The sequence below is a fragment of the Salvia hispanica genome, chromosome 5, assembly GCF_029641045.1.
Source record: "Salvia hispanica isolate PSC_SH4W2 chromosome 5, Shi_PSC_v1, whole genome shotgun sequence".
Taxonomy (NCBI): domain Eukaryota; kingdom Viridiplantae; phylum Streptophyta; class Magnoliopsida; order Lamiales; family Lamiaceae; genus Salvia; species Salvia hispanica.
Window position 1 is genome coordinate 8325876 of NC_142696.1, and position 71518 is coordinate 8397393.

General features: G+C 39.3%; 4 protein-coding genes, 4 long non-coding RNA genes and 1 pseudogene across 10 annotated transcripts; 5 read left to right on the plus strand and 4 right to left on the minus strand.

Annotated features, from left to right (window-relative positions):
• Positions 1–2943: 2943 nt before the first annotated feature.
• LOC148924312 (uncharacterized) lies at positions 2944–3841 on the minus strand. Its single transcript, XR_016130261.1, has 2 exons — positions 3233–3841; positions 2944–3087 (listed from the first exon to the last, which is right to left on the minus strand). It is a non-coding gene; the product is annotated as an uncharacterized LOC148924312 (long non-coding RNA).
• Positions 3842–5906: 2065 nt separating this feature from the next.
• On the plus strand, positions 5907–7317 carry LOC148924313 (uncharacterized). The gene is made up of 2 exons (XM_089059050.1): positions 5907–7115; positions 7207–7317. Exons 1-2 carry the CDS (start codon positions 5994–5996, stop codon positions 7315–7317), a joined length of 1233 nt encoding a protein of 410 aa, XP_088915176.1. The 5' UTR covers positions 5907–5993.
• Positions 7318–10543: 3226 nt separating this feature from the next.
• On the minus strand, positions 10544–11932 carry LOC148924314 (uncharacterized). The gene is made up of 3 exons (XR_016130231.1): positions 11751–11932; positions 11491–11657; positions 10544–10687 (listed from the first exon to the last, which is right to left on the minus strand). It is a non-coding gene; the product is annotated as an uncharacterized LOC148924314 (long non-coding RNA).
• A 3678-nt stretch (positions 11933–15610) lies between these two features.
• LOC148924315 (uncharacterized) lies at positions 15611–17021 on the plus strand. Its single transcript, XM_089059051.1, has 2 exons — positions 15611–16819; positions 16911–17021. Exons 1-2 carry the CDS (start codon positions 15698–15700, stop codon positions 17019–17021), a joined length of 1233 nt encoding a protein of 410 aa, XP_088915177.1. The 5' UTR covers positions 15611–15697.
• Positions 17022–20247: 3226 nt separating this feature from the next.
• On the minus strand, positions 20248–21638 carry LOC148924316 (uncharacterized). Its single transcript, XR_016130226.1, has 3 exons — positions 21455–21638; positions 21195–21361; positions 20248–20391 (listed from the first exon to the last, which is right to left on the minus strand). It is a non-coding gene; the product is annotated as an uncharacterized LOC148924316 (long non-coding RNA).
• Positions 21639–29950: 8312 nt separating this feature from the next.
• On the minus strand, positions 29951–31422 carry LOC148924317 (uncharacterized). Its single transcript, XR_016130172.1, has 3 exons — positions 31148–31422; positions 30898–31054; positions 29951–30094 (listed from the first exon to the last, which is right to left on the minus strand). It is a non-coding gene; the product is annotated as an uncharacterized LOC148924317 (long non-coding RNA).
• Positions 31423–37444: 6022 nt separating this feature from the next.
• Positions 37445–40256, plus strand: LOC125190662 (transcription factor UNE12-like). Its single transcript, XM_048088012.2, has 6 exons — positions 37445–37894; positions 38094–38216; positions 38307–38372; positions 38975–39040; positions 39469–39546; positions 39634–40256. The coding sequence occupies exons 1-6, from the start codon at positions 37610–37612 to the stop codon at positions 39862–39864; spliced, it is 849 nt and encodes a 282-aa protein (XP_047943969.1). The 5' UTR covers positions 37445–37609; the 3' UTR covers positions 39865–40256.
• Positions 40257–43659: 3403 nt separating this feature from the next.
• LOC125187755 (U3 small nucleolar RNA-associated protein 18 homolog pseudogene) lies at positions 43660–46590 on the plus strand (annotated as a pseudogene). The gene is made up of 2 exons (XR_016130399.1): positions 43660–43829; positions 44050–46590. The product of XR_016130399.1 is annotated as a U3 small nucleolar RNA-associated protein 18 homolog pseudogene (transcript).
• A 7810-nt stretch (positions 46591–54400) lies between these two features.
• LOC125187731 (E3 ubiquitin protein ligase DRIP2-like) lies at positions 54401–59410 on the plus strand. Of its 2 annotated transcripts, none has more exons than XM_048084358.2 (8): positions 54401–54559; positions 54650–54951; positions 55648–55747; positions 56047–56365; positions 56460–56905; positions 56987–57040; positions 58702–58774; positions 58939–59410. In XM_048084358.2, the coding sequence occupies exons 2-8, from the start codon at positions 54837–54839 to the stop codon at positions 59107–59109; spliced, it is 1278 nt and encodes a 425-aa protein (XP_047940315.2). In that variant the 5' UTR covers positions 54401–54559; positions 54650–54836; the 3' UTR covers positions 59110–59410. The 2 variants fall into 2 exon arrangements, with proteins under 2 accessions (XP_047940315.2, XP_047940314.2); XM_048084357.2 differs by having other exon boundaries at positions 54694–54951.
• The last annotated feature ends 12108 nt before the right edge of the window (positions 59411–71518 follow it).

The following is a 71518-nucleotide window of genomic DNA, read 5'->3' on the forward strand; positions in this document are numbered from 1 at the left end:
AATGTTTGATAGGGATGGGTGGGTGATTTTGGAAAATGTTGGGGTTTATATATTTGTCAATTTAGTGCAAGTGTATGTGTTAATCTCATATTGTATCAAAGATTTACTTGGATTCTTTGCAATGAAAGGAAGACTCACGTCAGTTAATATTACTCTTCTCTAGGGTAATTATACTCTTCATTAAGTTGGTTGTCAGAGGTGTAAATTCCCCTCCATGAAAATCCTACGGCTAAAACGTGTCTTGCAAGTTGACGGAGAATATTAGTTATGGATTTCTCCATTCTTGCATTAATTGCCCACCTGGCTATGATCTTCCTAAAGATTGTGATTGAAAGTGGAGACAAAATCTTCACCAGGTATTTCTCTCTCTGTTTTCATTATTTTGGTGGGATAGTGATTTAGTTACTTGGGCTAAGGAAGTAAGAATTAATTCCGAGCCCAATTCTTTTTAATAGTTTGGACTACACTGAATCAATGAATTTAAAATGGCCCATCCGAGAATATACGTAGTTGGGCTGAAATTGAAAAGGTAATCCTGGCCCAGTTTCGAAAAAATCACTTTTGAGGGGAAATGTTAATATTTAATTGTTAGTCTAAGTTTTAAATTCAATTCCAATTAGTATTTTTAGATATTAACTAAACTAAATTACTATGGTTTCATCTTATAGTGTAGCTGAGCTTCAAATAATTTATTCATCGGATTAGATTTTAGTAATCTAGCATGAGCCAAATTAACTATGGACATTAATTGATATGATCATGGGAGCCATGCGTCAAACGTTTCAGCCGCAGCTTGATTCCGAGACAAGAGTAATCGGCCTATTGAAATGACGTTCAAATGCTCATAAAAGACCACTAATGTTTTCGTCTTCGAAAGAGGTTTGCGTGAGTATCTTACACGCCTCAATCGGAGTCTTGTGGAGAGAGTTATGGTCAATTTACTAAAGCCACGCAGAAGAGGGGCGAGTCCAGAGGAAACGCGCGGCCGGGCGAAATCAGACATGGCATGTTTTTGCACATTTGGACAGAAAGTTCGCCTGGTCAAGTATCGGTACTGTTTTGGCCGATTTTATCCATTTTTTAGCTTTTTCTTGGGTTTTCAACCCCACCTATATATACTCATTTTTGAGACTTTAAATGTGACATCTCTAACCTGAAACATGCATCATTTTGTATATTGACATATTTTTATTTATCTTTGCATATGTGTATTTGATTTTAAAAAATTTGGATATTTTATTATAAATAATATTGTGATTATATTTAAATATGTGTGATAGAATGGTTTAGTTAAAAATATAAATATTGAGTTTATATATATACAAAGACATAGATATATTTTAGTGTGATAGATATATATAATATATTTGTGTATATTGATCATATTAAAGCTTAATTTCTCATAGTACTATAAAAGAACATAGGAATGATGTATGATTTGTGTCTTAAACTAATTATGCCAACGTGTGTGCATGGAAACAAATCATATATATATACGTAATCTATACTGCAAACGAAATTATGTACTACTTTGAAGTATTACATTTGTACAAATAAGATACAACTTATAGACGGGAGAACTTGTAAATAGGGGTGTGCATTCGGGTTTCGGTTCGGTTTTTCGCCCAAACCGAACCGAACCCGAAAAACCGAATTTAGGCTAAAATTGAAACTGAACCGAACCGAAAAACCGAAAAATCGAAAACCGAAAAATCGAAATCCGAACTTAAAAAACCGATCCAAACCGAAAAAACCGAAATTTCAAAACAAAACCGAAAAAAATAGTATATTTTAATAGGGTCCTATTCTAATGCTTTTAGCACCCTAATCCAAAATCAAAACTAAATCTCCACCCTTGGATTTTAAAATGAGTGGATGAGATTAAAGCTCACAAAATCTCAATAAATAGTAGACAAAATATCAACAAAAGGGTAATATCGTCATTATGTTATCATATGATAATTTTCGTGAGTGTTTTTTTATATCAACATTGTGTATTACAAATATCAACAATATGACATTGGAATATCAACACATTTTTATTGAGATTGGACATGCATAACATTGAGATTTTGCCTACAATATGTTGAGATTTTTTGTTGCATTTGTTGAAAATAGCTGCTTATCAACATGTACGAAAATTGAAATATAATTTATCAAATTTCATCACCCGAACATCGTCGGAACACATGCAATTGAGATCTCGTTGGAATCCTTAATAAATTATCTTTAATTTGATATATTTTTTGCGAAAAAATAATTTAAATTGAGAGAGTTACGTAAATTTAAAGATTTGAGATGATTTTGAGGAGAGAGAAAGTAGTTAGTTATAATTACTACATATAGGATTTGACATTAATACCCTTTTAATTTAATTAATAATTATTTAAATTTAAAATATATTACACTTGGCATCATATTAACCACAAGATCTTCTAATCTAATGGTTGAAAATTGGTCTCAATTTGGGATTGGTAATTAGTAAGCAATTGATTACATCCCTATTTTAATATATCTAATTTATTTTATTTTATGTATACTAATAGAATATAAATATATATAATATAAAATTAATACAATATATATAATATTTATTATATAAAAATATATTAGAAGAATATATATTATATATATGATATAAGGGTCCTATTCTAATGCTTTTAGCACCCTAATCCAAAATCAAGACTAAATCTCCACCCTTGGATTTTAAAATGAGTGGATGAGATTAAAGCTCACAAAATCTCAATAAATAGTAGACAAAATATCAACAAAAGGGTATGTAACACCCCGACTTTTTACCCTAAGGCTTAGAACATCGATCTATATATATATAAGTTTTGCGTCTAAATTTTCTTATCATTACTTCTTGTTATGATTAATCGTTGTGAAGTATATTTTTTTTTAGTAATGAACAAAAATAGTAATAGTCAATATAAATGTTGCTCTAATAAAAGTCCGTTTGTGAAGACCGAGTTTCAAATAAAAGTCCGTACACGAGTTCAACGTTTAAGTAAATATTAATTAAAAATAAAATACGCTCCATGCCCTCCGGATCTTGCGCAATAGCCACGTCTTGAACCCCGATACCTACACGAATGGATAAGAAGCACGTTAAATCAAGACGAGACAATCGACGAAATCAAATCACATCAAACACGCAAATCAAACGGCGGCTCACGTTTTCCAAACGACGGCTCACGTCTTTTTAAGTGACGAGACATAATATTCTTACCAATTATAGTAATTTGAAAGATTGATTAGCCACCTTGCCTCTTATGGCAAAGAGTCCATAACTCTTGGGCAATACCCCTCCACCCATGAATCAAGCTTATGACCAAGCATTCCTATGCACCCATTTCCCTTATAAATACCACTCCATCTTCCCTCTTGATCCTTTTGTTCAACCATGAAAATTCTCTAATCAAAATTCTATCAAGATGAGGATGCATATAAGTGTTTGAAGAAGAGGAGTCAAATTTCCTACACACTACCATTCTTCTTCTTCTCCTTTTCTCAAGGTGAATTCTCCTAACAATTGTTTTTCCTACTACATTGTCATTTTCATATTAAAATTAGTAAAGCATGAACATTTGAAGCCTCCCATGTCAAATACCAATTCTATACCACTTCCTTCACCCTCTTTAACATTTAGAACTTTTTCATCGAACTTAAAACCACAACTAGAGCTTGATCATTGAGGAATAAAGTGCTTAATACTCAAACCATGTTATTATGCCTCTTCCCTAATGATTTTCATATCAAATATGCATATGACTTTCTAGAATGGAATTGCCCTAACTATAGAAAACTTAGACAAAGAAAACAATTAAGCAATGCCTAAACTATTAGAGATCTACTTTGCACAACTCAGCATCAATTTCATCGCCCTCAACCTGAATGAAGGTAATTTATTCTTCTTGTAAGATGCCTTTTAAGAATTTTAATCAAGCTGATAAAATGAGCACCCCTGAAATGAGAACTTAGAAGAAATAAGTATATGTGTGATTCTCGCTTTCCCGAGCGATGTAATCTTTGTGCTAATGTTATGAGATTATAGTTAGAAGTACAGAGAGATACGTAAGATGATAACAAACGTTGATTAGTACCACCATGAACCTTGCAGCCCTTTCGAAAATTTTCTATGCCTCGATGAACGAATTCGAAGTACCTCCGTTCTAACAAAGCATTTCCCGATGCTTACCTTATGACAAATTGATCTTACGCTTTCAAACCCGGCACACAAAGTCCTTTAATAATGAACGCCTATCCCGATGCGTGCGGCCTTGGCCAAGTATACCCTTTACGTTTCACCAAAAGAAGTATCGCACGAATGCTTACCCCATTATCTCTCTCTTGCTAATGGTTACAATGAAACTCCTTTTGTAGATGAACGGTAAAACCACCCCACACGATCAGAACACCCCGCAGATGGTGGCGGACAACGCCATCCTTGCTTATCGGTCTTATCGGCCACGCCCAACGGACAGGGTGATACGGATCCTCTACGAGTTCTTTGAGTTGTGGGAGGCAGCTCACGAGCATGGCATTTCAGGACTGGATGGCATACATCACCTGATTTCCCTACTACCTATGGATTGGGTGCCATGGGCCATATGGTTGTCGAGCAGCTACATTTACCGTGTGTTTAATAATCCAGAGTTGGAGGGAGACTTTCGAGGTTTCATTACTTTCATTTTCCTTCAGTATGTGCACTATCGGGACACGCCGACATTCTGTCTGGGCGACCTGCCGCCCCCTCCGCTCCAATGGTGTGGATCGATTATCCCCGATGACGCGCCTCAGGGCCAGCACGATCATGAGGCTGGACCCTCACACGGACATGAGAGGGACCTACTCCCGGGCTATGACATACCCCAGGGGGTGCACCAGTTTTCCCACCCAGAGCATGACCCGACATGGTGGGGCGAGGCCCCCATGATTGCTGCCCCTGACAACGATGAGTACCCAATCGAGTATCAGGCAGATGATGAAGCAACTCCGCTGATGAGGAGTCCGTTTGAGCACAGACAGTTCTTGGGGTTGCCTGGTGGACTACCCCCACCCGATGAGTTGGACACTGAATGGGATCGATGGGCAGCTGACATGAGACGATGGTTGGCATACTTTGAGGACGGCCTCACTATCGTTAGGGATGAGATACACCGTGAGGTTTGGGCAGTTCCGGACGCTGCGATACCTCATCCCGTGCCGGAGGTGTTACCAGGAGGGGCCGCAGATGACCCGATTGAGATCAGTAACGACGATGGCTTTGAGGGGAGCTCAGGGCTGAGCTCTCTAGACTCGGATGGCGACTGGTAGAGTAGTGTTAGTTATGTACCATCAGCAACGGACCCTTTATGAGGCCGTCCTGATGCTAGTTGTTTTATCTTCTTTCTAGTCCCCTTGTGACGTGAAAACTATTTCTTCCTACGGTTTCACGATCTTTGGCTGTTGGTCGCTTAGATTTGGGACTTTCATATGTTTTGGTAAAATGATCAGTTATGTACAAAAGGTCCTCTCTAGAGGCAATTTTGGCTTGATATATATATATATATATATATATATATATATATATATGCAGATGTTCTATGCTTACGATCGTATCTTGTTTATATGTGATGTTATTATGCCTCTTGTTGGTTGCCTTCAATTAAAGTTATGTACAAGAGACCAACACGTGTTTCGTTTTTTTATTGTCTCAATAATAAATTCTTTTTTATAGAATGCCACCTAGGAGGGTAGGACGTCCTAGAGGACGGGGAAGGGGACGCGGTGGAAGAATGCCCCAAATTGTCGACGGAAATCATGAAGATTGGCACGAAGTTACGCCACCACCTCCATCTCCATCTCCGCCTCCACCTTCACCTCCCCCGCCACCACTTATGCAAATTCCGAGGATTGAACGCAGGATTGAAGAAGTCTTTCTCCGACAGAATCCACCAACCTTTAACGGACTAGGCGACCCAGTCGAGGCTGAGACTTGGGTGCGTGCAATGGAACGGATATTCAACTTCTTGCAGTGCACAGATGGAGAACGTATGACGTGTGTGACCTTCCAATTGACTGGATCGGCTGATTTCTGGTGGGAGGCACGTAAGAAGACCATGACCCCAGGCCAGATTGCAAGCTTAACTTGGGAGCAGTTCAAGGCAGAAATGTATGATAAGTACATCCCTAAGAGTTACCGAAAGAAGAAGAAAGTGGAATTCTATCACCTTAAGCAGGGAAGGATGTCAGTAACAGAGTATGATAGGATTTTCTGCGAGATGTCCCGATATGCTCCAGAACAAGTCGACACTGATGAAAGGATTGCGGAGAAATTTTGTGCCGGTCTGAGGCACGAGATTAGGATGGCATTAGCTAGCCACGGGGGATTGACCTATCTGGAGTCCCTGAGCCGAGCTTTGGATATAGAGGCGGCAATGCCCACTGAACGGAGCACTCAGACTGTAGCTCCGGTACCTCCTCAGAACCACCCCCAAGGGTCCAAAGAAAAACGCAAATGGGAAGGTACCCGAGGTCCTCAACAACAGAAACGGCCATGGCAACCACAACCTCACCACCATGACGTTGGAAGACAAAATGCCCCAAATCCAATTGGGGGCTATCAATCAAATCCGAGACCGTGCCCCAAATGCAACAAGGTGCACACGGGAATCTGCAGAGCAGGGACAGACATTTGCTTCGTGTGTGGAAGGAATGGCCACTTTGCTAGGAACTGTCCGAACAAGACTTCTGGAGTAGGGGCAAGGTCGAACCAGCCAGTATATCGCACACAGTTGCAAGCAGTCCAGATGCAACCGTGGCAACCACCACAATTACTCCCTCCACCAAAACAGCGACATCCTCGGAGGCCGAGTCTCCCATCACAGGCACGTGCCTATGCTCTCAGACAGAAGAAGCCAGAAGGGGACCAAGGAAATCTAGCAGGTATGGCTATGCTCCTCGGTGTACCTGTCATTCTCTTATTTGATACTGGTGCATCGCACTCCTTCATATCAGCAACTTGCGTAGATACCTTAGAAATCCCAACGAATCAAGTTGAACATAGACTTAGGGTGTCTTCGCCTGTCGGAGGAATAATTGAAATTTTGTGCTTCTGCTCAAACCTAGAGGTTTCTTTTGGAGGACATCAGTTATTAGTCAACAACTTGAGTGTTATGCCCATGTCCGACGTTGATATAATCCTTGGAATGGATTGGCTAGCTGAAAACTATGCCACTATCCTGTGCAACCAACGACAAATCTCTTTTCACCCTCCCGGAAAGGACGCCACTAACTTTCATGGGGTTACCTTGGGTAAGCGGAAATCCATAATCTCCGCGCTACAAGCTGCAACGCTTGTACGAAAAGGCCACCCGGCCTATCTTGTCTACCTGAACGAAGAGAGAAAAGAAGAGAGGAAAATTGAAGATGTAAAAATAGTGCGAGAGTTCCCAGATGTGTTTCCCGACAATCTACCTGGCTTACCCCCGGATAGGCAATTGGAGTTCACCATCGATCTCGAACCAGGGTCTGCGCCAGTATCGAAAGCCCCATATCGGATGGCCCCGAAGGAATTGGAGGAATTGAAGATGCAACATCAAGAACTGATGGACTTGGGTTTCATCAGACCCAGTGTCTCACCGTGGGGAGCACCAGTACTTTTTGTGAAGAAGAAAGATGGGACGCTAAGAATGTGCATTGACTACCGGGAGTTGAACAAGCTAACTTTGAAGAACAAATATCCGTTGCCAAGAATTGATGACTTGTTCGACCAGCTCCGGGGAGCTAGTGTCTTCTCAAAGATGGATTTAAAGTCAGGCTACCACCAACTGAAGATTCGACAAGATGACATTCCAAAGACGGCTTTTCGAACGCGGTATGGTCACTACGAGTTTGTAGTGATGCCCTTCGGCTTGACAAATGCGCCTGCGGTATTCATGGATCTCATGAACCGAGTCTTCCACCCCTATCTTGACAAGTTCGTATTGGTATTCATAGACGATGTGCTCATCTACTCAAAGGACAAGAAAGAACACGAAGAACACCTGCGGATCACTCTGGAAACACTAAGGGCCGAGAAGCTATACGCCAAATTCAGCAAGTGTGAATTTTGGCTCAACGAGGTGAATTTCCTCGGTCATGTGGTGACTGCCGAAGGAATCCAAGTAGATCCAGCAAAGGTGGAGGCCGTGCAAAATTGGAAACCGCCTGGAACACCCAACGAGATACGAAGCTTCCTGGGATTGGCAGGTTATTATAGAAGATTCATCGAGGGCTTCTCAAAGATTGCAAGACCGATGACGCAACAACTCAAAAAGAGCACCAAAGTTTCGTGGACCCCAGAATGTGCAGAAAGTTTTGAGTTACTAAAGAAGAAATTGACCACCGCGCCAGTTCTGGCCGTCCCCGATCCAACGGTAGACTATGTGGTGTACACTGACACATCAAAAAGTGGGTTGGGCTGCGTCCTCATGCAAAATGGCAGGGTGATAGCTTATGCATCACGACAGCTCACACTGCACGAGCTTAGTTATCCTACCCATGATTTGGAGTTAGCCGCAGTAGTGCATGCACTAAAGATTTGGAGGCACCATCTCTACGGAGTTCGGTGTGAGATTTTCACGGACCATAAAAGCCTCAAGTATTTCTTCGAACAAAAGGACTTGAACATGAGACAGAGGAGATGGTTGGAGCTAGTGAAAGATTATGATTGCGGCATCAACTACCATCCCGGCAAGGCCAATGTGGTGGCCGATGCCTTAAGCCGAAAGACTCAGCACTTGACAGCCATGTTCACCCACGAGGAGGAACTACTACGAGAATTTGGCAAGCTCAACATGGAAATGATAAGTGCCCCAGAAACGGTAGAAGCAAGGATAGCTACTCTAGTGGTGGAGCCAGATTTGAGGGAGCGTATCATCGCTGCACAGAGACAGGACGAAGGTCTGGAAAAGATACGAGCAAAGGTGAGGATTGGCGGACATGAGACCTATCACGAGGAGGCGGACAACGCCCTCACTTTCGGAGGGAGGCTGTGTGTGCCCCAGGATGAGAAACTGAGAGATGAGATCTTGAGCGAAGCTCATGACACACCTTACACCGTACACCCTGGAAGTACCAAGATGTATCAAGACTTAAAGCGGAAATTTTGGTGGGATGGCATGAAAAGAAGTATAGTATCATTCGTGGAAAAATGTTTGGCGTGTCAACAAGTCAAGGCTCTACATCAGCGACCGTACGGGAAACTGCAACCCTTAGAAATTCCTGAATGGAAATGGGAACACATAACCATGGATTTTGTGACGGGCTTGCCAAAGACCAAGCGAGGAAACACTGCCATCTTGGTGATCGTGGATCGCCTTACTAAAAGTGCCCACTTCCTAAAAGTGCCCACTTCCTACCAGTTCCAATCACTTATGGATCTGAAAGGCTGTCTCAACTTTATGTGCGAGAAATCGTACGCTTACATGGTATCCCAGCCTCAATCACGTCAGATCGAGATGCAAAATTCACTTCAAATTTCTGGAAGAGCCTGCAAGAAGAACTGGGTACGAAGTTAAATTTCAGTACCGCGTTCCACCCACAGTCTGATGGGCAATCGGAAAGAACGATCCAAAAGCTGGAGAATATGCTCCGAGCCGTCATACTTGACAGGGGAGGAAGTTGGGAGACAATTCTACCCTTGATAGAATTCGCCTACAACAACAGCTACCAGGCGACCATTGATATGGCACCCTACGAAGCGCTATATGGGAGGAAGTGCAGATCACCACTATACTGGGACGAGGTTGGCGAAAGGAAGATGCTGGGCCCCGAAGTAGTCAACGAAATGGTTGAAATCGTGCGGCAGATCAAAGGAAGAATCAAGGAAGCACAAGACAGACAAAAGTCCTATGCAGATGCTCGACGGACCGACCTGCAGTTCAAGGTAGGAGACAAGGTCTTCTTGAAGGTGTCTCCTTCTAAAGGGATAATACGTTTTGGGGTGAAGGGGAAGCTTAGGCCTCGTTTCATTGGCCCCTACGAAATCCTGGAGGAAATTGGACCCGTCGCATATCGTTTGGCGCTGCCACCAAGTTTCGGAAGCGTGCACAATGTCTTCCATGTTTCGCAGCTGCGGAAATATGTGTACGACCCGAAACATGTGATCCACCATGAAGAGATGATGTTAAACCCGGACTTGAGTTACGAGGAGAAGCCAGAAGCAATCCTAGACCGGAAGGTGCAACAACTAAGGACAAAATCTATCACTTCGGTGAAGGTCTTGTGGAAGCATCATGGATACGAAGAAGCTACATGGGAGCTGGAAGACGAGATGAAAGAAAAATACCCGGAACTATTTGAATAGACCCTTACAAATTTCGGGACGAAATTTTTGGTAAGGGGGAAAGAATGTAACACCCCGACTTTTTACCCTAAGGCTTAGAACATCGATCTATATATATATAAGTTTTGCGTCTAAATTTTCTTATCATTACTTCTTGTTATGATTAATCGTTGTGAAGTATATTTTTTTTTAGTAATGAACAAAAATAGTAATAGTCAATATAAATGTTGCTCTAATAAAAGTCCGTTTGTGAAGACCGAGTTTCAAATAAAAGTCCATACACGAGTTCAACGTTTAAGTAAATATTAATTAAAAATAAAATACGCTCCATGCCCTCCGGATCTTGCGCAATAGCCACGTCTTGAACCCCGATACCTACACGAATGGATAAGAAGCACGTTAAATCAAGACGAGACAATCGACGAAATCAAATCACATCAAACACGCAAATCAAACGGCGGCTCACGTTTTCCAAACGACGGCTCACGTCTTTTTAAGTGACGAGACATAATATTCTTACCAATTATAGTAATTTGAAAGATTGATTAGCCACCTTGCCTCTTATGGCAAAGAGTCCATAACTCTTGGGCAATACCCCTCCACCCATGAATCAAGCTTATGACCAAGCATTCCTATGCACCCATTTCCCTTATAAATACCACTCCATCTTCCCTCTTGATCCTTTTGTTCAACCATGAAAATTCTCTAATCAAAATTCTATCAAGATGAGGATGCATATAAGTGTTTGAAGAAGAGGAGTCAAATTTCCTACACATTACCATTCTTCTTCTTCTCCTTTTCTCAAGGTGAATTCTCCTAACAATTGTTTTTCCTACTACATTGTCATTTTCATATTAAAATTAGTAAAGCATGAACATTTGAAGCCTCCCATGTCAAATACCAATTCTATACCACTTCCTTCACCCTCTTTAACATTTAGAACTCTTTCATCGAACTTAAAACCACAACTAGAGCTTGATCATTGAGGAATAAAGTGCTTAATACTCAAACCATGTTATTATGCCTCTTCCCTAATGATTTTCATATCAAATATGCATATGACTTTCTAGAATGGAATTGCCCTAACTATAGAAAACTTAGACAAAGAAAACAATTAAGCAATGCCTAAACTATTAGAGATCTTCTTTGCACAATAATAACGATCTTGGAAAGCTTACCTCGTGAGTGAAGAAGCTGTCGGACCTCGGAGAGACTGCCCAGCAGTGGCCCACCGGCGGCGGCGCAGACCGGCGGCGGCGGTAGTCCGGCGGCAGTCCGGCGACTTTCCGGCGGTTGTCCGACTTTTCACCACGAAATTAATCCCTTTTTCACGATCTATCTGAATCTTCACATTTCAAGACTTAATTGTTAGTCCTAAGCCTTCAATTTAAGAAAATAAAGAAGAAGAGAAAGAAGGAGAAATGGGGGAAATTCCTACCTCTCTCGGTCAACGACGATGAGACCGCCGTGTACCCGGCGGCGACGGCGGCAGCGGCCCACCAGCGACGGCAGCAGCGGCCCGGCGGCGACGGCGGAGGTGGCGGTTCGCGCCGGCAGAGAGAGAGAGGCCGCGAGGCAGAGAGAGAGAGACCGAGGCAGAGAGAGAGAGACCGAGGGAGAGAGGAGGGGCGCGGCCGGTGGCCGGCGTCGCTCGCCGGCGACGCCAAAACCGCCGGCAGAGAAGTGGCGAGAGAGTGAGATGTTGGGGAGAGGGGAGAAATGTTTTTTTTGAAATAAGAAGAAAGAAGGGAGGCTAGTTTCTTTTAGTGCTTTTAGGGCAACACTTTTGGGCCTCTCCTTTGGGCCAAGTAATTAATTTAGTAAGATGGTCTCTTATTTATTATGGGCCGAGAATTTAGAGGGAATGAGAATTTTGGGCTTTGAAGCTTAAGTAATAAAATAAATCCTTATCTATTAATTTTGGTTTACTAGTTCTTAATTTGTTTGAAGCTTTTAAATAATTAATCTTATGATAAATTAATGTCTTGCCCTCCTTAATTAATTAATTAAACTTCTTGAAGATAAGAATGTATGGATTTAATGAACCATCTCCCAAGTAATAAATTTTAATAGAGATCCACTTTTTAAGTGGAATGAAGTTATCTTGATCGAACCCCGAACGTAGGACGCATACTACATGTAGGATCATTTCATGTCATGCACCTTATGTATGTTCATAAAACTAATTTAAATCATTATACTCTTTCAAGAAGGGCGTGTTCGCGGAGTTTGATTACCCAAAGTCGGGCTTTTGTAGAGTTTACTTGGAAGCTTTGAGGTGGGCTTTATATCCAACACATTAAGTGTGGATAAAATTTATCAAATATATGAAATTATTTTTGTTTGATAAAATTGCACTTACTTTTTTTTTTAAAATGTTATCGTGCCATAAATTATTTATTTTATGATGCCTATCTGCTTGGCGATGCCAAATGAATGAATGAATGAAACGAATTCGGCTCCAATAGGACCAAGATCCTATTCGAGTTAGTGTGCACAAAGGAATGGACCGTGAGTCATCGTAAGGGTTGGCCGGTCAATGTGATCGTGGAAGGTGGCCACCTTCCCGACACAGAATGAACCATCAGATATGGCGGATTGCTGGAATGAACTTAGCCTGATCAGGCGAATTTTATGAAAATGAACTTAGTAAGCTCGGGCCTTTAAGAAAAACCCCCGTGTGTTACTGTGATGGCATGATAATAACTTTTTCTTATATGTGTATCTTTCGGCAATGTGTTCACTGAGTACTCCGTACTCAGCCCTGCATGTATTTCTAAATGTGCAGGTTGAGCAAGTGATGAAATGGTGGCTGAGTGGAGTTGAGGTCGTCTCATCTCTTTTGTAGAATTTTCGTGGCATGTGTCTTCATACACATGACCATGTGGTTACAACTCCTTCCGCTGTGCTTTTGTCGTAGTATTTTGTAGTAGATGGGTCATAGGAAAAACGATCAGTAATGAGTGATCTGTGATAAACACTCTTTCAAATTCTCATGATCTTTGTTGTCTTGTGAACATCTCTCATCTTATGAAGAAATATTTGTGTCTTATCATTAATTCTTTCACCCCTTTCTACCCCCTCTTCTTAATTCCCTCCCCTAGTCATGATTTACCGAGCAATGCTATCCTTAGCAAAGCGCGGTCGTGACAGAGTGGTATCAGAGCCTAGGTTTTCTGCTCTGTAACCGTGAGTCCTTCTTTGAAAAGAAAAGTCTAGACTTGATTCGCTAGACTAAGTTAGCGAGATCGACCACAACTCAGCATCAATTTCATCGCCCTCAACCTGAATGAAGGTAATTTATTCTTCTTGTAAGATGCCTTTTAAGAATTTTAATCAAGCTGATAAAATGAGCACCCCTGAAATGAGAACTTAGAAGAAATAAGTATATGTGTGATTCTCGCTTTCCCGAGCGATGTAATCTTTGTGCTAATGTTATGAGATTATAGTTAGAAGTACAGAGAGATACGTAAGATGATAACAAACGTTGATTAGTACCACCATGAACCTTGCAGCCCTTTCGAAAATTTTCTATGCCTCGATGAACGAATTCGAAGTACCTCCGTTCTAACAAAGCATTTCCCGATGCTTACCTTATGACAAATTGATCTTACGCTTTCAAACCCGGCACACAAAGTCCTTTAATAATGAACGCCTATCCCGATGCGTGCGGCCTTGGCCAAGTATACCCTTTACGTTTCACCAAAAGAAGTATCGCACAAATGCTTACCCCATTATCTCTCTCTTGCTAATGGTTACAATGAAACTCCTTTTGTAGATGAACGGTAAAACCACCCCACATGATCAGAACACCCCGCAGATGGTGGCGGACAACGCCATCCTTGCTTATCGGTCTTATCGGCCACGCCCAACGGACAGGGTGATACGGATCCTCTACGAGTTCTTTGAGTTGTGGGAGGCAGCTCACGAGCATGGCATTTCAGGACTGGATGGCATACATCACCTGATTTCCCTACTACCTATGGATTGGGTGCCATGGGCCATATGGTTGTCGAGCAGCTACATTTACCGTGTGTTTAATAATCCAGAGTTGGAGGGAGACTTTCGAGGTTTCATTACTTTCATTTTCCTTCAGTATGTGCACTATCGGGACACGCCGACATTCTGTCTGGGCGACCTGCCGCCCCCTCCGCTCCAATGGTGTGGATCGATTATCCCCGATGACGCGCCTCAGGGCCAGCACGATCATGAGGCTGGACCCTCACACGGACATGAGAGGGACCTACTCCCGGGCTATGACATACCCCAGGGGGTGCACCAGTTTTCCCACCCAGAGCATGACCCGACATGGTGGGGCGAGGCCCCCATGATTGCTGCCCCTGACAACGATGAGTACCCAATCGAGTATCAGGCAGATGATGAAGCAACTCCGCTGATGAGGAGTCCGTTTGAGCACAGACAGTTCTTGGGGTTGCCTGGTGGACTACCCCCACCCGATGAGTTGGACACTGAATGGGATCGATGGGCAGCTGACATGAGACGATGGTTGGCATACTTTGAGGACGGCCTCACTATCGTTAGGGATGAGATACACCGTGAGGTTTGGGCAGTTCCGGACGCTGCGATACCTCATCCCGTGCCGGAGGTGTTACCAGGAGGGGCCGCAGATGACCCGATTGAGATCAGTAGCGACGATGGCTTTGAGGGGAGCTCGGGGCTGAGCTCTCTAGACTCGGATGGCGACTGGTAGAGTAGTGTTAGTTATGTACCATCAGCAACGGACCCTTTATGAGGCCGTCCTGATGCTAGTTGTTTTATCTTCTTTCTAGTCCCCTTGTGACGTGAAAACTATTTCTTCCTACGGTTTCACGATCTTTGGCTGTTGGTCGCTTAGATTTGGGACTTTCATATGTTTTGGTAAAATGATCAGTTATGTACAAAAGGTCCTCTCTAGAGGCAATTTTGGCTTGATATATATATATATATATATATATATATATATATATATGCAGATGTTCTATGCTTACGATCGTATCTTGTTTATATGTGATGTTATTATGCCTCTTGTTGGTTGCCTTCAATTAAAGTTATGTACAAGAGACCAACACGTGTTTCGTTTTTTTATTGTCTCAATAATAAATTCTTTTTTATAGAATGCCACCTAGGAGGGTAGGACGTCCTAGAGGACGGGGAAGGGGACGCGGTGGAAGAATGCCCCAAATTGTCGACGGAAATCATGAAGATTGGCACGAAGTTACGCCACCACCTCCATCTCCATCTCCGCCTCCACCTTCACCTCCCCCGCCACCACTTATGCAAATTCCGAGGATTGAACGCAGGATTGAAGAAGTCTTTCTCCGACAGAATCCACCAACCTTTAACGGACTAGGCGACCCAGTCGAGGCTGAGACTTGGGTGCGTGCAATGGAACGGATATTCAACTTCTTGCAGTGCACAGATGGAGAACGTATGACGTGTGTGACCTTCCAATTGACTGGATCGGCTGATTTCTGGTGGGAGGCACGTAAGAAGACCATGACCCCAGGCCAGATTGCAAGCTTAACTTGGGAGCAGTTCAAGGCAGAAATGTATGATAAGTACATCCCTAAGAGTTACCGAAAGAAGAAGAAAGTGGAATTCTATCACCTTAAGCAGGGAAGGATGTCAGTAACAGAGTATGATAGGATTTTCTGCGAGATGTCCCGATATGCTCCAGAACAAGTCGACACTGATGAAAGGATTGCGGAGAAATTTTGTGCCGGTCTGAGGCACGAGATTAGGATGGCATTAGCTAGCCACGGGGGATTGACCTATCTGGAGTCCCTGAGCCGAGCTTTGGATATAGAGGCGGCAATGCCCACTGAACGGAGCACTCAGACTGTAGCTCCGGTACCTCCTCAGAACCACCCCCAAGGGTCCAAAGAAAAACGCAAATGGGAAGGTACCCGAGGTCCTCAACAACAGAAACGGCCATGGCAACCACAACCTCACCACCATGACGTTGGAAGACAAAATGCCCCAAATCCAATTGGGGGCTATCAATCAAATCCGAGACCGTGCCCCAAATGCAACAAGGTGCACACGGGAATCTGCAGAGCAGGGACAGACATTTGCTTCGTGTGTGGAAGGAATGGCCACTTTGCTAGGAACTGTCCGAACAAGACTTCTGGAGTAGGGGCAAGGTCGAACCAGCCAGTATATCGCACACAGTTGCAAGCAGTCCAGATGCAACCGTGGCAACCACCACAATTACTCCCTCCACCAAAACAGCGACATCCTCGGAGGCCGAGTCTCCCATCACAGGCACGTGCCTATGCTCTCAGACAGAAGAAGCCAGAAGGGGACCAAGGAAATCTAGCAGGTATGGCTATGCTCCTCGGTGTACCTGTCATTCTCTTATTTGATACTGGTGCATCGCACTCCTTCATATCAGCAACTTGCGTAGATACCTTAGAAATCCCAACGAATCAAGTTGAACATAGACTTAGGGTGTCTTCGCCTGTCGGAGGAATAATTGAAATTTTGTGCTTCTGCTCAAACCTAGAGGTTTCTTTTGGAGGACATCAGTTATTAGTCAACAACTTGAGTGTTATGCCCATGTCCGACGTTGATATAATCCTTGGAATGGATTGGCTAGCTGAAAACTATGCCACTATCCTGTGCAACCAACGACAAATCTCTTTTCACCCTCCCGGAAAGGACGCCACTAACTTTCATGGGGTTACCTTGGGTAAGCGGAAATCCATAATCTCCGCGCTACAAGCTGCAACGCTTGTACGAAAAGGCCACCCGGCCTATCTTGTCTACCTGAACGAAGAGAGAAAAGAAGAGAGGAAAATTGAAGATGTAAAAATAGTGCGAGAGTTCCCAGATGTGTTTCCCGACAATCTACCTGGCTTACCCCCGGATAGGCAATTGGAGTTCACCATCGATCTCGAACCAGGGTCTGCGCCAGTATCGAAAGCCCCATATCGGATGGCCCCGAAGGAATTGGAGGAATTGAAGATGCAACATCAAGAACTGATGGACTTGGGTTTCATCAGACCCAGTGTCTCACCGTGGGGAGCACCAGTACTTTTTGTGAAGAAGAAAGATGGGACGCTAAGAATGTGCATTGACTACCGGGAGTTGAACAAGCTAACTTTGAAGAACAAATATCCGTTGCCAAGAATTGATGACTTGTTCGACCAGCTCCGGGGAGCTAGTGTCTTCTCAAAGATGGATTTAAAGTCAGGCTACCACCAACTGAAGATTCGACAAGATGACATTCCAAAGACGGCTTTTCGAACGCGGTATGGTCACTACGAGTTTGTAGTGATGCCCTTCGGCTTGACAAATGCGCCTGCGGTATTCATGGATCTCATGAACCGAGTCTTCCACCCCTATCTTGACAAGTTCGTATTGGTATTCATAGACGATGTGCTCATCTACTCAAAGGACAAGAAAGAACACGAAGAACACCTGCGGATCACTCTGGAAACACTAAGGGCCGAGAAGCTATACGCCAAATTCAGCAAGTGTGAATTTTGGCTCAACGAGGTGAATTTCCTCGGTCATGTGGTGACTGCCGAAGGAATCCAAGTAGATCCAGCAAAGGTGGAGGCCGTGCAAAATTGGAAACCGCCTGGAACACCCAACGAGATACGAAGCTTCCTGGGATTGGCAGGTTATTATAGAAGATTCATCGAGGGCTTCTCAAAGATTGCAAGACCGATGACGCAACAACTCAAAAAGAGCACCAAAGTTTCGTGGACCCCAGAATGTGCAGAAAGTTTTGAGTTACTAAAGAAGAAATTGACCACCGCGCCAGTTCTGGCCGTCCCCGATCCAACGGTAGACTATGTGGTGTACACTGACACATCAAAAAGTGGGTTGGGCTGCGTCCTCATGCAAAATGGCAGGGTGATAGCTTATGCATCACGACAGCTCACACTGCACGAGCTTAGTTATCCTACCCATGATTTGTAGTTAGCCGCAGTAGTGCACGCACTAAAGATTTGGAGGCACCATCTCTACGGAGTTCGGTGTGAGATTTTCACGGACCATAAAAGCCTCAAGTATTTCTTCGAACAAAAGGACTTGAACATGAGACAGAGGAGATGGTTGGAGCTAGTGAAAGATTATGATTGCGGCATCAACTACCATCCCGGCAAGGCCAATGTGGTGGCCGATGCCTTAAGCCGAAAGACTCAGCACTTGACAGCCATGTTCACCCACGAGGAGGAACTACTACGAGAATTTGGCAAGCTCAACATGGAAATGATAAGTGCCCCAGAAACGGTAGAAGCAAGGATAGCTACTCTAGTGGTGGAGCCAGATTTGAGGGAGCGTATCATCGCTGCACAGAGACAGGACGAAGGTCTGGAAAAGATACGAGCAAAGGTGAGGATTGGCGGACATGAGACCTATCACGAGGAGGCGGACAACGCCCTCACTTTCGGAGGGAGGCTGTGTGTGCCCCAGGATGAGAAACTAAGAGATGAGATCTTGAGCGAAGCTCATGACACACCTTACACCGTACACCCTGGAAGTACCAAGATGTATCAAGACTTAAAGCGGAAATTTTGGTGGGATGGCATGAAAAGAAGTATAGTATCATTCGTGGAAAAATGTTTGGCGTGTCAACAAGTCAAGGCTCTACATCAGCGACCGTACGGGAAACTGCAACCCTTAGAAATTCCTGAATGGAAATGGGAACACATAACCATGGATTTTGTGACGGGCTTGCCAAAGACCAAGCGAGGAAACACTGCCATCTTGGTGATCGTGGATCGCCTTACTAAAAGTGCCCACTTCCTAAAAGTGCCCACTTCCTACCAGTTCCAATCACTTATGGATCTGAAAGGCTGTCTCAACTTTATGTGCGAGAAATCGTACGCTTACATGGTATCCCAGCCTCAATCACGTCAGATCGAGATGCAAAATTCACTTCAAATTTCTGGAAGAGCCTGCAAGAAGAACTGGGTACGAAGTTAAATTTCAGTACCGCGTTCCACCCACAGTCTGATGGGCAATCGGAAAGAACGATCCAAAAGCTGGAGAATATGCTCCGAGCCGTCATACTTGACAGGGGAGGAAGTTGGGAGACAATTCTACCCTTGATAGAATTCGCCTACAACAACAGCTACCAGGCGACCATTGATATGGCACCCTACGAAGCGCTATATGGGAGGAAGTGCAGATCACCACTATACTGGGACGAGGTTGGCGAAAGGAAGATGCTGGGCCCCGAAGTAGTCAACGAAATGGTTGAAATCGTGCGGCAGATCAAAGGAAGAATCAAGGAAGCACAAGACAGACAAAAGTCCTATGCAGATGCTCGACGGACCGACCTGCAGTTCAAGGTAGGAGACAAGGTCTTCTTGAAGGTGTCTCCTTCTAAAGGGATAATACGTTTTGGGGTGAAGGGGAAGCTTAGGCCTCGTTTCATTGGCCCCTACAAAATCCTGGAGGAAATTGGACCCGTCGCATATCGTTTGGCGCTGCCACCAAGTTTCGGAAGCGTGCACAATGTCTTCCATGTTTCGCAGCTGCGGAAATATGTGTACGACCCGAAACATGTGATCCACCATGAAGAGATGATGTTAAACCCGGACTTGAGTTACGAGGAGAAGCCAGAAGCAATCCTAGACCGGAAGGTGCAACAACTAAGGACAAAATCTATCACTTCGGTGAAGGTCTTGTGGAAGCATCATGGATACGAAGAAGCTACATGGGAGCTGGAAGACGAGATGAAAGAAAAATACCCGGAACTATTTGAATAGACCCTTACAAATTTCGGGACGAAATTTTTGGTAAGGGGGAAAGAATGTAACACCCCGACTTTTTACCCTAAGGCTTAGAACATCGATCTATATATATATAAGTTTTGCGTCTAAATTTTCTTATCATTACTTCTTGTTATGATTAATCGTTGTGAAGTATATTTTTTTTTAGTAATGAACAAAAATAGTAATAGTCAATATAAATGTTGCTCTAATAAAAGTCCGTTTGTGAAGACCGAGTTTCAAATAAAAGTCCATACACGAGTTCAACGTTTAAGTAAATATTAATTAAAAATAAAATACGCTCCATGCCCTCCGGATCTTGCGCAATAGCCACGTCTTGAACCCCGATACCTACACGAATGGATAAGAAGCACGTTAAATCAAGACGAGACAATCGACGAAATCAAATCACATCAAACACGCAAATCAAACGGCGGCTCACGTTTTCCAAACGACGGCTCACGTCTTTTTAAGTGACGAGACATAATATTCTTACCAATTATAGTAATTTGAAAGATTGATTAGCCACCTTGCCTCTTATGGCAAAGAGTCCATAACTCTTGGGCAATACCCCTCCACCCATGAATCAAGCTTATGACCAAGCATTCCTATGCACCCATTTCCCTTATAAATACCACTCCATCTTCCCTCTTGATCCTTTTGTTCAACCATGAAAATTCTCTAATCAAAATTCTATCAAGATGAGGATGCATATAAGTGTTTGAAGAAGAGGAGTCAAATTTCCTACACATTACCATTCTTCTTCTTCTCCTTTTCTCAAGGTGAATTCTCCTAACAATTGTTTTTCCTACTACATTGTCATTTTCATATTAAAATTAGTAAAGCATGAACATTTGAAGCCTCCCATGTCAAATACCAATTCTATACCACTTCCTTCACCCTCTTTAACATTTAGAACTCTTTCATCGAACTTAAAACCACAACTAGAGCTTGATCATTGAGGAATAAAGTGCTTAATACTCAAACCATGTTATTATGCCTCTTCCCTAATGATTTTCATATCAAATATGCATATGACTTTCTAGAATGGAATTGCCCTAACTATAGAAAACTTAGACAAAGAAAACAATTAAGCAATGCCTAAACTATTAGAGATCTTCTTTGCACAATAATAACGATCTTGGAAAGCTTACCTCGTGAGTGAAGAAGCTGTCGGACCTCGGAGAGACTGCCCAGCAGTGGCCCACCGGCGGCGGCGCAGACCGGCGGCGGCGGTAGTCCGGCGGCAGTCCGGCGACTTTCCGGCGGTTGTCCGACTTTTCACCACGAAATTAATCCCTTTTTCACGATCTATCTGAATCTTCACATTTCAAGACTTAATTGTTAGTCCTAAGCCTTCAATTTAAGAAAATAAAGAAGAAGAGAAAGAAGGAGAAATGGGGGAAATTCCTACCTCTCTCGGTCAACGACGATGAGACCGCCGTGTACCCGGCGGCGACGGCGGCAGCGGCCCACCAGCGACGGCAGCAGCGGCCCGGCGGCGACGGCGGAGGTGGCGGTTCGCGCCGGCAGAGAGAGAGAGGCCGCGAGGCAGAGAGAGAGAGACCGAGGCAGAGAGAGAGAGACCGAGGGAGAGAGGAGGGGCGCGGCCGGTGGCCGGCGTCGCTCGCCGGCGACGCCAAAACCGCCGGCAGAGAAGTGGCGAGAGAGTGAGATGTTGGGGAGAGGGGAGAAATGTTTTTTTTGAAATAAGAAGAAAGAAGGGAGGCTAGTTTCTTTTAGTGCTTTTAGGGCAACACTTTTGGGCCTCTCCTTTGGGCCAAGTAATTAATTTAGTAAGATGGTCTCTTATTTATTATGGGCCGAGAATTTAGAGGGAATGAGAATTTTGGGCTTTGAAGCTTAAGTAATAAAATAAATCCTTATCTATTAATTTTGGTTTACTAGTTCTTAATTTGTTTGAAGCTTTTAAATAATTAATCTTATGATAAATTAATGTCTTGCCCTCCTTAATTAATTAATTAAACTTCTTGAAGATAAGAATGTATGGATTTAATGAACCATCTCCCAAGTAATAAATTTTAATAGAGATCCACTTTTTAAGTGGAATGAAGTTATCTTGATCGAACCCCGAACGTAGGACGCATACTACATGTAGGATCATTTCATGTCATGCACCTTATGTATGTTCATAAAACTAATTTAAATCATTATACTCTTTCAAGAAGGGCGTGTTCGCGGAGTTTGATTACCCAAAGTCGGGCTTTTGTAGAGTTTACTTGGAAGCTTTGAGGTGGGCTTTATATCCAACACATTAAGTGTGGATAAAATTTATCAAATATATGAAATTATTTTTGTTTGATAAAATTGCACTTACTTTTTTTTTTAAAATGTTATCGTGCCATAAATTATTTATTTTATGATGCCTATCTGCTTGGCGATGCCAAATGAATGAATGAATGAAACGAATTCGGCTCCAATAGGACCAAGATCCTATTCGAGTTAGTGTGCACAAAGGAATGGACCGTGAGTCATCGTAAGGGTTGGCCGGTCAATGTGATCGTGGAAGGTGGCCACCTTCCCGACACAGAATGAACCATCAGATATGGCGGATTGCTGGAATGAACTTAGCCTGATCAGGCGAATTTTATGAAAATGAACTTAGTAAGCTCGGGCCTTTAAGAAAAACCCCCGTGTGTTACTGTGATGGCATGATAATAACTTTTTCTTATATGTGTATCTTTCGGCAATGTGTTCACTGAGTACTCCGTACTCAGCCCTGCATGTATTTCTAAATGTGCAGGTTGAGCAAGTGATGAAATGGTGGCTGAGTGGAGTTGAGGTCGTCTCATCTCTTTTGTAGAATTTTCGTGGCATGTGTCTTCATACACATGACCATGTGGTTACAACTCCTTCCGCTGTGCTTTTGTCGTAGTATTTTGTAGTAGATGGGTCATAGGAAAAACGATCAGTAATGAGTGATCTGTGATAAACACTCTTTCAAATTCTCATGATCTTTGTTGTCTTGTGAACATCTCTCATCTTATGAAGAAATATTTGTGTCTTATCATTAATTCTTTCACCCCTTTCTACCCCCTCTTCTTAATTCCCTCCCCTAGTCATGATTTACCGAGCAATGCTATCCTTAGCAAAGCGCGGTCGTGACAGAGTGGTATCAGAGCCTAGGTTTTCTGCTCTGTAACCGTGAGTCCTTCTTTGAAAAGAAAAGTCTAGACTTGATTCGCTAGACTAAGTTAGCGAGATCGACCACAACTCAGCATCAATTTCATCGCCCTCAACCTGAATGAAGGTAATTTATTCTTCTTGTAAGATGCCTTTTAAGAATTTTAATCAAGCTGATAAAATGAGCACCCCTGAAATGAGAACTTAGAAGAAATAAGTATATGTGTGATTCTCGCTTTCCCGAGCGATGTAATCTTTGTGCTAATGTTATGAGATTATAGTTAGAAGTACAGAGAGATACGTAAGATGATAACAAACGTTGATTAGTACCACCATGAACCTTGCAGCCCTTTCGAAAATTTTCTATGCCTCGATGAACGAATTCGAAGTACCTCCGTTCTAACAAAGCATTTCCCGATGCTTACCTTATGACAAATTGATCTTACGCTTTCAAACCCGGCACACAAAGTCCTTTAATAATGAACGCCTATCCCGATGCGTGCGGCCTTGGCCAAGTATACCCTTTACGTTTCACCAAAAGAAGTATCGCACAAATGCTTACCCCATTATCTCTCTCTTGCTAATGGTTACAATGAAACTCCTTTTGTAGATGAACGGTAAAACCACCCCACATGATCAGAACACCCCGCAGATGGTGGCGGACAACGCCATCCTTGCTTATCGGTCTTATCGGCCACGCCCAACGGACAGGGTGATACGGATCCTCTACGAGTTCTTTGAGTTGTGGGAGGCAGCTCACGAGCATGGCATTTCAGGACTGGATGGCATACATCACCTGATTTCCCTACTACCTATGGATTGGGTGCCATGGGCCATATGGTTGTCGAGCAGCTACATTTACCGTGTGTTTAATAATCCAGAGTTGGAGGGAGACTTTCGAGGTTTCATTACTTTCATTTTCCTTCAGTATGTGCACTATCGGGACACGCCGACATTCTGTCTGGGCGACCTGCCGCCCCCTCCGCTCCAATGGTGTGGATCGATTATCCCCGATGACGCGCCTCAGGGCCAGCACGATCATGAGGCTGGACCCTCACACGGACATGAGAGGGACCTACTCCCGGGCTATGACATACCCCAGGGGGTGCACCAGTTTTCCCACCCAGAGCATGACCCGACATGGTGGGGCGAGGCCCCCATGATTGCTGCCCCTGACAACGATGAGTACCCAATCGAGTATCAGGCAGATGATGAAGCAACTCCGCTGATGAGGAGTCCGTTTGAGCACAGACAGTTCTTGGGGTTGCCTGGTGGACTACCCCCACCCGATGAGTTGGACACTGAATGGGATCGATGGGCAGCTGACATGAGACGATGGTTGGCATACTTTGAGGACGGCCTCACTATCGTTAGGGATGAGATACACCGTGAGGTTTGGGCAGTTCCGGACGCTGCGATACCTCATCCCGTGCCGGAGGTGTTACCAGGAGGGGCCGCAGATGACCCGATTGAGATCAGTAGCGACGATGGCTTTGAGGGGAGCTCGGGGCTGAGCTCTCTAGACTCGGATGGCGACTGGTAGAGTAGTGTTAGTTATGTACCATCAGCAACGGACCCTTTATGAGGCCGTCCTGATGCTAGTTGTTTTATCTTCTTTCTAGTCCCCTTGTGACGTGAAAACTATTTCTTCCTACGGTTTCACGATCTTTGGCTGTTGGTCGCTTAGATTTGGGACTTTCATATGTTTTGGTAAAATGATCAGTTATGTACAAAAGGTCCTCTCTAGAGGCAATTTTGGCTTGATATATATATATATATATATATATATATATATATATATATATATATATATGCAGATGTTCTATGCTTACGATCGTATCTTGTTTATATGTGATGTTATTATGCCTCTTGTTGGTTGCCTTCAATTAAAGTTATGTACAAGAGACCAACACGTGTTTCGTTTTTTTATTGTCTCAATAATAAATTCTTTTTTATAGAATGCCACCTAGGAGGGTAGGACGTCCTAGAGGACGGGGAAGGGGACGCGGTGGAAGAATGCCCCAAATTGTCGAACGAAATCATGAAGATTGGCGCGAAGTTACGCCACCACCTCCATCTCCATCTCCGCCTCCACCTTTACCTCCCCCGCCACCACTAATGCAAATTCCGAGGATTGAACGCAGGATTGAAGAAGTCTTTCTCCGACAGAATCCACCAACCTTTAACGGACTAGGCGACCCAGTCGAGGCTGAGACTTGGGTGCGTGCAATGGAACGGATATTCAACTTCTTGCAGTGCACAGATGGAGAACGTATGACGTGTGTGACCTTCCAATTGACTGGATCGGCTGATTTCTGGTGGGAGGCACGTAAGAAGACCATGACCCCAGGCCAGATTGCAAGCTTAACTTGGGAGCAGTTCAAGGCAGAAATGTATGATAAGTACATCCCTAAGAGTTACCGAAAGAAGAAGAAAGTGGAATTCTATCACCTTAAGCAGGGAAGGATGTCAGTAACAGAGTATGATAGGATTTTCTGCGAGATGTCCCGATATGCTCCAGAACAAGTCGACACTGATGAAAGGATTGCGGAGAAATTTTGTGCCGGTCTGAGGCACGAGATTAGGATGGCATTAGCTAGCCACGGGGGATTGACCTATCTGGAGTCCCTGAGCCGAGCTTTGGATATAGAGGCGGCAATGCCCACTGAACGGAGCACTCAGACTGTAGCTCCGGTACCTCCTCAGAACCACCCCCAAGGGTCCAAAGAAAAACGCAAATGGGAAGGTACCCGAGGTCCTCAACAACAGAAACGGCCATGGCAACCACAACCTCACCACCATGACGTTGGAAGACAAAATGCCCCAAATCCAATTGGGGGCTATCAATCAAATCCGAGACCGTGCCCCAAATGCAACAAGGTGCACACGGGAATCTGCAGAGCAGGGACAGACATTTGCTTCGTGTGTGGAAGGAATGGCCACTTTGCTAGGAACTGTCCGAACAAGACTTCTGGAGTAGGGGCAAGGTCGAACCAGCCAGTATATCGCACACAGTTGCAAGCAGTCCAGATGCAACCGTGGCAACCACCACAATTACTCCCTCCACCAAAACAGCGACATCCTCGGAGGCCGAGTCTCCCATCACAGGCACGTGCCTATGCTCTCAGACAGAAGAAGCCAGAAGGGGACCAAGGAAATCTAGCAGGTATGGCTATGCTCCTCGGTGTACCTGTCATTCTCTTATTTGATACTGGTGCATCGCACTCCTTCATATCAGCAACTTGCGTAGATACCTTAGAAATCCCAACGAATCAAGTTGAACATAGACTTAGGGTGTCTTCGCCTGTCGGAGGAATAATTGAAATTTTGTGCTTCTGCTCAAACCTAGAGGTTTCTTTTGGAGGACATCAGTTATTAGTCAACAACTTGAGTGTTATGCCCAAGTCCGACGTTGATATAATCCTTGGAATGGATTGGCTAGCTGAAAACTATGCCACTATCATGTGCAACCAACGACAAATCTCTTTTCACCCTCCCGGAAAGGACGCCACTAACTTTCATGGGGTTACCTTGGGTAAGCGGAAATCCATAATCTCCGCGCTACAAGCTGCAACGCTTGTACGAAAAGGCCACCCGGCCTATCTTGTCTACCTGAACGAAGAGAGAAAAGAAGAGAGGAAAATTGAAGATGTAGAAATAGTGCGAGAGTTCCCAGATGTGTTTCCCGACAATCTACCTGGCTTACCCCCGGATAGGCAATTGGAGTTCACCATCGATCTCGAACCCGGGTCTGCGCCAGTATCGAAAGCCCCATATCGGATGGCCCCGAAGGAATTGGAGGAATTGAAGATGCAACATCAAGAACTGATGGACTTGGGTTTCATCAGACCCAGTGTCTCACCGTGGGGAGCACCTGTACTTTTTGTGAAGAAGAAAGATGGGACGCTAAGAATGTGCATTGACTACCGGGAGTTGAACAAGCTAACTTTGAAGAACAAATATCCGTTGCCAAGAATTGATGACTTGTTCGACCAGCTCCGGGGAGCTAGTGTCTTCTCAAAGATGGATTTAAAGTCAGGCTACCACCAACTGAAGATTCGACAAGATGACATTCCAAAGATGGCTTTTCGAACGCGGTATGGTCACTACGAGTTTGTAGTGATGCCCTTCGGCTTGACAAATGCGCCTGCGGTATTCATGGATCTCATGAACCGAGTCTTCCACCCCTATCTTGACAAGTTCGTATTGGTATTCATAGACGATGTGCTCATCTACTCAAAGGACAAGAAAGAACACGAAGAACACCTGCGGATCACTCTGGAAACACTAAGGGCCGAGAAGCTATACGCCAAATTCAGCAAGTGTGAATTTTGGCTCAACGAGGTGAATTTCCTCGGTCATGTGGTGACTGCCGAAGGAATCCAAGTAGATCCAGCAAAGGTGGAGGCCGTGCAAAATTGGAAACCGCCTGGAATACCCAACGAGATACGAAGCTTCCTGGGATTGGCAGGTTATTATAGAAGATTCATCGAGGGCTTCTCAAAGATTGCAAGACCGATGACGCAACAACTCAAAAAGGGCACCAAAGTTTCGTGGACCCCAGAATGTGCAGAAAGTTTTGAGTTACTAAAGAAGAAATTGACCACCGCGCCAGTTCTGGCCGTCCCCGATCCAACGGTAGACTATGTGGTGTACACTGACGCATCAAAAAGTGGGTTGGGCTGCGTCCTCATGCAAAATGGCAGGGTGATAGCTTATGCATCACGACAGCTCAGACTGCACGAGCTTAATTATCCTACCCATGATTTGGAGTTAGCCGCAGTAGTGCACGCACTAAAGATTTGGAGGCACCATCTCTACGGAGTTCGGTGTGAGATTTTCACGGACCATAAAAGCCTCAAGTATTTCTTCGAACAAAAGGACTTGAACATGAGACAGAGGAGATGGTTGGAGCTAGTGAAAGATTATGATTGCGGCATCAACTACCATCCCGGCAAGGCCAATGTGGTGGCCGATGCCTTAAGCCGAAAGACTCAGCACTTGACAGCCATGTTCACCCACGAGGAGGAACTACTACGAGAATTTGGCAAGCTCAACATGGAAATGATAAGTGCCCCAGAAACGGTAGAAGCAAGGATTGCTACTCTAGTGGTGGAGCCAGATTTGAGGTAGCGTATCATCGCTGCACAGAGACAGGACGAAGGTCTGGAAAAGATACGAGCAAAGGTGAGGATTGACGGACATGAGACCTATCACGAGGAGGCGGACAACGCCCTCACTTTCGGAGGGAGGCTGTGTGTGCCCCAGGATGAGAAACTGAGAGATTAAATCTTGAGCGAAGCTCATGACACACCTTACACCGCACACCCTGGAAGTACCAAGATGTATCAAGACTTAAAGCGGAAATTTTGGTGGGATGGCATGAAAAGAAGTATAGTATCATTCGTGGAAAAATGTTTGGCGTGTCAACAAGTCAAGGCTCTACATCAGCGACCGTACGGGAAACTGCAACCCTTATAAATTCCTGAATGGAAATGGGAACACATAACCATGGATTTTGTGACGGGCTTGCCAAAGACCAAGCGAGGAAACACTGCAATCTGGGTGATCGTGGATCGCCTTACTAAAAGTGCCCACTTCCTACCAGTTCCAATCACTTATGGATCTGAAAGGCTGTCTCAACTTTATGTGCGAGAAATCGTACGCTTACATGGTATCCCAGCCTCAATCACGTCAGATCGAGATGCAAAATTCACTTCAAATTTCTGGAAGAGCCTGCAAGAAGAACTGGGTACGAAGTTAAATTTCAGTACCGCGTTCCACCCACAGTCTGATGGGCAATCGGAAAGAACGATCCAAACGCTGGAGGATATGCTCCGAGCCGTCATACTTGACAGGGGAGGAAGTTGGGAGACAATTCTACCCTTGATAGAATTCGCCTACAACAACAGCTACCAGGCGACCATTGATATGGCACCCTACGAAGCGCTATATGGGAGGAAGTGCAGATCACCACTATACTGGGACGAGGTTGGCGAAAGGAAGATGCTGGGCCCCGAAGTAGTCAACGAAATGGTTGAAATCGTGCGGCAGATCAAAGGAAGAATCAAGGAAGCACAAGACAGACAAAAGTCCTATGCAGATGCTCGACGGACCGACCTGCAGTTCAAGGTAGGAGACAAGGTCTTCTTGAAGGTGTCTCCTTCTAAAGGGATAATACGTTTTGGGGTGAAGGGGAAGCTTAGGCCTCGTTTCATTGGCCCCTACGAAATCCTGGAGGAAATTGGACCCGTCGCATATCGTTTGGCGCTGCCACCAAGTTTCGGAAGCGTGCACAATGTCTTCCATGTTTCGCAGCTGCGGAAATATGTGTACGACCCGAAACATGTGATCCACCATGAAGAGATGATGTTAAACCCGGACTTGAGTTACGAGGAGAAGCCAGAAGCAATCCTAGACCGGAAGGTGCAACAACTAAGGACAAAATCTATCACTTCGGTGAAGGTCTTGTGGAAGCATCATGGATACGAAGAAGCTACATGGGAGCTGGAAGACGAGATGAAAGAAAAATACCCGAAACTATTTGAATAGACCCTTATAAATTTCGGGACGTAATTTTTGGTAAGGGGGAAAGAATGTAACACCCCGACTTTTTACCCTAAGGCTTAGAACATCGATCTATATATATATATATAAGTTTTGCGTCTAAATTTTCTTATCATTACTTCTTGTTATGATTAATCGTTGTGAAGTATATTTTTTTTTAGTAATGAACAAAAATAGTAATAGTCAATATAAATGTTGCTCTAATAAAAGTCCGTTTGTGAAGACCGAGTTTCAAATAAAAGTCCGTACACGAGTTCAACGTTTAAGTAAATATTAATTAAAAATAAAATACGCTCCATGCCCTCCGGATCTTGCGCAATAGCCACGTCTTGAACCCCGATACCTACACGAATGGATAAGAAGCACGTTAAATCAAGACGAGACAATCGACGAAATCAAATCACATCAAACACGCAAATCAAACGACGGCTCACGTTTTCCAAACGACGGCTCACGTCTTTTTAAGTGACGAGACATAATATTCTTACCAATTATAGTAATTTGAAAGATTGATTAGCCACCTTGCCTCTTATGGCAAAGAGTCCATAACTCTTGGGCAATACCCCTCCACCCATGAATCAAGCTTATGACCAAGCATTCCTATGCACCCATTTCCCTTATAAATACCACTCCATCTTCCCTCTTGATCCTTTTGTTCAACCATGAAAATTCTCTAATCAAAATTCTATCAAGATGAGGATGCATATAAGTGTTTGAAGAAGAGGAGTCAAATTTCCTACACACTACCATTCTTCTTCTTCTCCTTTTCTCAAGGTGAATTCTCCTAACAATTGTTTTTCCTACTACATTGTCATTTTCATATTAAAATTAGTAAAGCATGAACATTTGAAGCCTCCCATGTCAAATACCAATTCTATACCACTTCCTTCACCCTCTTTAACATTTAGAACTTTTTCGTCGAACTTAAAACCACAACTAGAGCTTGATCATTGAGGAATAAAGTGCTTAATACTCAAACCATGTTATTATGCCTCTTCCCTAATGATTTTCATATCAAATATGCATATGACTTTCTAGAATGGAATTGCCCTAACTATAGAAAACTTAGACAAAGAAAACAATTAAGCAATGCCTAAACTATTAGAGATCTACTTTGCACAATAATAACGATCTTGGAAAGCTTACCTCGTGAGTGAAGAAGCTGTCGGACCTCGGAGAAACTGCCCGGCAGTGGCCCACCGGCTGCGGCGGCAGACCGGCGGCGGCGGTAGTCCGGCGACTTTCCGGCGGTTGTCCGACTTTTCACCACGAAATTAATCCCTTTTTCACGATCTATCCGAATCTTCACATTTCAAGACTTAATTGTTAGTCCTAAGCCTTCGATTTAAGAAAATAAAGAAGAAGAGAAAGAAGGAGAAATGGGGGAAATTCCTACCTCTCTCGGTCAACGGCGATGAGATCGCCGTGTACCCGGCGGCGACGGCGGCAGCGGCCCACCAGCGACGGCAGCAGCGGCCCGGCGGCGACGGCGGAGGTGGCGGTTCGCGCCGGCAGAGAGAGAGAGGCCGCGAGGCAGAGAGAGAGAGACCGAGGGAGAGAGGAGGGGCGCGGCCGGCGGCCGGCGTCGCTCGCCGGCGACGCCAAAACCGCCGGCAGAGAAGTGGCGAGAGAGTGAGATGTTGGGGAGAGGGGAGAAATGTTTTTTTTGAAATAAGAAGAAAGAAGGGAGGCTAGTTTCTTTTAGTGCTTTTAGGGCAACACTTTTGGGCCTCTCCTTTGGGCCAAGTAATTAATTTAGTAAGATGGTCTCTTATTTATTATGGGCCGAGAATTTAGAGGGAATGAGAATTTTGGGCTTTGAAGCTTAAGTAATAAAATAAATCCTTATCTATTAATTTTGGTTTACTAGTTCTTAATTTGTTTGAAGCTTTTAAATAATTAATCTTATGATAAATTAATGTCTTGCCCTCCTTAATTAATTAATTAAACTTCTTGAAGATAAGAATGTATGGATTTAATGAACCATCTCCCAAGTAATAAATTTTAATAGAGATCCACTTTTTAAGTGGAATGAAGTTATCTTGATCGAACCCCGAACGTAGGACGCATACTACATGTAGGATCATTTCATGTCATGCACCTTATGTATGTTCATAAAACTAATTTAAATCATTATACTCTTTCAAGAAGGGCGTGTTCGCGGAGTTTGATTACCCAAAGTCGGGCTTTTGTAGAGTTTACTTGGAAGCTTTGAGGTGGGCTTTATATCCAACACATTAAGTGTGGATAAAATTTATCAAATATATGAAATTATTTTTGTTTGATAAAATTGCACTTACTTTTTTATTTAAAATGTTATCGTGCCATAAATTATTTATTTTATGATGCCTATCTGCTTGGCGATGCCAAATGAATGAATGAATGAAACGAATTCGGCTCCAATAGGACCAAGATCCTATTCGAGTTAGTGTGCACAAAGGAATGGACCGTGAGTCATCGTAAGGGTTGGCCGGTCAATGTGATCGTGGAAGGTGGCCACCTTCCTGACACAGAATGAACCATCAGATATGGCGGATTGCTGGAATGAACTTAGCCTGATCAGGCGAATTTTATGAAAATGAACTTAGTAAGCTCGGGCCTTTAAGAAAAACCCCCGTGTGTTACTGTGATGGCATGATAATAACTTTTTCTTATATGTGTATCTTTCGGCAATGTGTTCACTGAGTACCCCGTACTCAGCCCTGCATGTATTTCTAAATGTGCAGGTTGAGCAAGTGATGAAATGGTGGCTGAGTGGAGTTGAGGTCGTCTCATCTCTTTTGTAGAATTTTCGTGGCATGTGTCTTCATACACATGACCATGTGGTTACAACTCCTTCCGCTGTGCTTTTGTCGTAGTATTTTGTAGTAGATGGGTCATAGGAAAAACGATCAGTAATGAGTGATCTGTGATAAACACTCTTTCAAATTCCCATGATCTTTGTTGTCTTATGAACATCTCTCATCTTATGAAGAAATATTTGTGTCTTATCATTAATTCTTTCACCCATTTCTACCCCCTCTTCTTAATTCCCTCCCCTAGTCATGATTTACCGAGCAATGCTATCCTTAGCAAAGCGCGGTCGTGACAGGGTAATATCGTCATTATGTTATCATATGATAATTTTCGTGACTGTTTTTTTATATCAACATTGTGTATTACAAATATCAACAATATGACATTGGAATATCAACACATTTTTATTGAGATTGGACATGCATAATATTGAGATTTTGCCTACAATATATTGAGATTTTTTGTTGCATTTGTTGAAAATAGCTGCTTATCAACATGTACGAAAATTGAAATATAATTTATCAAATTTCATCACCCGAACATCGTCGGAACATATGCAATTGAGATCTCGTTGGAATCCTTATTAAATTATCTTTAATTTGATATTTTTTTTGCGAAAAAATAATTTAAATTGAGAGAGTTACGTAAATTTAAAGATTTGAGATGATTTTGAGGAGAGAGAAAGTAGTTAGTTATAATTACTACATATATGATTTGACATTAATACCCTTTAATTTAATTAATAATTATTTAAATTTAAAATATATTACACTTGGCATCATATTAACCACAAGATCTTCTAATCTAATGGTTAAAAATTGGTCTCAATTTGAGATTGGTAATTAGTTAGCAATTGATTACCTCCCTATGATATAATATACTAAATTAATAGGATAAAAATATATAATAATATATTTAAAATATAATTCGGTTTTTCGGTTTTTCGATTTTTTTTCGCCCAAACCGAACCGAACCGAAAAACTGAAATTTTTGTATTTTTAAAACCGAACCGAACCGAACCGAAAAACCGAAAAAACCGAACCGAATTTTAAAAAATTTCAGTTTGGTTCGGTTCGGATATTCGGTTTTCGGTTATTTTGCTCACCCCTACTTGTAAACTATACGTGTACACTTACATTTGTGAACATGTATATTATCACTTTTCCTAAGTATTGGTAAATATTATTTTAGGAAAAAATATAAGATATATAAATATAAAAGGAGATTAGCTTTGGCCGCAATATATGATATATATTTCTTAGAGAGTCGGTTAGACCTCCAAAAGGGAAAAGTAGTAAATTAGCAGTGAGAGTATGCTGGAGTAGAAACATATAAAAATAAATTGATAGAAAGAGGAACTAATCCAACGCAATATTTATATGAGATTGAAAATTGTAAATCAGGAGAAGGAATCGGGGGTTTGATCAAATTATCTATGTTAAGTAGATATGTATAAATCATACTTTTAATTTTACATGTGTTATATGATTAATTACTATGTATTGAATTTGAATTAGTAATTGAAATATATTGTTTGAAATTAGTATGGATATGTTTTAGATATTATGTTAGAAGTATTTAGTGGAATATGATGTAACACCCCAACTTTTCTTATCCTTTTAGTTGTTCTCGAAAGGATGTAAATTTTCTTGCCGAATCAAATTTTTGTTTACTTTCAACACTTAAATGAGTATTAAACGTAGTATAAATGATCAAGAGGGGTTTAAAATTTCGTTTACAATTTGGAATAACACCGTGTATTAAATATTAATGAAATTATCTTAAGTTATAAGCTTTGGGCCTAAAAATATAAAAGACATGTTGGGCCTAAGAAATTGCAAAATTTAATCACAGTATTTTAGTCTGAGCCCACTTGGAACCCCATCTCATCATTCTTCTATACGACCACTTGTAAGTTTTCTCTTCCTATAGAATGTTACTTCAACCTCCTCCTTCCACCTCCTACTTGTACTTCGTGTATATGTTAATTCACCGATCAATATCCCTTTAAATCTCCCAGCAAATATGCACGATTCATACATGTCTCTTTTCCATTTCCTCTTCCAAATTTACAAACGAAATTCAAGTAAAGAAACGAGGGAATGAGCAGAGAATTTCCAAGGGAGTTTATAAGACTTTCCCATAAAGTCGGAGCGAGAAATTCAAGTTAGTAGAGCTTAATAATAAATTAATGAATTGTCGTGTTATACTTATCCATATTGGTTTTTAGTCAAAAAGCAAACTTCATATTGTGGAACATGACCCACTTTCAGTATGGAGTCAAAAGGCATTATAAGTTTTTGACATTTGTTTATGGTGTGTGGTGATCATTTTTGACATGGTAAAATAGTCCACCACTTTGACTCTTTTTAGTCTTTGACAATGACTTTCATGAAACTCTTGTTTGCCTTTGACAACAAGACGTTAATTACATTAGACAAATAATAACAAAATTAATTATTTGTATTAACATATTTAATTTTAAAGTTTCTATATCAAAGTCAATAATTTAACAATTTTATTTGAAGTAATAGTTTGACAAGATTCAAACGCTCATCTAGATGAAAAATCAAGGCCAGTACATTTTAAGTGATGGCTTAAGCTATTAATTCTCCAAATATAGTAAGAGCATCCAGCATGGATGCCTTCCGGCCACGCTATAAATCTCTGCCACATTATCATTTTTCTTTTATTATGCATCAGGCCACAACTTTCACAATGTAATGTCTTCTTTCTACGCCCTACCTCACCTCATACATTATTTTGCATTGTTCATTATATTAGTAAATACTACTCCCTCCGTCCCATAAAAGTTGAGACAAAACTTTTGGGCACGGAGATTAAGAATTTATATTAAATAAATAGGAGAGATGAAAAAAGTAGGAAAGATAAGAGAGAGTAAAGTAAATGATGGAATAAAGTAAGAGTGATTAGATGTTTTGTCTTTAGTTAAAAAAGGAAATGACTCAACTTTGTTGGGACGGACTAAAAAGGAATACGACTCAATTTTTATGGGACGGAGGGAGTATTAAAATGCGATTAAACAATAAATAATATATAGCGCGAAATTACTTCATTAAAAATGACAAATACTTAATAAATTAAAATTTTAAAAATATTTAGAAATTAGAATTTAAAAATACTACAACACTGGAAAAAGGTTGGTGCACATCCAAACTTCTTTGATTAGTTTTTTTAGATGTTGGCGTGGATTTGTTGTTCGCGCATAGAAGTAGGGCAGGCTGCAAACTCATTTCCAATTTCTTTAGAGATGGGCAGGCAGTGCATCTACGTCAATTCCATGGCTTGATCGAGAACTGTATTTTCATCCAACGTTGGATTCATATTTTTTAGATGCTGAAAGATGTGTATATATAGAATTTGAGATTTATGTAATAAAACCACCCTACCCCTACCCATCTCCAAACCTGTCATGGATCTCCTCGCACAACGAGCGTGTGCCCTTCTCAGGCCTGTCGCCATACCAATCCATAGGCACCCATCCTTCGCCATCCTCCATGCGTTGCAACTCAACCTGTTTTTCCGTGAGGATGCTCTGCTTATTATTAGAAGTCCAGGTTTACCATTTCAATCCGTCCGCAATTAGGAGTCTCGGTACACTTTTATTGTAAATGGTAGGTAGACTCTATATTTCGTTATCTTATTCCACTCACATTTTATTATAAAATTAATACTCTCTCTGTCCCACCTTAAGCAAGTCATTTTTCTTTTTGAGATGTCCCGTCATAAGTGAGCTATTTCCATTTTAAACAAATAAGCATCTCTTTCTTTTCAACCATCTACTTTTCTCTTTCACTTACTTTTCTCTCTCCACTTTAACTCTTTAAATATCAATTTCTTAAATCTTGTGACAAAAGAAGTGGCTCGCTTATAGCGAGACGAATGGAGTATATAAATATTGGTCACACATTCCATTATCTTTTTCCATCCACTTCCTTTCATACTCCCTCTGTCCGCCATTTTCTCATTTGAGTTCGGCACGAGTTTTAAGAAATACACCCTATGTCCTATTAGAAATGAAACATATTCCTTTTTGGTCTGTCCATTAAAAATGAAACGTTTCTAAAAATGGAAACAATACTCTGTCTACTTCTTATTCTCTCTTACTTTACTCTCTCTTCATTAACTCACAAAACAACACTACATAAAATTCTGTGCCGAAAAGCAAATGTTGCATATTTAACGGGACGGAAGGTGTATAAGAGATAGTGAGTGTGAAAAGATAGTAAAATGTATGATCCATTTTTATATATTACTCCAGATTTCTCAACTAAGATAAGTCAAAACTTTAGGGCACATAAATTAAGAAATTATGTTAAAAAACAGGAGAGAGAAATAAAATAGAAAATATAAAGAGAGAGTAAATTAGATGGTGGAATAAAATAAGAGTAATTGGATGTTTTATTTTTATTAAAAAAAATGACTCAATTTAATTGAAACATCTCAAAAAGAAATACTCCCTCCGTCCCAAGATAAGTGACTTGTATTCCTTTTTGGGGTGTCCCACTATAAGTGACCTATTTCCATTTTTAGCAAAAAGTCATCTCTCTTACTTACTTTATTTCTCTTCTCTTCTTTATTTTTCTCTCTCTCATACTTTACTCTCTCCACTTTAACTTATTTAAATATCATTCCTTAAATCTCATGTCCAAAAGAAGTAGATCACTCTTGGGACAGAGGGAGTACAGCTCAATCCAATTGGGATTACAATAGAAAGGAGTAAAGTTTGTTGTTGATGGGACTTTAAACACATAATCTCATTCTAAATACTACAAACTCTATTAACACTCCACCGTAACGTCATTTTTAAAGGAGTAAATGGTAAAGATGTAAATTTAGATAAAAGTAGAACCAGTTTGAGAAGTCTGAATCCTTTTTAAAACGAACAAAGAAGCTCGCCTTTACCATTGCTCTCCATCTCTCTCGCACACACAATTTGCACATACATATATACACAGAGAGATAGAGAGATAGATATATATAGCCAGCAGAAGTGGTGCGGCGAACAGTGAATTCCAGTACCTTCAATCTCAATTCCATCATGTCGAGCAATCCAGGCGAAGCCCCCTCCGACGACTTCCTCGAGCAGATTTTAGGGTTTCAAAACTACGCCGACGCTAGTTTGGTCGGAAACGAAGGTCCTTCACCTACAATGATGCTGCAGCTCGGCTCGGCTCATTTAAATGGCGTCGACGCCCTCGGCGGCGGTTTTCCGCTGGGGCTGAGCTTGGATCAGGGCAAGGGAGGCTACAGCGACGCGTCCGGCAGCGGGAAGAGGCTCCACCGCGATGATTTTGTCGATTCCCGCGCTCCTGCCATCAAAGGGGTAAATTCCTCAACAATTTAATTCAGCTTATCATTAATTTAATTATGCTGTTTAGTTAACTGAATTTGTAATTTAGTTATGAAAATCATGTTTGCTTTGAAGAATACACCTGATTGATTTTTCCTGATTGATCTGTTTGAAATTGCGGTGCCATTTCTGTATTAATGTATAAAGTAATGCTAATTTATCATTTTATTAGGGTTTTCATGGACAGCCGATGATGAACAACACTGTACAGGCGGCGCCCCATCCGCCTGGAATTCGTCCTAGGGTACGGGCTAGACGAGGCCAAGCGACTGATCCACACAGTATAGCTGAAAGGGTATGCTTAGTAGTTTTAGGAGATCACCTTTTTTCAGGATACAAGTGCCTATTTTAGAACTTCATTAACATTATTTTTTTCTCGTTCTAGTTGCGGAGAGAGAGAATAGCTGAAAGAATAAGAGCGTTGCAGGATTTGGTTCCCAGTGTCAACAAGGTCTGCATCCTAGTACTAGAATTTTTATGCTTTTTTTTTCGGTCGAAGAAAATGAATGAACCTCTTAGTTTAGATGTCTTACTCTACTTGTTTTATTACAGGAGGCTATGATGAAATTTTCTTTCCCCTCTTTGTCTGTTCATCGTTTCAACTTTAACTTGTAGTGTTGCGTAGCCATTAACATCAAGTTGTCTCTAGCTTACGCTTTTGCTTGCCATCGTTCTCTTGTATCCAACCCATTTACATAGTGATGGTTAGCATACGATGATTCTCACCCAGGCTTTTTAGATGCAGAATGTGTGGATTGAAGTATATAATTCTACAATCCTACTTTTGTTTATGTACATGCCAAATGTTCTCACTTCTCATCTTGTTTTGTTTTACCTAGTTATTTGATAATGATTTTTTCCAATAGCATCTTTTTTCCCTCTTGGTCTGTAATACATTACTTTCTATTGGATTACTTTTAGATGCATTTCTTTGGAGCCAAACCTTATATATTAGTACAATCGTAGCAATTATACCTCCAAAAAAGTTATGGATTTTACTTTTGTTAAGGAGGTTCTTATGCATACTCTAATTGAAATTCTTATCGTATGCAGACAGACAGAGCAGCTATGCTTGATGAAATTGTGGATTACGTCAAGTTCTTAAGGCTCCAAGTGAAGGTAAACACTGATCAAACCCCATTCAATATTAGTAAGTTAAGATGAAAATACAGATAACCTGTCAGTGTTTTAAGATCATGTTTTGCATTAACAAAATAGGGTTTGTGAGATTTTAAGCGTGCAAGAATAGTTAAATGCAATATTTCCTGGCATTTGTATAATAGCTGTGATAATTAAAGAATTGACGCCCGGCTCCATTATTGTTATGAAAATAGCAAATGATAAAATTGTTTTCATAATGTGGTTGTTTAAAAAACTTCATGCAATGAAGATTAAAGCATTCCTTACGAAAATGATCCTCATGATAAAATGAAAAGGTTCAATGTTCGACTGATGGTGTTGCTGACTTCCCTTTCCATGTAACCTCAAGTGTCAACTCTTAAGGTTTTTCTTGTAACTTATTTTTATTAGCAACACTCTTCTTACAGGTGTTGAGCATGAGTAGATTAGGAGGAGCTGGTGCAGTGGCACCGCTTGTGACAGACATCCCAATATCATCAGTAGAGGTAACATCGATAATGGGTTGAAAAAGCTAGATTTACTAAGGACCTAGCCTTTTCATATCTTACATTTGGTTTGTGTGACTTTTGAAGGAAGAATGCAGTGACGGTGGAAGAACTCAGCCAGCTTGGGATAAATGGTCAAATGATGGCACAGAGAGGCAGGTAGCAAAGCTTATGGAAGAAAATGTTGGGGCTGCAATGCAGTTTCTTCAATCCAAGGCGCTATGTATCATGCCAATATCCCTTGCTTCGGCTATCTACAACACACAACCTCCGGACACTTCCTTCCTAGTGAAACCCGAAGCTGAACCCCCATCCTAATCCCGAGCTAGCCAAGAATCTTAGTCAGATCACACGGACCAATCTTTCCCTCACCTTGTTTCTGCCTCGACGAAAATCGCTGAAATGTCAGCCGCCTAGTTGGAAGAGAGAGCAAAGTCAACCTCTCTTGATGTTCTAATTTTGCTATCAATGGTGGAATGACTAAAGCACCTTTTTCTAGTGGGGTTGGTAGTGCACCCATGGGCCCTTCAAAGGTATGAATGTGTAAATTGTTTTAGAGTGGTGTTATTTTCAGTGCTTAGTGGAAATGGATACTTACATTAGATAATGGTTTACTTTTTGCCCTAGTGTTTTGAAATCAATTCTTGTAGCATTTGACCTTTTCTAGTTTGGTTCTAAAAAGCAATCTGACTTGTTTTCTTGTTCTACTATGTCATTAATGTGTTTTGCTTTGTCTACTTATTAAATTAGACTTGCAGCAACTGGAAATGTGATTTTGTATGATATGTTTTAACTACCACACTATGCGTAGATAGGTTCTTTTATTTTGAACTTTTTATGATTGTCTAATTTAGCTTTCATTTGTTTCCGTTGTGTCATTTTGCATAGATAGGTCCCCGACAACCACACAAAAATTTGATATACTTTTGATATACTTTTTATTAGCACTAAGATATGATTAGGGTTTAGATTTGAACACAAATATAAAGGGGCGAAAGAGTTTTCAAATAGTCGATAATTTTGAGCATCCGCATGACTGACTTGTTTGGCCACTGTCCCATCCCATTGGGAGGGGACAGCAATGGGTCGTTGTTGCATGCTTCTCGTCCCGAAGGGCTGCTCGGGAATGAGGGCTTATTTAGATCTGGTGGGACCATGTGCCCCCGCCATGTGCCGCGAGCCTACCGTGGGTGTCAGTATGTGGCTGTTGATTTTTTTTTTTTTTAAATCTCGCTTCTCCAGATATAATTATTTGTTACTCCATCGGTCCTAAGGAAGATGGCCCTTCCTTAGGCAACATGAGATTTTATGCGGTTTTATTTTGTGTGTTAAGTGGAGAGAATAAAGTAAGAGAGATGAAATAAAGTAGAGATAAGAGTTTCTATTTTTAGTAATAGGTCAATCTTAGGTGAGATAAACTAAAAGTGAAAGTGAGTCATCTTCGGTGGGACAGAAGGAGTACTATTTCCTCTTGTTTTTCATTTTTTTATTCCCAAATTATCCCAAAAACATCAATAAATATCTCATTCATCACCAAACTCTAAATTTTCTTATCTCACTAATTTTTTTTAATTCAAACAGTGCAAATCCAAAATATCTATGAACGAAAGTAGTAGCTTGAAAATCCACACCATTAATAAAAATATCATTTCGGGAAGTTTCTTCATAGTTGAGTTGTTTCCAAATATGGTAGTTTTTTTTTCTTTCTTACTTTATTCTCTCTTACTTTTTCTCTCTACTTTATTCACTTTATACTTTATTCTCTCTACCTTTTCATCTCTCTTACTTTTTTTATCTATTTATTTAACACACCCAATATTACTTTCTAAAACTCCGTGCCGAAAAGTTTCGCCTCAACTATAGCGAAACGGAGGGAGTACCACTTTAACAAAAATACTCCATTTATCCCACACTAGGAGCCACTCTCATTGTGGGCACGAGTTTTAAGAAATACTCCCTCCGTCCCACTTTAGCAGTCCCATTGACTTTTCTGCACTCGTTTTGTAAAAATAATAATAAATAGTTAAAGTGGAGAAATAATAAAGTAAAAAAGAGAATAATGTAGATAAGACTCTTCTCTATATTATTCTCATTTTTACTTTATTATTTCTCCACTTTAACTATTTATTATCATTTTTACAAAATGAGTGCAGAAAAGTCAATGAGACTGCTAAAGTGGGACGGAGGGAGTATAAAGATAGTGGGTTGAAAAAGTTAGTGGAATATGTAACTCACTTTTTTTATTTTGGTTTTATAATAAAAAAATGCGAGTGAAGTGAGTTAGTGGAACATGTGACCTATTTACCATTTGCGGTAAAAATGAAGTGCATCTCTTATTGCAGGACGGACTAAAATGACAAAGTATAACTCTTATTGTGGAACGGAGGGAATATTTTATAAAATTATTTATACATAAAAATAGAAGAAATAATATTATGTTTTCAAATGTCAAATATTTATCCAATTTGGCATGCGTTTTCTAGTTAAAGACGTTTCTTCTTCACCATGTCCATAGAGGGGAGGAGGTGGCAGCAACGTTAACTGTTTAATAGGTACTTTCCGTGTTACGTTTCCATTATCAAAGAACAATTAGAGGGTTTTATGTATATAGGCGGTGAATCTGTGCGGAAGAACAAATTATGGGTTGTGAATTTGTGGGGAAGAACAATTATAGAGGGTTTCACCATGCGTGAGGCAGCTAACCGGGATGTGTAAAAGGTGATGTTGTGGCACTCTTCCGCTTTTACACAGATTTGCAGAGCATCAATGAAAATTTAATTTTCTACTGAGGACTTTTTGAGAATTTTACACATTAATATATTCCAAAATAATATAAAGTGGAACACCGGGAAATTCCGAAAGGGATTTACCATAAAGTAAGGACATTTTCCATTTATTCAATTTGATCCGTGATACATTTGACCTTACAAAAAATCAAGACTATTCTAATAGAGCTCATGTAATAATAACTTTTTTTTATTATTTTAGTTTGATATGGTGGTTTTATATAGGGCTGGGGAAAAATACCGAAAAAATGATATATCGCTCGTATCGTATTGAAAAATATCGAAAAATTATCGAATTTTCGATATATCATAATTTTCGATACGATACGATATCGTATCGTAAGTTTTCGATACGATAACGATATAAATTTTCTTATATCGCGATATATCGTTTTATATCGAAAATACGATATATATCGAAAATTTTCGATATATCGATATTTTCGATATATATCGATATTTTATTTTCGATATATATCGATATATATCAAAACTTTCGATATATATCGATATTTAACGATATATCGAATTTCGGTACGATATATCGAAATATCGATACGATAACGCTATGAAATTTTTTTATATCGAAAGTTCGATATATCGAAATTCGATATATCGAAACTTTCGATACGATAATGATATGAAATTCTTTCATATCGATATTTTCGATACGATACACGATACAACGTTTTCGATACGATATATCGTATCGACCCACCCCTAGACTTTTATATCATGTGATTATTATACAGAATTAAGTTGTAAGATTCAATCTCATGAATTAAATATAATGTTGTTATTCGATTGTTATAACTTATTATTATATAATTATTCATATTGAATAAAATTGTAATTATTTTAGTTGGACGAGGTTGATATGAACAATGAGCATGTGATTATTCATTTATGATTAAGCTGTGAGAGCAATTTAGTTAACCAAATATAATACTCCCTCTGTCTCATAATATATGGCACACTTTTTTTTTTTAGCTTGTCCCACAAAAGAAGTCACATTTTCATTTATGGAAAAAGTTCTCTCTCACGTGAATATAAAAATTTTATTTTCTCTCTCCATTTAACACACAAAAAAATCCTCACAAAATTTCGTGTCATTCAATAAGTGTGACATATTTTGTGGAACAAAGAGAATACATATTAAATCATTAGATATAATTTTCAAACTAAACGTATATATTTTAATCATGAGATATAATCTTTGAAATCGAACGGGCAGTACTCCTGTAATTTTCTTTATCAAAAAGCCCAAATGTTTGAAGCCCGTTTTATAGAAGGTTCGGTGGAAAGCCCAGATTTGTGAAGCCACTTTATGATTTTCAACTTTGAACTATAGCGCGTCCGCTCCCGCTCCCGCTCCCGCCACAGCCTAAACCCTAGAGCACTACCGTTGTCGATTTTTCACTTCTCCGCCGTAGTTGCTGTAGCGAAGATCAATAAATCTAGATTGCCGCCTTCCTCCATTTTCACGCGGCGGATGAGGTAATTCAAATTTAAGCCTTTTTGTTGGTGGCGATTCTGCTAGTGATATTTTATTTTTTTCCGAAGAATATTTTTGTGATAATTTAATGGTTAGCAGATGGTGTATTGCTTTTTCTATAGAATATTCTTCATAGTTACTTTTTTATGCATTTACTGTATGATTTTATTTATGTATGTTGATGCCATTGCTTAGTTTTACTCTTTAATTTGGTTTGAGCAGTTTGTGGCCTGTGGAAAATGAGCTTAATTTCTCAAAATGCTGTACCTAAGGAGGCAGGGAAGAAAAAAAAGAGGTTGATGGAGGAAGACAAGATTAAACTTGTTGAAGAAAGGGGTGAAGCAGAAGTTTTAGACGGAGACAACATTATCATGGATTCACGAGGAATAAGAAGAGAAAGAAAGGGCAAAAGGAGGAAGGTGACGAGCAATTGGAAATCGAGGAGGGGAAGCAGAGAAAAAAGCTGGAAAGCTTTCTCTTTAGCTCCTTGTACTCACCGATTGGGTTTGGGAATGATGATGCTGATGAAGAAGCTATAGGGGAGGTGGACAATAGCTCAGCAGTGTTTTTCACTGATAGATCAGCAGATAGTACATTGTCTGTGTATGAGGAGGATATCGAGTCTGGAGATGAGACTCCTGATGCACAGAGGAACAATGAAAGGAAACCCGTGTGGGTTGACGATGAAGAGAAGAAGACTAGTATAAACATAGCTAAAGTTAACAAACTGAGGAAGCTGAGGAAAGGAGAAGATGAGAGTGTGATTTCTGGCGAAGCGTACGAGGCAAGATTGAGAGCTCAGCATATGAAGATGAACCGAGGTACTGACTGGGCACCTCCCAATGCCCAGCCAGTGTACAGTTCTGAAGATGACGATTCTGACAGAGAAAATAGAGTGGTGGTAGCCAGTGGTTATGAACATCCAGAATATGCCGATGATATCCTTAGGACAAATGAAGGTCTTGTTTTAAAGAGGAGTGTGAAATTATTGCCTGGGCTTCTTGAATACTCTAGACTGTCAGATGCTCATATGAAGCACCCTTCACAAGGTCCCGTTAACTCTGTCCAGTTCCACAAGAATGCGCAGTTGCTCCTTGTCGGTGGATTGGATAGAACTTTGAAGTTCTTTCAAGTAGATGGGAAGAAAAATGAGATGATACAGAGTATTTTTCTTGAAGACTGTCCTATTCGAAAGGCTGCGTTCTTACCTGATGGATCACAGGCCATAATATCAGGAAGGCGGAAGTTTGCTTATGCATTTGATTTAGTCAAAGCTCATGTAGATAAGATAGCCCCTTTTGCAGGAAGGGATGAGAAGAGTGTGGAATCTTTTGAGGTTAGCCCTGATTCTAAAACCATCGCCTTTGTTGGAAACAAAGGGTATATTCTGTTAGTGTCATCAAAGACGAAAGAACTGTTCGGAACACTGAAGATGAATGGAAGTGTTAGATCCATAGCATTCACTAATGATGGACAACAATTGTTGAGTTCTGGGGGTGATGGGCAGATTTATCACTGGGATCTGAGGACAAGGTCGTGCTTCCACAAGGGCGTGGATGAAGGTTGTCTGACAGGCACAGCTCTGTCCGTCCCCCCTGTTGGAAATTTATTTGCAGCTGGTTCAGACAGTGGAATTGTGAACATCTACAACAGAGACGATTTCATAGGTGGGAAGAGGAAACCTATAAAAGTTATTGAGAACTTAACGACTAAGGTCGATTTCATGAAATTTAATCTGGATGCACAAATTTTGGCCATCGGTTCTCGCATGAAAAAGAACAGCATGAAGCTGATTCATGTCCCGTCTTTAACTGTGTTCTCAAACTGGCCGCCTCCTAATAAGGCTGTGCACTATCCGAGCTGTATGGATTTTAGCCCTCACGGAGGTTTCATGGCTGTGGGAAATGCTGCTGGAACAGTCTTGTTATACAAGTTGCATCACTATACTCGGGCTTAGTAAGTTTCTTAGCAAATTAGATTCCATTTTTGTTGTTATGCTTCGTGATTGAGGCTAGTTGACATGATCTTTATTGTGTAATTTGAAATGGTTATATTTCTTCATACAAATATGAAAGTTTAGTTTTCAGCATCCCTGCGCATTGAAAATTTATTCTGCGAACATTTTGCTCAGAAAGTGTCTATTTTCTTTTCGGCATGAGCTTTAAGAAATGTAAAGGAAAACGGATTGAAAAAGTTAGTGAAATAAGGGTCTTACGTCACTGGGATGGAGGGATTATATAATATTGTTGGGTTTCCCCACTTACACCTCATTTCATCCTTTCTCCCACCTCCATTTCATTCCTTTCTTCCTCTCTATATGAGCTCCCCCCATCTGAAATCTCCAACGACGACCACTCTCCGAGCCAGGGACACTGCAATCCGTGAGCCAGCAGTAATGGCGACGAAATCGCACCGTTCACTCTTTCTCTAGCATCCTTCTCTATTCACATCTCCCCACATCGTCGGCGCCATGTGTGCCACCGTTTTGACCTGGCGGAACTGGCTCTCCTGGTGAATCCATATAAACTGGCAGTGACGATTTATGGAGTGAGATCAGACCCATGGTCGCTGTCCTGGCCGGCATGGTTGTCATCGTCCGCGACCTGGTGGTAGCGGCCGTCATTGGGCATGGTGGAGACCCTCTAAATTTGCACTTGTTATCTTGTGTTGGTTGAATCTTGTTCTTGTTCCTGATTCTTATTGTTGTACACTTGCTTAATACATCAAAAATGTGAATAAAGATTGTGTGTTTTCCCGTGTTCATTCTTTGTCGTTGTTGATCAAAAGTATATAATACTCCCTCCATCTGCGAATAGGAGTTCCATTTCTGTGTGGAATATATTTTAAGAAATGTTAAGAAAAGTGAATGGAAAAAAGTGGATTGAGTTAGTGGAATGTGAGGGTCCTCTTTATCATAGTAATTATAAACTGGAACTCCTATTTGCGGACGGATCAAAATGGAAAAACGGGACTCCTATTCGTAGATGGAGGGAGTAATAAAGAGAGATTTAAATATATGATGTACTAATAAAGAGAGATTAAGAGTAATGTGATGTTTTATTTTTTGTCAAATATAAAATGTCTCAATTTAGTTGAGACATCCTGAAAAGGAATACAACTTAACTTAGTTGGGAGAGTGAATATAAAATAGAAGGTTATTTTTTTAGTTATATAGTACTCTCCCTATGTCACATTAAAAATATAATGTTTTCTATTTCGGATTGACACATTAAAAATGAAACTTTTCCTAAAATGGAAATAACTGTATCTCTACTTTTTCATCTTTCTTATTTTACTCTCTATTCATTAACTTACAAAACAACACTACATAAAATTCTGGTGTAGATTCCCAAATATTTCATATTTAATGAGACGGAAGGAGTATATTATAAAAATAATCAATGAACTGTCAGTTAAGAGTCAAACAAACGGAACAACGAAAATTTTATCAGGTTTTTAGGCCAACTTATCTAATTTTTAGGTTAGCCCTATTCACATTGCGGGCTAATCGGATTATAATTTTATCAAGTTAAAAATTCCCAATTCTAGCCCTCTAAATTTAACGAGCTATTTGAACCAAACCAGAAATTACAAGCTACATTGACATCCCTTCTTGTTATCCACTTTATACATCAAAGAGTTGGGACGCTTTGTTTGTGAATTAATGTTAAACGTCCATATAATATAAAAGGTGATCTGATAATTTTTTTAGATTCATGAGATTTGAGGTTTTTTTTGCGTAAAGGTAAAATGTATTTGCTACTTGGGGATGGAAGAATTTGAAAGCAAAATGATGGGATTTGGGCAATTGTCGCGTGGGATTCAAGAGAAATAAAGAGGTGGGGTACGCATAGGCAACATGATTAGCTATATTGACTCTTTAATTTCTACTATAGTTATATATACAAATAAAAAGGTACTCCCGCCGTCCCGGCTAAGATGACACATTGCTTAGCCGGCACGGGGTTTTAAGAGTTATTGGTTAAAGTGTTTAATTGGAGAGAGAAAAGATGGGTGTAAGTATAAAGTAGAGAGATAAAGAAAGATGAATATTTTAATGAGAGTGAGAAAAAATGGTTAAGTGTATTAATTTGAGAGAGAAAGTTTCCAAAAAAGGAAATGTGTCATCTTAGTTGGGACAAACTAAAAAGGAAAACGTGTCATCTTAAGCGGGACGGAGGGAGTATAAACAATACTCCCTCCGTCACATTAAATATGCAACGTTTGCTTTTCGGCACAAGATTTTATGTAGTGTTGTTTTGTGAGTTAATGAAGAGAGTAAAGTAAGAGAGAAGAAAAAGTAGAAAGAATATTGTTTCCTTTTTTAGAAATGTTTCATTTTTTATAGGACGGACCAAAAAAGAAAACGTTTCATTTCTAATGGAACAGAGGGAGTAACTATAAACATTATATATACAAATGAAAAGTGGAAAGCGGAGTGTATTATATTGCTAACTAATTCTTAAATTACTAACTGCAACTAAATAATCTTATTTATATTATACAGTATTATATTATAAAATTACTATATAATATTAGAATTCACATTTTATTAATTTTTTTTCCCTATAATTATGTACTTTAAAGCTGAATTAATGTGGTATAGTAGACTAATGAATAATAAAATTAATTATTTTTTTGATGAAGTACACGTTATCACTCTACATATTACTTCAAAAAATTTCCAAGACCGTACATAAGAAATTAGAAAATAGATTGTATTCATTGAAATTAGTAACAAGCATTATACTTATAAAAAAATGTTAAAATTGCATTATTTTTAAATGCTGTACATTGTATATCTAAAGTTATTGGTATCTAAAACTACGAACTTTGGTCAATTCTAATATTTTCTCCTAACTTGAAAAAGTCATATAAAATAGCAGATACTTTACAATTCGTGTATTATTTTTCAATCTGACCTAAATAAGATATCTTCACCGAAAATTTTGTCTATGTTGGCAACCGTGAAACATTTATGATATTTTAGACCATTTTTAAATTCATGACAAGTAGGATAAAAAAACCACCTAAATTTAATTGTACTACCAAGTAGGATAAAAAAACCACCTACACTGGTCGGAAATAGTGGTTGATTCGCCATGGATGACTCACCTAATTTTAGTCACGAGCTATACCCGCAAGTGGACGAGGTTACTACAGTAAATAACAAGTGAAGAGACGAACAAAGAATAGTGCCATGACCTAAATACCGCGACTAAATCGTTCAATCTAGACAAACAAAGAGAGACGAGTTCTATGTCGATGAAATGAGAAAAAGAACTAAAACCGAAACAATAAAAGAATGAAAATACTATCAAAAGAACGTAGAATCTTATGGATACAATGACTCTGTGCCGATTGGGTGGCTGATCAATCTACAAGCTATTCTCCAACTTTCCTCTTATGAATGAGTGTAAGACCCCTAAAAGCTCCTATGATCCAAGCTATCATCCAAGATGTCACTTCTCTCGAATGTGATTGATCTAGATGTTAATCACCTTATTTCGAACTAAGTTATTTATCTTTTGAATATTATAGCTAAGTGTAAAAGCATTCATAAAGTTGTCAATCAAACAAATATAAAAGTACAAGGAGGAAATATGGAAAAGACTAGGTAGAAAACACCTCTGGTAATAGAATCTTGATTGTGAAGTCCATCTTCTTTTTCTTCTTCTTCTTCTTCCTCCTCTTCGCGGTGAATTTTTGGTGCTTGGGGGCTTAGAGTTCGTTTTGAAGGATGACCCTCCTTAGGGTTTTAATTCTGTGACGTGTAAGACGAGTTGTGCTAAAAAAACAAGCCAAAAATCACGAATGGGGCAGTTGGGATACGTCAACAGGTTGTGGGGAACATTCTGCCTGCTTTATCTGAACCAGCGGACCACTGGTTTGCCGCTACTCCGCGCAGTCTTCATTAGACGACCAAAACGTCCTTTGCTGGGCTCCGATTAAGGCGTGTGAGATTTGGAGATCATATTGGTAGACCGATTACTATTTACATTTTGACTTCTTTCATTTGTCCACTTTGTCTTGAGTGAAAATATGACTTTTTTTTTGGCTTGTTTTCACCTGTTGTTTTGTACATTCTCAACGAACTCATAATTGATATAGAATTGGTTGCGAACTAATCATGAATCGAGATACAAAACTTGATTGAAAGTAACACGCAAAATATAAAGTTTATTAATTGGAAGTAACACATGAAATATAAAATTTGTGATATTTTATACGACTTTAAAAATTTATAGGAATAACTAGAATTAGAACATAGTTCGTGATTTTAAGGGCAAATACCTAATTGTCTTATTGAGGGTGAATTACAATATTTAAGTTTTGTTCTAAGGGCAAATACCTAATTGTCTTATAGCATCCACATCGAATGCAAGGAGGGGGAGCTACGACACGGTGGGAGCCCCCTATGTCGTGGTGGGAAGAGGACGACGAGGGGTGATGCCCAATGTGGGGGAGATCCGCGACAGGTTGGGGTGGGGGGTTTCGGTGGGAAAGAGGCATAATTATGAAGAAATGGAAAAGAGGAGTGATTAATTCTACTACTTTATTCAAAATGTAGTTGAATTAGTGTTAGTAGATTGTGGGATCCATTCCACTCAACCCGTTTTCTTTTCAATCCATTTTTAATTAATTCCACTACTTTTTTCTCTCTATTATGAAAAATAAGATGTAAGACATGTGACGTATATATGGGTGAGCATTGGATCTTAATATCTTATGGATGAGGAAAGCACATGACTCTTATTTTACCTTAGGATTCTTGATTGATCACAACTTTATCACAATAATATCATACTCCCTTTTTCATATATTAAGTGGAAATTTTTTTTATTTGATACGAGATTCTATGCAACATTGTTTTGTAAGTTAAGAAAAGAAATGTGTCATTTGAAATGAGATATCTCTAAAAGAAAAATGCATTATATCACTTAGAATGAGACCACAGGAGTATTTATTTATTTTTCTTACTATGATTGGAAGACGCTTTTTTAATTTATAATGATTAGTTCTCTTCTTATTAACCATAGTACGTATATAAGTTAATAAAATATTAAATATAATAATAATGATATTATTATTATCATTTGTATTTTGAAGGAATAGTATTACCTTCGATAAAGTTGATGAGTTATATTTTTTTAAAAAAATTAAAACATTTAATCTCTCTTGCATCTCCTATTTTTTATCCAATATGATAATCCAACATGAATTCACACGGAAATAATTGATTTTGGTCAAGCTTTATTGGGTTCGTATCCTTATGGGGTTCTCATTAAGAACAAGATAATTTCGGGTTGGGTTCAGGTTGGATGCGGATAACCATTAAAAAATATTATTATTATTTTATTATTTTTTAAATAATATTCCCTCCGTCCCATAGAAATAAGCCATATTTCCTTCGTCCGTCTCATACAAATAATCCATATCCATTTATGCAACCTTCTCCTTCTCTTTTATTTTATTATTTATGGGTCCCACTATTTACTACACAATTTCAATTGCTTTTTCTCCTTCTCTCTTACTTTATCAATCTATACTAATATAAAAGGCGAGTTTTGACGCGCTTTTGAATTTTCATAAGTTTCGGGTATGCATTTAGATAGTTATAAGTATTGGGCAAGAATGTAATAAATCTTCCATAAATAATTATATATATTAACTACCAACAAACCTCTACACATTCTCATGACACGTAACATATAAGTTTACGTGAATATTTTGAAAGATTATATGGCCAATCAACATTTTTCAACAGTTATAAACTAATTAAAATTATTTAATTCAGGCAGCCATTAAAATGTAACGGCTATACAATAATTAAAATTGTTTACTTTAGGTCATCATTAAAAAAATATGACTGCTACAAAATAAAAATTGTGGAAACTGACTAATTACACTAAATAATATGGCAATTACTACTGATACAAATCGAACGCCAAAAGCAGGCATTTAGCATTTAAACTAGCATTTAAACGAATTCTTTCTATTGTTGCAAAATTTATTTTTGACTTTATTATAACATAATTACAAAAATAGTGGCAGCTGCCGTTATAAATCCATAATGACGGATGGTTACTACATGAACTAACCTCTATAAATATAAGCTCAAAAACTTACTCAACAAATCATTAGAGGTGTACAGAGCAGCAAAACCGCATGAGGCTCAACTCCGTCACTACCATCCACTCCATAATGTGCAGAAACGAGGAAGATTCTCAAACATGTAGAAACAAGGAATTGATAAAAAAAAATGGCGCAACTAAGCATAGCTCCCTATGGGAAGACTTGTCTAAAGAACGTAATATCGGTGGTGGTGGTACAACTACAAACATAGAAGCCGTGCGGAGAAGTAGCCCAGAAGTCATGTGGAGGGAGTTGCCTAGAAGCGGGGAAAGAGAAAGAGAGAGGGCGGCAGGTTGGATTAGCGGTGGAGAGAGGGCTTTGAGGCAAAGAAGAGATTCCGAGAATGAGGATGTTCTATTTAGTTTTGAAATTTGAGATTTCATTTTTTTGAAATAAGACTAATTAAATGGGTGAAATATTGATTGATTGACAATTAAGGGATGCATATTCATTCTTAATTTATGGATTTGATGGGATTATGAGCAATTTAAGTACTATGTCCCATGCATAAATATATTTTGAATTTTTATCATTCCAAAAAATAATTAATAAGATATCGTAATAGAAATCTTATTAATTGCTTAATAAGATTGATTATGTTGCAAGGATTCCGAGAATGAGGAGGTTCTATACTTCTATTTAGTTTTGAAATTTGAGATTTCATTATTTGAATAAGACTAATTAAATGGGTGAAATATTGATTGATTGACAATTAAGGAATGCAGATTCATACTTATTTTATGGAATTGATGAGACTATGAGCAATTTAAGTACTATGTCCCATGCATAAATATATTTTGAATTTTTAACATTTCAAATAATAATTAATAAGATATTGTAACAGAAATCTTATTAATTGCTTAATAAGATTAATTATGTTGCAAGTCAAATAGCCAAACGGAGAATTTAAATGGGAAAATAATGATACGCCCTAAAATAGGGTGGCTGTTGAAATTATGAGAGCAACAATAAAGAATTCAAAATTAGTTAAGCGGAAATTACCTCAAAATGCTAAAGTGGCAATAAGATCCAGATTAATTGACGAAGTATTAAAGTAATTGCGATTAAAGTCTAAATAAATGTGTGACAATTGTGATAACGCTATTGTGCAAATAAAAATTATAAATATAATTGAAAAGATTGATTACTTTTATTTCATTTCTTTTTCTTTTGAGATACACATTGACACCTCTAAATAAAGTGTGACAAATGATTACTATGAAATGACAAAGTAAGTGATAATGAAATGAAAATGGAATTACGATTTTCATGTTGATTCCAATTCTATATATGAATAAAATGTAAATTAATTTATTTTAATTTACAAAAATTGTGTAATTTTATTGAATGGTGAATAATAAATTATATGTTTAATATATATTAATAAGCAAATTTTATTATATTTAATGACCTTAAATTTTAATTTTTAAAATAAATATAAATATAAATACTTTGTTTTAATTTATCAAGATATTAAAAAAAAATATGCACGTATTTTCTTTTTTGCTAAATTATCTGATCAATATTAGTCTATTTATAATTTCGAAAGTTGTTTCATTTATATTTTTATAATAATACGTTTATTTTAAACATTATGATTTTAGGTTTCATATGATATTTTTTTCCATTTCATAAAATTATTTTACATAATGAAATAAGTAAGTATGAAGAAAAATGGATCGTGCATCGCACGGGTGTGATACTAGTTATGCATTAAAACTCATGCCTATACCAAATGGTCTATTTCTATGGGACTAAGGGATTATTTTACTTCAGTTATTTAATTTCTTGTAAATAAGGTTTAAATCATGGAAAATGGATTTTTTTTCATGTAAATCAAGTTTAAAAATTAGATTTAATAATGCAATATTAGGTTTTAATCATGTAATATAGGGTTCGGGTCGTTATCGTGTTGTGTCAACCCATATTATATCGTGTCATTAATGGATTCATAACAAGTTCAGATCGTGTTCGGAGAGGATAACAGGTCATGTTCGTGTTCGGATTGCCAGTTTTCTTAGCAGGTTGGGTTCGAATTAGGCCTTATTTGGTTGAGTTGTTAGCAGGTTGATCCGATAACGACTAAATCTGCATGATTTGTCACTCTTATTGTAAGACTTGTAATCTGACGGAGGGAGTATAAATTAATGTCACAGTTTAGTTGAGACGGGGGGAATATAAATTAATGTAGAGCACGTCCATTGTAAGACTTGTAATCTGACGCAAAAAAAAGTAGAGAACTGTGACGTGACAAAGATTCATGGCGTATACACATAAGAGAGATAAAAAGTAGAGAAGTGTGACGTGGTAAGAGAGTCGTGGCATAGACACATAGCGAGAGGGTATCTGTTGTGGGTGCTCTTTGCGACTTCATGTACCATAATTATCCTCTCACTAACCTTTTATAACATAATGAAATTTTAAATTTGGGTTGAAGTAGTGCCATAAAAAGTCTTTATTTTGTTCATGCTGATTGCATCACCAACCCCTTTTCGATTTCGACTCCGCACACCTACAGATCATTCACAACACCCCTTCAGCCTTGACACCACGTTCCCGTTTCCCCCAAATCACCCAATCAGTCTTCGATTCGCAGGTTTTTGTTAGCAAAACAACAATTCATCTCAAATCTCCGCGTTATTCCTATTCCTTGCCTCACTCACACTCCATTGTCTCATGTTTTCAGTTGATAAGATAATTGTGTGGTTTTTGGTAATGGATTTAATGCAGTCGCAGTAGAGAGAGAGAGAGGGAGAGAAAGGAAACGGACGTGAATCCGGCCTCGTATGCGCAGCGGAATAGCATCAGCATGCACTGCATAAGGTAGCGTTGGTTGGAGTTGCTCCGTGAAATTAAGTGAATTGGACAATACGATGTCGCACCAGGTCGTTGAGGTGAGGAGGGAGGCGCTGGCCCCATGCATGACATGCCCTCTCTGCCACAAGCTCTTCCGCGACGCCACCACAATTATCGAATGTCTCCACACTTGTGAGCTTCTCTTCTCTTCCTTTTTCTCATTCGATTCTCTTCGATTTCCGATTTAGTCGTTAATCAATCGTGGCTGCTTGTTGGAATTTTGATTTCGATTTCGATTTCGATTTTGATTTTGATTTCGATTTTGATTTCTGACTTCCGATTCTGCCCTTTTTCAATCGATGCGGATTGATCTGTGTATTTAGATGCGTTTCTGGTTTTAGAGCTTGTGTTTGTTGGAATTTGTCTTTTGTATAATTTGTTGTGATATATACAATGTCAGTGCTGTTGAATTGAATTATAGGAGATTTGGTTCGAGAATTTTTGGTGTACAGTTGAATGATTTTCTGTAACAATTAACATGAATGGGTCAATTAACAGTACGTGCCTCTGCAGTTCATTGTTGTAATGTTGTTTAGGACTTTAATTATAACCAATAACCTTTAAACGACATATTAGAATCTGAAAATAACCATTTAAGTTTGCTACATGTCCCACAACATTTGGCCAATCGTATGATTGGTCAGGAAATATGAATATGTTATGTTTTATGCAAATAATATTGCCTCTTTTTATGCTAAATGTGCATGTTTCATCAAATCAATGATGCATTGCTTTTCTTCTCCCCAAAATTTCTGATAATTTGCTGTCTGTGCTTATACATCTTCATTTATGCATTACTTAATATTTTATTTCTACGATGCTGTATAGTTTGCAGGAAGTGCATATACAAGAAGCTTTCAGACGAGGAAATGGAGTGTTGTCCAATATGCAATATCGACTTGGGATGTGTACCGTTGGAGAAGTTGAGGTCAGTTCTACTATATTTTTATGATTTTGTTGATATCATGACTTCTGTTTTCCAACTTAGCTACGAACAAGTTGCACAAGTACAGAACCTGTTAAACATGCTTTTATGCTGTCTTTAAATCCCTTTGTTGGACATAGAAAAGCATGTCAACTCTGAAAGCTCTGTCAAATCACGTTTTACCCTCTTATATTGGTGTTATGTGTTCCTAGCTAGTAATTCATGGAGGTTTCTGGATTCGGAGGTAAATTTAGAATGGTCTTCTCATGATTTCACTAATATTTGATGTCATTCCTGATTAGACCGGATCATAATTTGCAAGATGTGCGGGCAAAAATATTTCCAGATAAGAGGATAAAACTTAAGGCCCCTGAGGTAGTGACTCCTGTTGCATTGCCTGCTAAGCGGAAGGAAAGATCTCTTTCATCGTTGGTGGTCAGTACCCCAAGAGTGTCAACACAGGTCGGCATGACTGGTAGAAGATCAAAATCTGTTACTAGAAAAGCATCAAGGGGATCCAGCTTTACCATAGAAAGGCCCGTTTTAAATACTGTTGAGGACCAACCAGAAAGCTCTAGCTCACAAGAGATGCTGAAAAAATCTACTCACAATAATAGAAAGGTATGAGTAGTATAGAAGATTGTGAAACCTTAGGCATGGGCTCCTTTGTACGTTCCGTGCACCAATTTTTAAGCTTACTGTGCTATTGTTGCAGAACTCCTCTGCATGTGAGCCATCTCATCACAGTCCTGATAAAGAAGGTGAGAATGGTTCTAAGCAATGGGAAGAAAAAGGTGATTTGTGGAAGCCTTTAACTTGTTTGGTCGAAGCAGCAAACCGGAGCAAATCCTCTAAGTTCAACACACAAGATTCTCATGTCAAATCTGAAGAGCATAATCCTTATGAAAAGGTGGGTCTTCTCAGAAAAAACAAAATAAAGGAACAGATGAAGAAATCCAAACTTAAAGAAGAGAAGAATTGTATAGAGCATACCCCTCCGGAAATTGAGAGGCCTAAAAAGCTAAGCAAAATCTGGCAGAAAACAAAAAATTTTGGGAACTTCAGGGTTCCGCCTCAGGTTCTGCTTGATGCTGCCAGTGCTAAAATTGACAGAAGAAGAAACTGTCCTATTTGGTTTTCTTTAGTTGCCTCTAACGAACTGTAAGTGGCTTATGCGGATTAATTAGGATTTAATCTTGAGAAAACTTATTGATGAATCTGACGTATAAAATAACTTTTCAGAGATGGAGATGCATTGCCCTTGCCTCAGATTTCAGCAAGTTACTTGAGAATAAAGTAAGTTCTTACTATGTTTTGCTGTTCTGGCTGTTGAATGTAATGTTTCTGCTTTGGCATAACCAATAAGAGGCTCAACTTTTATTCTTATGGCATCATATACTGATAGTATAGTGCCTAGTTATTAGCTTTGTTTTAATTGTTCTGATTAATTAATTATGATATTTCTTTCTTTTACAAATTTGAAGGCATTGCAAATATCTTGACATGTATATCTGGTTAGTGTTAAGTGTCTGTCAATCTAGTTTTGATTATCCTGGTTAAATATATAGGAAACTAGCGAAATTGTGCATGTATATTGGTTGTTTTACTGCAAAAGTTGACCTTTATCTCTTGAATATGCTTTGAAACCATTTGTAGCCTATCTGAAACAATCTTAACAAATATCAACAGCAATGCAGGTTTTTTAAGTGTTTTAATCTTTTTTCTCAAGCCTAGATGTGAAGAATTTGTTTAACTGAACTGTAGGTTTTCGTTGATGATTTTTTTGAGAATTTGCCTTCATTTTGTGCTTTTGATCTACTTAGATAATTACAATTGGTGTCTTCTGCAGATTGCAAGTGGTCCTTATATTCACAAAATTTTCTCTAATTAATTTGGTTTCTACAATTAACTTAACCTCTTCTCACTCTCTCTAATGCATGAAAGGTTCTTACTATCTGGAGATGGTAATGGGGTAACTTGATTCCAGCATTTTATTTTGGACCCAACTTGGTAATGGGGTAATGGGGTAACTTGATGTTATGAGTGATATTTCTATGAATGTGTAGATGACTATATGCACACGATGCATGTATTAGCTTATATCCAAGTTTGCTAAATTTATCATATATTGTAGTTACATCTAAAGTTTAAAACCATGGCAGTTTTAAGTGCTGGAGGATATTAACAGTTTTGGACTGTGTTTGACTGTTTGTAAACAGTAACTTCATTTAAAATTAAATACTTCAACATATGATGACTTAGCTAACTGCAAAAAGTGAAGGTTGAACTTGGAGCTCACATACATTCCTTCTTAATGCTTTCCTGTAGTTTATATTAAGGGTGGTGGATAATCAAATTACCTTTACCTCACAATACATGAAATACCTGGCAATTGCATTATATTTAATTTCCTTATCAAAACCAAATCATCTTTATTTCCTTATCATGACCAAATCATCCAATTTCTCGTGCTTTTCTGTGCACCCTCTTTTATCGGCCTTTCGTCCTCGTGCTTATCTGTGCATTCTCTTTGGACTTTCATGTGCTTTTTCTGTGCACCCTCTTTGGCCATTCATCCTCGTGCTTTTCTGTAAACCCTCTTTTGGCATCCATCCTGTATGTCAGTGGTGATTTAATGTTGATATAATGGACAAACTGCTGATTGACTGATTGGTGCACCACACTTGATAGTTATTTGAAATAATTTGGAACCCAGGACTTCAATTTTCTTCAGTGAATTTAAGATATGTTCGACTGATGATGCTTGCCAAATTCCTACGGCTTTAATTTACATTTTTTTAGTCTTGGCTATTTACAGTATTGTTGTTTCTTCTGAAATATCACTGAAGAAGAATTCATAAGTTAAGACTTGCATACATAGTTCACAAAATTGTTTCTATGACGGATTATGTAGTAAATAAATGAATCTTATTTTAATTCATTGCGTTCGTTCACAGGGATGGAAGTATACCAGTTTCGTTCATTCAAAAGTACCTCAAGAGGAAGTTAGATCTTACAAATGATGTTGAGGTATGTGGGAGTCATATAAACATTATCATTGAACCATACCTCTGACATAACATTCGAACATGAGCAGCTTCACACACACACACACACACAGCATTTGGATTGCAAATAATTGAGTTTACATCTCCGATCAGTTGATTTGATATTTCCTGCGAATCAAACTCCAGGTTGAGATCAAGTGCATGGGGCAGAGCATCATCCCCACACTAACGCTGAACAATCTGGTTGATCTGTGGCTTCAAACAACTAGTACAGACAGAGTGAAAGCCACAATCGGCTCATCAGCCAAGGACTTCGTGATGGTGTTGGGCTATGCTCGCAGGGCACCTGATTCTTAGGCTCATGCCTCGATTTTCCCTCCCGCAATGGCAAGAGGTACCTTTCACGAGCACCGCACTGCAACGTTTAAGAGCAAAGTCGCAATGAGAATGCATTGTAAGATGAGGTGTGAGGAGTGAATGTGGCATTTAGTGACTTGAAGTACCTGTTTTATATTTTATTACATGGTTGTGAAACTTGCATTTTTATTTTTTTACTCTTTGTTCATTACATTGGACTTTGTCATAATTAAGTTATTTACGTCATATGTGAAACTTAACATATTTTTTCTTTTTTAATTCAGATCGGGAATTTTGATTATTACAGGTATTTCTTTTATTATTTTAGGGTATAAAATATGTTCATAGATCTCTACGTGTAGGTATATTACGGCATCTTGGCACCAAATTACTCAACTCATGCACCGAAAAGGTGCAGAATAGTGCAAAAGTAGGCACAGAATTGGGTGTTGCTCTATTAACGTTCTCGAATCTGCTGACATCAGTTCCATGTTATAATACTTTTATACTCTCATTGTTTTAACGTAGTCCGGTCGTAATTATTTTTGGGTTGTTCCACTCAAATCATTTTCTTTTATAGAAAAAAAAACAACAAATTAATTTTTATTATTTTATTATATTTCCTACTTTAATAGTAATGTGGATCCTCATGTAATGATCCATTAATAGCTTGCCCTACATTTGTCAATTATATATTCCATTCGTCCCGACTAAGATGACAAAACATTTTCTTTTAAGTTTTTCTCTACTAAGATGACTCATTTTTATTTTTGGTAAATTTCTCTCTCCAATTAATACACTTAATCACTTCTCCAATTAAATTATAAACTTCTTTTTCTCTCCATTTAATACTTCCACATACCATTTCTCTCTCCAATTAACCACTTTAACCAACAATTCCAAAAATCTCTTGCCGACAAAGAAATGTGTTATCTTAGCCGGAACGGAGGGTATGATCATCAATTAACATAGTAAAATCTTTACATTGTCACATTTATGACTCAGTCAAAATCTTTCTTTTACTGGTCACGATTCCAATACTTTCCACGTCTCCCACTGAGAGTCTTCCGATAGGGACTAAGGCAGCAAAGAGAAAAGTGAGGGGAAGGTTCTGTTTGTAAACATTCATATCTTTTTAAGTTTGAGATTAGTGTAAATGGTTATAGTAAATTCATATTTGACGTGACATTTTCACTAAAATGGGTTTAAATTTAGTGTAAATAGTTTGAGATGCTCTTGGACAATCTCCAACCATTTTCACCAAACTCCAACCCACTTTTCAGTAAATGTCACATCCAATAGTAATTTTACTTTAATCATTTACGTCAAATTTAAAAGTATATTTTAGATTTACTTAGTTTTAATACTTATTCAATCATACATAATATTTTAATCAAATGACAAATTATCATTAATTAAGTTTGAGATTAGTGTAAATGGTTAGTATAAAATTCATAATTGATGTGACATTTACAATAAAATGGATTTAAGTTAAGTGTCAATAGTTGGAGATGCCCTTAAACAATCTCCAACCATTTTCACCAAACTCAAACCCAGTTTGCAATAAATGTCATATCAAATAGTAATTTTATTCTAATTATTTACATAAAACTCAAAAATATATTTCATATTCACTTAGTTTTAATACTTATTCAGTCATACATAATATTTTATTCAAATGACAAATTACCCCACAACAATTTATCATTAATGATTTTATCAATATGAAATTATTATTTTTAAAAATAGATAATTAGAATAAAATTCAGAGTAAATTTAAGTAGTAATACCAAAATAAATTAATTTATAATAAACAATAATTTCAATCTGATTCTTTTAGCCCACTATGAAACAAACTCATCTTAAGCTTATTAAATAAATAAAACTAATCCAGCCCAGTAAATCCAAAAACTAGTTTTTCAATCATTTAACCATAATATATAGATGGAGGATGAGGCACCGTTTTTTTCTTCCTGGTCGCTACTTTTACACTCTGCACTAGTTTTTACAATAATAATTAAAAAGTATATTATGAAATGATTGTACAAATAGCTTACACTTACACTGTCTCAAGGGATGTCCCACTCTCCTTTCAATTTTGTCTTACAAAAGATACTCTTTTACGGTTTGATAAAAGATACTCTTTTACGGTTTGTAAAGTAGAAGAAAGGGAAAAAAAATAGTTGAAATTATATAATTCAATTTTGTCTTACAAAAGATACTCTTTTACGGTTTGATAAAAGATACTCTTTTACGGTTTGTAAAGTAGAAGAAAGGGAAAAAAAATAGTTGAAATTATATAATAAATAGTGGGACTCGTAAATGATAAAAGTGAAAAACAAAAAAAATTACTATAAATGGATATGAACTATTTCTAGGGAGTGGATTCCCTGTAGTGGGAAAATCCACATCACCGCCTGCGGTGCACTAAATGCGCACATATGTTCTTCAAACAACATGCAATTAGTTAGTACTACTACAATTTCATTTTATTCATTTACTACACTTGTCTTGTTATATTAACAATTGTCACGACCGCGCCTTGCTAAGGATAGCATTGCTCGATAAATCTTGACTAGGGGAGAGAATTAAGAAGAGGGGATAGAAAGGGGACGAAAGAATTAACGAAAAGACACACAAGCACTTCTTCATAAGATAAGAGAGGTTCACAAGACAACGAAGGATCATAAAATCAAGAATGTTTATCAAAGGTCACTCAGTACTAGACATTGTTCTTACGACCCATATATTACAAAATACTACTATCGTGCACAGCGGAAGGAGTTGCACTCACACGGTCATGTGTATGAAGACACATGCCTGATACGCTCGAATTTGGCACTATTTTGAGACCATTATTTGGTCCGTTTTTGATGTCAAAGTCACTCTATACGTCCATTATTTGTATATTTTATCTATTTTGGTATTTTGACGTGTTTTGTGAGAAATGTGCATAATTGAGCCAAAAAAGGGAGTCAAAACACAAAGTCTGGAAATCTGGAGTCAGACGGCGACCGACGACCGCCACGAAGTTGTACGGCGACCGCCGGCACCTGGCGGTCAGAGCAATGCAGCGGCCCGCCTCGGAAAAATTACACTTGGAAGAGAGTCTCGCCCCGCGACCGCCGAAAATCGTGCGGCAGTCCGCCGCCGAAGGAACATAGACTCTGAACTCCAACGCGGCGACCGCCGGCCAAGGTGCGGCGGCCTGCCGGAGAAAGGCGGCGAATCCGATTAGCCCTAGATCTGCTCCAAGATTTACCATATTTTGAAGATCTTTTCCTTCTACAATGAGGATTGGCTTTCCCCTATAAATAGGCCCTCAAGCTTCATCAACCATAGAGCTTCTTTTTGCAAAATAATTCACAGAGATCAAAAGCTAGAGTACTTCAATCGCGCAAGGAGTTGGAGAAGGATTTCAAGAACTTCAAGAACGACAAGGATTCAACCTACGAGTTTTATTAGCTTTAGTTTTATGTTCAAATTGTCTTCCCTTCAATCTATGTGTTTAGCTTATTCCATTATGTGTAACTAAACTCATAGGATTCTAGGGATGTGTTAGTAACGACTTTGGTTATACAATTCTTTTTTCTATTTAATATCCGTTTTTTTTTACTTTGTTTCTTCCCTAAGTTAATCTTGATGCTTCATGATTGAGTGACACAATCGTGTATGATTTAATATAGTTTGCTTCATAACTGTGAGAGATTTCTAGCGAGTTAGATCCACTTAGTAGACGCTACAGTTAGCTTCCCTTAAAACGACACTGTTAATTGAGAGTGAGGACTTTTCAAGGGTCTTAGGAGCTTTATGGAGTTACGTGTTAGGATTACAACCCTAATCTTGTAATCAACGTTTGCATCGCATGAGAATGAGCTAGGTGACCCGTCCTATCAAAGTAATAACTGTGCTAGAGTATTTTAGTTTGGAATTTGTATAACCATAACTGTGAACGCACATCCCTGGAATTCCCTTATCTCTATCATTTATCTCTGTGTTTTGATTGCATCTAGTTGTTATTTGTTTTCAAATCTTTTTAGTTTTCAAAAGTTTCCAAAATTCTCTTGTTCTTCCAGATAGTAATTGAATTTTAGTAGAAGATAGACTTTGTGTTTGCCTTCCCCGTGTTCGATATCCGGTACTGACATTTAGCTATACTATATATACTCTGTATACTTGCAGGTTTATTTAGTGCTAAAAAATAGTGCATCAATGCCACGAAAGATCTACAAAAGAGATGAGACAACCACCAACTCCTCTCAGCCACCATTTCATCACTTGCTCAACCTGCACATTTAGAAATACATGCAGGCTGAGTACGGGGTACTCAGTGAACACAATGCCGAAAGATACACATATATAAGAAATTGTTATTATCATGCCATCACAGTAACACGCGGGGGTTTTTCTTAAAGGCCCGAGCTTACTAAGTTCATTTTCATAAAGTTCGTCTGATCAGACTAAGTTCATTCCAGCAATCCGCCATACCTGATGGTTCATTCTGTGTCGGGAAGGTGGCCACCTTCCACGATCACATTGACCGACCAACCCTTACTATGACTCACGGTCCATTCCTTTTGTGCACGCTCCTCGAATAGGAACTTGGTCCTATTGGAGCCGAATTCGTTTCATTCATTCATTTGGCATCGCCAAACAGATAGGCATCATAAAACAAACAAATTATGGCACGATAACATTTTTAAAAAAATAAGTGCGATTTTATCAAACAAAAATCATTTCATATATTTGATAATTTTATCAAACAAAAAAAATAAATGCTACAAAAGCTTGGCCTTGGAAATTAAACTCCGCGAACACGCCCTTCTTGAAAGAGTATAATGATTTAAATTAGTCTTATGAACATCATAAGGTGCATGACATGAAATGATCCTAAATGGAGTATGCATCCTATGTTCGGTTTCGATCAAGATAACTTCATTCCATTAAACTTATGGCTCTTTAATTTATAAGAGACCTTAAAAGTAATTAATAATTATTTGGGAGAGAGTTCATGTAGTTCCTATCTTTCTAGCTTCAAGAAATTTCATAACTAAGGAAGGTAACATAGTAATTAATCATAAGATTAATTATTTAAAAGCTTCAAATAATTCAAGTAATATTATCCCAAAATCTAGAGATAAAATCTATTTCCTCACTTAGGCTCCAAAACTCAAAATTCTCCATTTCCTCTAAATTTTTGGCCCAATATTGAATAATTTAAGAGACTATTCTACAAAATTCAATTGGCCCAAAGGGGAGGCCCAAAAGTTAAAGTCAAAGAAACCCTAACATTTTGACAAAATTCAAAATAGAAGAGGAAAGAAGTGGGCGCCTCTTTCTCCCCCCTTCACCTCACTCTCGTCTCTCTCTCTCTCGTCAATCTCTACCAGTGGTCTTGGCGTCGCCGGCCCTCGGTCGCGTCCTCCTCCCTCCTCTCTCTCTATACCGGTCTCTCCCTCTCTGCCTCTCTTTCTCTCTCGGCCGACGGAGCTCGGCTGCCTCCCGGAGAAGAAACTCCGTCGCCGGCGACCGCCCATCACCGGATCTCCACCATCCTCGTCCACTTTCAGGTAGGTTTTCTTTACTTAAACTCACGATTAAACATACACACATATTCCTTACTCTTAGTTCGATTTCAGGCACCGATTCGTCGAGTGAGGGGAGAAGGGTGCAGCGGGGTTCTTTCGGGCAGCGGTGTGCGTCGTGGATGGCTGCCGGAGACAGCAGCAGCGGCGGCTGCCGCCCCGTGACAGCAGCAGCGGCGCCTTTCGGTAGCTTGGTGTCCATCGGTGCGCTCTTAAAAGCTAAGTTCTTTATCTCTCTGTTATCTAATTTCCATCCTGAGTTCCTTCTCATTGGGGCAGTGGCTATGGTTGGTTATTATTTAGTGTTGAGATAGACGATGAAAGCTTGGTGTTGTTGGCACTTGCTCTAGAATTCTAGCATAAGGATGATTTAGAAACAAATACTCTATGTTGCTAGATTTTTGTTATGAAAACACATTGAATACATTTGGTTTTAAGTTAGTTTAAGAGAGAAGCCATGTCCATGTATAATAAGAGCTTTTCAATGGTATTGACTAAGAGTCCTATGTTCAAAGTCTAAGTTGAGCATGAAAATTGTGAGAAAAGCTTGGTCTAGCAATGTTGATAAAGATGAGAATAATTGGATGAATTTTACTACATGATGTGATGAAAAGCAAATGTGAAGTAAAGCTTAGGAAATCAAATGGTTAAGGATAATTACCTTAAGAAAAAAAAGGAATGTAGTGTGCAGAGAATAAATCCTTCTTCTTCAAGCACTTACTAGCATCATTTCTTGAAAGAATTTTGTTTAGAGATTTTGGATGGTGAAACAAAAGGATAGATCATGAAATGATGTGGTATTTATAGAGGAATGATGCATGGTTTTACATGGTTAGAGCATCCACAGTAGGGGCCCCGCCACGGCTAAGCCGCGCCTGTCTACTGTGGCGAAAGAGGCTGCCCCGGAGGTGGACGGTTTTGTGGGGCGGAAGGGCTTTCGCCCCGAATGCGTCGAGGAGAGAGAAATGCGGCGGCGGCGGCAGCTATCTATTTCACGGCGAAACCGCCGCGGCGGTCGCCGATTTACATTTTTTTTTAATTTCGGATTTTTAATTGTTTTTTTTGCTTATTTTTATAAATATCCCACCAATTTTCATTTTAGGGTTTTTCACTCCACACCCATTTTCACTCCATATCCAATTTTACTCTACAAAATTTATACAAAATGCACGAGAGAGACGAAGATTCACCCGCCACTGAAGAATTGGGATACGGATCCTATCCTTCTTTCCAACCATCTCAGCTGCGAGTCCCACTCCCCGGGGATCGAGTCCCAGTCCCCCTCCATTCCAGTCGTGGTCACCGACATTCCCGCCGTGGCAACAAACCCAATATCGGGGTCAGTCCTCGCATCAGAGGAATTTGGGTCGATCGACATTCGGGGATTATCGACCCACTATGGACTCGACCAACCATCCGCGTCCGGATACCCCTTCTCACTCTTTCCAGCGCACCCAGTCTCCTTTGTCTGATTTCGATAGATTCACATTGGAGCAGATGATGGGGCTGATGAGTCCGGGCCTACCGGACACCCCGCCGACGAGATGTTCCGGCGACAGCGGTGGGAGAGGAGGCGGAGGCGGCGACGGCGGGGGTGGGAGAGGCGGCAGCAACGGCGGTTGTGGGAGAGGCGGCGGCGACGGCGGTGCGGGGAGAGGCGGCGACCCGGGCAGCGACGAGGATGGCAGCGGCAGCGGCGGTAACGAGTCGGCAGTAGTGAGTCGGTCCGTGCACTACACCAAAGAGGAGTCGATTGCTGTGGCGAGGGCATGAGATGCCGTCACATCAGACCCCGTAGTTGGCACCAATCAGATCGAGATGGGCTTTTGGAAGCGCGTTCAAGCTGAGAGGTGCCAAATCGCGTGACGCGGAACAGATCCGAAAAAAGTTTGGGAGAATTCTGACACCCACCAGGAAGTTTGCGGGCATCTACGGAAACAACCTCATCAACGCTGAGAGTGGCCGCAACGAAGCCGATGTGAAGGCTCTGTCTGTGTCCCAATACAACGCGCTATGGATGCCTAAGTTCACCCACTGGGAGGAGTTTCTCGTTCTCGAGAACTGCCCGAAATTCAAGTCCATCTGTGCGGAGGAGACTGAAGCTCAAGGGGCGAAGTGCACTAGACGCAACAGAGCAGGGAACTACAGCAGCAGCAGCGGCTCACAATCAATCGACCTCAACGACGTCCAAACGGAGGAGCCCTCTGATACACACACTAGGCGCTCACGCCCTCCGGGACAAAAGGCCAGTATCCGCAGCGCCAAAATGCCTGCAAGTTCCTCCCGCTACTCGGCGGCCGCGTCTGGATCGCATAGCGCGCAGCTGCCTTCTGGAGCTCAGTCCGTGGGCCCTGGTCCCCATGTGGTCTTAAACAGGAACCTGAATGTGCAGTTGATGAAACAACTGCAAGAGAACTGCCGTTTCTACGAGTCCGCGACCGACCCGGTCACCAAGGCGATATACTATGAGCTCATGTGTAGGATCAGAGAGGACCTGGGGTGGTCTGGTTCAGCGGCGTCGGGGGCAGGGGCGACGCCGGGGGCGGCGGCGGCAGTGGGCGACGAAGAAGAGGCAGAGGATTCCGACTCCGCCACCGAGTAGATGGTCGAGTAGATGGTGGCGGTGTTTTTATTTGTTTTTATATGTTTTTTTTTATAAAATGTTTGTTGTACAATTTTCCGGTATCCATTTAATACAACGGATATTTGGTTTCATCGTTTTTTTTAATTTTATTATTATCTCGTTTTCTAATTATTTTTAGTCCGATAATTTTAATTCTTATTGAATTAAATTATAAATTCTAATTGAATTAAAATATACAAAGAATAAAAATAAAGTGAAATGTGGCTAACAAAAGTGTTCACTATTGCTGCGGAAACTATTTTTTGTGGCTGTGGACAAATAAAAAGTGGCTATGGACAAAAAACGTAAATGTGTCTAGCCAAAGTGTCCACCCTATTGTGGATGCTCTTAGAAGCTTGGTTCATAAAGAAAATGTATTGTCCAAGGGTCATAGACTTTTTGCCAAATGAGGTAAGTTGTCTTGTCAATCATTCCTTTTGCCTAAAATGGCAAGAATATTATGTCTCGTCGCTTAAAATGACGCACACTAAGTACACCCTTCGTTTGGAAAACGTGAGCCGTCGTTTGGTAGGCGTGTTTGATGTGATGTGATTTCGTCGATTGTCTCGTCTTGATTTAACACGCTTCTTATCCATTCATGTAGGTATCGGAGTTCAAGGTGTGACTATTTAGCGAGATCCGGAGACCGTGGAAAATATTTTTATATTTACTTTATTTCTACGTAAACGTTGAACTCAATGTAGAACATGTACGAACTTTTATTTGAAGCTCGGTCTTCACAAACAGACTTTTATTTGAGAATAGTACATCTATTGTAATAATACTATTTTCATGCACTTATTCAAAACTTTCTTCGCAACGATTAATCATGACGAGAAGTAAAAGAAATTAGGTGCGGAACTTATATATATATATAGAGTCCTATTAACCACAAATCCACCCTTAAAGACCGAACTAGAGACCAAATTAGGACCACTTATTTTTCTTAATCTTATGGTTATAATTAATTTACAATTAATTTAATATTTTATTAAATAAAAACGTTTTTTTTTTATTTTTTAGATTTTTTAGATTTTTATAATTTTTTTAATTTTTTTTTAATTTTTTTTATTCGATAAAAACTTGCTTGAGTAAATAATGAACTATATCCACTACATAATGAACTAAATGAATGTATGTTATGAACTTATTATTTCATTCCGTTGGTTTATTACTTCATTTATTCATGCTCTTACTTCATTCTATTAGTTTATTACTTTATTCCGTTAGTTTATTACTTCATTCAGTCATGCTATTACTTCATTCCATTAGTTTATTACTTCATAATGTGTTATGACATAATTATCTTTCAGTTGGGTTTAGGGTTATTACTTTATTCCGTCAGTTTATTACTTCATTCAGTCATGTTATTACTTCATTCCGTTAGTTTATTACTTCATTCAGTCATGTTATTGTTATGAGCTTATTACTTCATTCAGTTGTGCTATTACTTCATTCCGTTAGTTTATTACTTCATTCAGTCATGTTATTACTTCATTCCATTAGTTTATTACTTCATAATGTGTTATGACATAATTATCTTTCAGTTGGGTTTAGGGTTATTACTTCATTCAGTCATGTTATTACTTCATTCAGTCATGTTATTACTTCATTCCGTTAGTTTATTACTTCATTCAGTCATGTTATTGTTATGAGCTTATTACTTCATTCAGTTGTGCTATTACTTCATTCCGTTAGTTTATTACTTCATTCAGTCATGTTATTACTTCATTCCATTAGTTTATTACTTCATAATGTGTTATGACATAATTATCTTTCAGTTGGGTTTAGGGTTATTACTTCATTCAGTCATGTTATTACTTCATTCTATTAGTTTAGTACTTCATTCCGTTAGTTTATTACTTCATTCCATTAGTTTATTACTTCATTCAGTTATGTTATTACTTCATAATGTGTTATGACATAATTATCTTTCATTATATTAGTTGAAGTAAATTCAGTATATAATGAATGCGAAAAATTATTTCATAACATACATTCATTTAGTTTATTATGTAGTGAATATAGTTCATTATTTACTCCCGCAAGTTTTTATCGAATAAAAAAAAAAAAAAAATTTAAATTTTTTTTTTACATTTTTTAAAAAAATAAATAAATTAGAAACGTTTTTATTTAATAAAATATTAAATTAATTCTAAATTAATCATAATCATAAGATAAAGAAAAATGAGTGGCCCAAATTTGGTCTCTAGTTCGGTCTTTAAGAAGGGTTCGACATTGATCACAACTCTATATATATATATATGTCCATGATCAATTGAGATTTTTTAGGCTAATGGAGAAATAAGATGCAATATCAGCCACTCATTTTTATTAAATGAGTGGTCCAGATTTTGCCACACAAAAAATATTTTTAGATTAATTTATTATGAAAGGGTATAATAGTAAATTCAATGAAAACAACCTCTATTGAAACAGTCTCCCGTGATTTCTCACCTCTCTACATTCTCTCTCTAAATCCCCTTCCTTCTCACCGCCTCCTCCGTGCTGAATCCGCCGTAGTTAATCGGAAAACCTTTGTCGTTGCAGCGGAGTTGTCGGCGATTGAAATCCTTATGGCCGACGTCGGAGAATCCGATTCCAACGAGAATCGAGTTGGATCCGCTTGCATTCATCTTCCTCTCAATGGATTTTCGCAGGTGGTACTGTAGAGACGCGATTCGTGCCTCCTTGGCATCGATCTCGGTCTGCATTTGCTTCATGGTGATCTCGTACGTCTTCATCAGCGACTAACGCTCTTGAATCTCTGCCAGCATGAGCGCCTCGTGCGGCGGCGACAAATCGATCTGTTGATTCACATAACGCTGCTTGAGATCGGAGCGCCTTCAGCTGGTCGACGACGGCTCGGTCCGCGGACCGAATGGCGTCGCGGTTGTACGGGATCCGAGCCAATTGGAGCGTTTTCCAATTAAGGTGGAGCTGTTGGCGATTGAGGTGGAGAAGGTGAGGAAGCCTTGATTTGCTCAAAGGCCAGACCACCGCTTCCACCGGAGGAAATTCCAAATTAAAGAAGAGGAATGTGAGTTTCTACTTTCTGATTATCGGATATTCTATTTGTAATTTCCTTTCTCGATTTTATGAATTCCACATTATGATTTGCCAGAAATAGATATAGAACTGTAGAAGTACATTAGTTTGTTAGTATTTGTTTGATTAGGAATTTCGTTACTTTGGGTGATGGAATTGAAAATTAAGTTAAATAATTTGGGGGAAATGTTGGAGATGAAGAGGACTAACTTGTGTTGACATTTGATATGCGCTATTGACATGTGTTGTATGATCATAATCCCAGAACTTGTGTCAAATAAAAAAAATAAGATAAAATAGTTGTTATATTTTAATTACAAATATTATTTTTGAGTTGTTGGCACCATATACGAGTTGTTGACAATCTATTGACATTTGATACGCAAGTTGTTGACATTTGATATTTTGACTATTGATATGTGAATTATAAGTGTTATTTTTTAGTTGTTGACATTTTAATACGAATTGTTGACATTTGATATCCTGGCTATTGATATGTGAATTATAAGTGTTATTTTTTAGTTGTTGACATTTTAAACGATTAGGTCTTTTTTTTAAGGCTTGTGAAATCGAATTGGGGAAGATGCTTTTTTGTGTGTATTTTATCTAGGGGTTTGCGTTTTGCTGTTGGATACTTTTCGTTAATGATTGCTTGCTTATGCAATTTGTATAATTTGAGAGATGAATCTGATTGGATTGCAGTTACCATGATAATTCATTTGCAACTTCTAAGGCTCTGCATATAGCTAATAAGATCAATTCTTCATCAATATTCCATGTATTGGAAGCCTCTTTCTACCATCAGATACATTGTGAATCTCCTACATCAGTTCTTGATCTTATAATTCATGAAATCTTGTGTGTGGTTATTTTTTTCAAGCGCGGTTGTGTAGTATAAAGCTCGAATTACTTAGTTGAAGATTGCAATGCTGAATAACATGCTAACTGCACTTGAAATTGATTGATTGATTGATTGAAAATTAAAACATGAACTATTTTTTGGGAAGGTGACATTTAACAAGTCTAAAGCAGCTGTGAGAGAGCGTATAGTAGACTTCGCAGCAAAGACCCTTGGATCGTTGTCGTATTGTTATGCAGTCAAATCCGGCTTCAACGACATGAATTATATGTAAAACATTGTTGTTGACATGAA

What these genes read in the sequence shown, in the direction of transcription:
- LOC148924313 (XM_089059050.1), top strand. Translation starts at nt 5,994, where the DNA reads ATGGAACGGATATTCAACTTCTTGCAGTGCACAGATGGAGAACGTATG. An exon ending in GCTTCTGCTCAAACCTAGAG is followed by an intron (nt 7,116 to 7,206) that starts GTTTCTTTTGGA and finishes TGGATTGGCTAG; the next exon opens with CTGAAAACTATGCCACTATC.
- LOC148924315 (XM_089059051.1), top strand. Translation starts at nt 15,698, where the DNA reads ATGGAACGGATATTCAACTTCTTGCAGTGCACAGATGGAGAACGTATG. An exon ending in GCTTCTGCTCAAACCTAGAG is followed by an intron (nt 16,820 to 16,910) that starts GTTTCTTTTGGA and finishes TGGATTGGCTAG; the next exon opens with CTGAAAACTATGCCACTATC.
- LOC125190662 (XM_048088012.2), top strand. Translation starts at nt 37,610, where the DNA reads ATGTCGAGCAATCCAGGCGAAGCCCCCTCCGACGACTTCCTCGAGCAG. An exon ending in GCGCTCCTGCCATCAAAGGG is followed by an intron (nt 37,895 to 38,093) that starts GTAAATTCCTCA and finishes TCATTTTATTAG; the next exon opens with GGTTTTCATGGACAGCCGAT. An exon ending in TCTTAAGGCTCCAAGTGAAG is followed by an intron (nt 39,041 to 39,468) that starts GTAAACACTGAT and finishes CTCTTCTTACAG; the next exon opens with GTGTTGAGCATGAGTAGATT.
- LOC125187731 (XM_048084358.2), top strand. Translation starts at nt 54,837, where the DNA reads ATGTCGCACCAGGTCGTTGAGGTGAGGAGGGAGGCGCTGGCCCCATGC. An exon ending in CTACTCACAATAATAGAAAG is followed by an intron (nt 56,366 to 56,459) that starts GTATGAGTAGTA and finishes CTATTGTTGCAG; the next exon opens with AACTCCTCTGCATGTGAGCC. An exon ending in ATCTTACAAATGATGTTGAG is followed by an intron (nt 58,775 to 58,938) that starts GTATGTGGGAGT and finishes ATCAAACTCCAG; the next exon opens with GTTGAGATCAAGTGCATGGG.